The 72,089-nt window shown below is 34.5% G+C and overlaps 2 protein-coding genes across 3 annotated transcripts in view; both read right to left on the bottom strand.

Moving 5' to 3' along the window:
• Positions 1-2,115, bottom strand: part of LOC127858737 (neuropeptide S receptor-like) — a 7,356-nt gene extending 5,241 nt beyond the window's left edge. Inside the window, exon 1 of one of the 2 annotated variants that reach the window (XM_052395981.1) lies at positions 2,017-2,115. Coding sequence is in view for 1 of the 2 variants with exons in the window: in XM_052395980.1 (XP_052251940.1) it covers positions 1,630-1,686 (57 nt within the window). In the remaining variant the exon portion in view is untranslated. Of the gene's footprint in view, positions 1-1,629; positions 1,701-2,016 lie in introns of those variants that run through there. The other variant, XM_052395980.1, reaches the window with a different exon arrangement.
• Positions 2,116-22,987: 20,872 nt separating this feature from the next.
• LOC127857228 (uncharacterized) lies at positions 22,988-24,894 on the bottom strand. Its single transcript, XM_052393642.1, has 2 exons — positions 24,115-24,894; positions 22,988-23,947 (listed from the first exon to the last, which is right to left on the bottom strand). Exons 1-2 carry the CDS (start codon positions 24,892-24,894, stop codon positions 22,988-22,990), a joined length of 1,740 nt encoding a protein of 579 aa, XP_052249602.1.
• Positions 24,895-72,089: the final 47,195 nt, after the last annotated feature.

Below are 72,089 nucleotides of genomic sequence, written 5' to 3'. Positions count from 1 at the left end.
CCTAGTCTAAGAAATTATAATGTTGGAACAATTTCTATATCAATTTATATATCACATTATTCAAAAGATGATAATAATTATTTTTATCAACAATCTACACATTAAAAGATTAGTCTACACATTATAATAATAGTGTTGAACTATAATTATAACAATAAATAAAATCTGTCGAAAACAGATATTTGTAAGTTGATGGTTTCTCAAATATAATTAAAGAGCAATGTGTTTTTATTGACATTTGCTTGACATTCCTTACATGTTAAGCAAACCACAATGAACCAACACTGTACATAAATAATTCACATATTATGGAGCATTACATCTCACTCGGTGATTTTTAGCTTTATCGTCTAAAATTACAGAGTTTAACGGACCAAAGATAAGAAGTTACATTTGTGAGCTATAAATCACTGATTTGTATAAAGTGCTTGAACAAATCTAATCACGATCATTAATGATGTTATGGGTTTTTTAACAGTAGATGTAAAACGCAGTAGATCGTATAATGCAAATTTCTGTCAGAGATGGTAACGGTGTAACAAGTTCCAGGGCACGATTACACGAGTATAATCATCATTTTCTTCTCAATCTATAAATTCTAAGGTTACTTAGAAAGATATGCATAGCGATAATGTGAGTAGTCTGACGACTGATCAATGTGTGGTCCGTGGTGAAACGCTATCAAAATAAATGAACTGAATGAACCCATTTACTAAAAGTAATACTCACATTCCTACCGGATTTCGAAACGCATTACTAGTAATTAAATTTGTATCACTGATCAGTATCTGTTCCATATTAAAACACTAGTTTATTTAGCTAACTTCTCGTAGCTTTTATTCCACTTGAATTACAGGTACCAACTATCTGGATTTAATCAAGCTCTTCAATAGGTAAGGATTGCTTAAACGGAACAAATATGCGTTGAATGATCAACCCAATAGTCTCATACATATCTGATCATACAAAAACACATTGCTTGCTTTCAGGCAAGTCAACAGTTACAGGAAATATATATTTGTAAAAGAATGTGTTCAACATTCAATTTGTTCGCAAACCTTTCTGTGTTTATGCGTACAACGGATATCCATGAGCTAAAAATGCAAGTTGTATCGACAATGTGTTAATACAAGACCAACTCCGTAAAGCATTGCTCCCGCCTCCACGCACACACCCCACAGACATTGAATCACTTATTAATTACTTCATTGCATCTGTTTACCGCTAACGCACCGACATAATTCAAAAAAAATAACGCCCACCTGATGGCATCAACTTTACTATAGCGCAACTGATTATCTTGACACATAACTAAAATATAGATATACTTCTGTCTTATACGACAACACTAAACACATAATGTTTTCGCAGCCATTTTAATAAAAAAAAAATGAGATTCAAGTATCAAACAAAACGAATTAAGAGAACAATAAATGATAATTGTCAGCAATTTTACATAATGTCATAAACTGACAGTGTTTAGTCTTTAAGCAGAAATCAAACACAAATCTGAACGGCTAAAAAGAAGAAAATGTAACAATAAAAATGATAAAAATGCATTAACTTGATGAATTGCATGACTAACAAGTATAAGATCAATCAAACGTTTGATAAAATAATCATACTTACGGACAGATCATGCTGGACGATCCCACTTTTATTCACATTTGAACTGTTAATCTCCATTTCTATCGTTGTACTTGTGTTTGAACACAGTTAAAAAGAAACATATATATTTTTGAATCGCATCTGCTTTCTACAGTTTCATCTTTTGCTATGTTGCTATTCATTTCCTGTTGAAAAAAAGGTTTAACACTATTGTCTCGATACTAACGTCATGTTGCCTGTTAAAATACACGTGGTAAATAATTTCCGTTTTTAATTTAACTACCATTAAATATTTTCAAAACACAGTTTTGGTACCTGATTTTTTGTTGCGTTCAAATAATTCAACATGTGTTAATCGCTCAGTCAGTCATAACACCATGACGATTTACCAATAAGCATTGTGAAAACCTGATGCTTTAACAGACGGCGCCTGTCAAATGTATCGAAAATCTTCAAGCTGTGCGTGTTAGGCGATCAGTCGGTTATAGTCTGCTTTTCTTCAGTGTGTCCTATCAGTCAGTACAATCGCTATGACGCATTTGATCGGTTTACGCCACAATTACTAGGTGAATCGTAGCGTTAAATGAAGTTTCACAGCTCAAATAATATGCATGAGTAAAGGGCAGTAATTTGATTTTTGATGGCAATCGATTGAATATTGCAAATATGGTGCATGTATGTGTAAGGAGTCGTTGGATGCATCATACATACAATGTTCACCTGGTCTTAATATGTTTTCAATTGTCGTGTTTATTAAAATCTATACCATACATGTATGGGCATATTATTTATAAAATTAAGTATTTAATCTCTGTTTTTCTTTTTGCGTATGATAAATATAAACAAATGTTGATGAACTAATTAACGAACTTACATGTACCATATTTTATTTAACCTGTCCAGGAAACTCGCCAGAGGCTCGCTTACTAACAAAAGTCCTGAACTCGTTTAATATAATATGGCATGATATGACATCTCGTGCCAGATCCTATATGTATCCTATATATATAATATAGTTAAAATAAACGTAACTGTTCCCCTGTGATGCCGTGTGTCTGTCTTGGTGGAGTGAAATGTATATGTTATCTCTCTCGAAATAACTGTTTATATTTGATATAACAATGACTATTAAATGTTGCACGACGTTTAACTTATAGAAAATTAGAATGTAATCTTACGATGTAATTTTAGTAAAGAAGTTTTCATAAAAATGATAACACGTTTCAGTTAAGAATGCATATTTCTGGAAACTTAATGGCGGGTGAACTTCTTTTTTTTTACGACATTACCGGGTAGTCTTTATTGGTTAGATATCACAATGAAGTCTTCGTTAAACAAAAAATTACGATAAATTGTTTTTCCCCGCGCGTTCATCGCATTGTTTTCACCTGATCAAAATTAAAACAAAAACTCAGATGATAATATCATAAGCTTTTGAATAAATTGTCATGCTGACGTGTATTGTTTCATTATGAAGACAAACACACATGGAAAAATCATAAAATAGGCTTGATCTAGAGTTTTTATCACGGAAACGAGAGATAATGAGAATATTTCATTATTATTGATGCGATAGTATTTCCTTCCCATTATATATCAAGTTATATAAATAGTATGCTAGTATATGTTATCACTAGATGCTCGACATTCCAATGTAAATGTTCATATGATTATATATCTGTATAGTATTCATTGTACTAAAGGTCAATAATCAAATTTCAAGTATAACGTTATGTTCATGTGCATTTTTTCTAATCTACATCAGTTACGGTACTATAAGCACATGACCTTTCCATAAGCCAGAATAACATTCCACACGCATTTGACTTTATCTAGTATTTATGGTACCATTTTTTCAGGACCTTTCTATTAACCAGGATACTATGTTCTGATTGCCCTCACGACCACTCCCTGCCTGCCAGCCTGTCTTTTTGGCTTCATCGTTCGTACATTCTGTCTGTTTTCTGTTTTAAATAAAACGGGTTTTTAACTCTCAGGTTAACACGATTAATTTTGATAAAACATTGTTTACCTACCGATATTACTCTATGCTTTTGGACATTCTTAGTTTTCGGAGGACCTTTATTTTAGCAAAATTAGTAACTGTTCGTGACTCTTAATTTTAGGAAAGACGGGTTTTAGTCCATAATCAATGTCTCTTTATTTTCGGAAAGTATATTTTGCAGCGCTATTCTACAGACTTCGACCCTGTTTTCGCGTATCTTGTGACACTTCGATCATGGATTTTTACAACGGATTAAGGTCATAAAACCTGGCAGATGCATGCCTGAGGACAATGGACCATCACATTCGCTTTATCTGTTTTTATAAAAAAAAATAAAACTTTCACTGATTGACTGTAATAGTGCAACAAGAAGAGCTTAAAATTATGTTAATTGTTATTTACAATTGCACCATATCCAGCGAAGTTAAAAAGCATGACAAAGCTAAGCGAACTATAAAGAAATAACATTAAAAAGCGTTTATGTTGTAGCTTATTCTGTTTGGTGAATGATAATTCACTGCCAACAGGAGTGCTTACAGCGTATTATTATGAAATACAACGTATGGTAAAAAAGTGATAAAACAAGTACTCCAAACTAAGAAAAGGATGTTACATCAGCAGGTCATATGTTGAGCCTTAATGCAGCCCCAGTCTAACTTATCATTGATATAGTTGTTTAAATATTTATTAAATACTTCATTAATGATTATCGTAAAGTCTTTTATGTGTCAACTAGCCTCGTATAGCTTTTAAGTAGCTGTATTATATTTAAGTTTTCATCCTCCTGATGTGTAGGTTCAAGTGATAATTAATTCCATCATTAAATGTTAGTCTAACAAAACTCAAATAGTATAGTTACATATCGTCATACATAAAGTTAAGCACAATTAAATATTTATGTTATTAATGATTTTCCAATAAATTAATATTTAAATTTAACAAAATTGTAGAGACTAAACACATGTTCCAATTTGAGTTATCCTGGAGAACGTTTTTTCAAATATTATCAAATAAACTTTTGTTCATCTATAAGTGTTTTTATTTCATATAAACTGTTTTAGTATAGCGTTTCAATAACTGCATTACGCGTATGATGTTCATTCTCCATATGATATGCATAGTTTTGTATTTACACAAAACTGTGAAGTTTACGTCAATGAAACATTAGGTCTGTCTGTCCGATCATTAACACCTTTCTGTTTGTTCCCCATTTGATAAAAAACGTTCGTAAGTTCAGTTACATAATGCCATCAACATGGATTCACCGATTGGTATGGGCATTTTGCTGCATTTGAGTAGTTTGTAAATGTTGATTATCAAGAATGTGTTTATATTAGTTTTTTCTATCTTTATTATAGTTTTCCCATTTAACATCACTAAGTATGTATATTTCAAACCTCCGACAAAGTATTGTTTAATTGTACTATCGCTGTTTCTGGAAAACACTATCACTGCTTGTTTTATGTTTATTCTAATTCAATAAAAACGAATAAACTATTTTCTCTTATTTGTCTCTAGTCGAGAGTATGTATATCTTAGCCGATACAACTGTAGGTAAGCTTGTATATGTTCGTTAATCGGAAAAAAATGTATTTTCCAGTTGGCAGCCAGAAACGTGTGTCTCAACACGATAGCCTTTTAATTAACAAACCACACCTGTGAATGCAAAGTATATGTAACAACAAAGATTGTTGACGCACATGTATGTTCAAACAATGTGTTTGAAGACAGATCGCACAGACACTCACAAAACACACCCTAGCGTGTGTTTTTTGCATCACTAAGTGTGGCGATAATGCTGTCAAACATTTTTTTACAGTAATTAAGCTGAATAATCAATATTTTACAATCTTCCAAGAGAATACAATTATATACACGTATCGATTCGCGGCTGTTTTTCTCTGTGTCTGTATCCGCTTCCGTACGCACAGAAATATAAAAAGGTTCTGTAATTTGCTATGATACATGTAAACATTCTCTCAAACAGTACCAGACCAAGCTCTGACAAGTTATCTGGCGGATCTGTTTCTATTTGTACGAGTAGACACTGCTAATCGAATTTCTTGGAAGTACGACGCGGCATGAGCTAATTTGCTCATTAGAAGTTTTTGTAGCTGATTTATCATAAATGAATATTAGGTCATGAGCAAAACATTGAGCTCTATGTCTTGACTTTACAACTAAATCGGTCAACATTTGAAGTTGCTTTTAACAAAGTCAGGTGAATTGTAGTCTACCAAGTACTTTACATTGTAGATCATTCGCCTGGGATGAAAGTCGTGTCTGCTGTAATTTAAGAGGGATACATGTGTTCTATTTATATTTAATATCGATAATTGTTTAAGATTCGTTTTCGTTATATAGTGTAGTATGTTGATTATAAACAATAACAAAAATAATTACAAAAACCGGAAACAAAACTATTTAATTGGTAATAAGGTGATTGAAATGGATGGATTTGGTTTATTGTTGCGCTTTCCATGGTGTATAGCCTATATCATGGATCAAAGCATACCTCTGATTTATTCAAAATACTATAAAATAATACATAAAATAGATAGTGTGGCTTATGTATGGTTGATCAATTGTTATCTTTTTGTTTACTAATGACTTGATTGTATCAGCTGTGTTTTCTCCTTACTCTCCCAAATATAAATTGTTAGAGTATAATGTGCTTATCTAATGAATTTCGAGTACTATGATCGAATTTGATTAATATGCGTACACAATACACAAGGTCTAATAGGATTGTTTCAAATTATGCAGCGACTCATTATCGATTCGATACGATCAGCGCGATCGGGATCCCCGAATAAGTACGTTTTGTGATGCGTTATGAGCTGATGAAGTACCTTACGTTTATTAAAAATCGATGCGCTCCGTTTCGATGGGCAAACTGTGATGGCGAAATATTTCACGATTTAATCGATTTTATTCACAATGGATGTCTCCATTCGACCCAAATAACATAAACACAGCCCTTTTGGCTATCGCCTACGTTTCTTCTTAAGATCGCAACATATTGTTACAAAACGTCATGCTTTTCCTCGCAAAATATTTCCACAATGTGAACATACGAATAGATATGTCGCGAATCGTAAAGATAAAATAGCATTTGGTACGATTATAACAATAATCACTTGATCGCAGTTGAAGAAGATATCCACGACTTACACACTTGGCAAGATTGGATATCATTCCTTTGTAAAAACGCTATATCAAATTAAATCAAACGCTTGAAAGTCATAACATAGAACGAAGAATTGTATGTGTTGGTTTAATCTGTTATGAATCTCGTGATCAGAGACAATTATATTTTTTCACTCGTGGTAGTAGTAGTTTTAACCTAGCTTAAACAATAAATAAACTCTATTTGTTGCCATTTTGATGTTTATGTGATAAATGTTTACTTTTAACGATTTGATGTGTATTGAAATAAAAACTGTTTAAAATTAATGATTTATGAATAAAAATACCAACACGCATCATAGGTTATCGTACTGTTTCTAGCTACATATATAACATAATTGTATTTTCGCAGTATACATACGTAGAGTCATATGGAAACATCTGTGCGACTTTGCAGATGCATATTCCTATGAAGTAATGTTTTGAGTTATTGAAGTGGTTGAAACATTATCCGATGAATTATGTAAGGTTTCGAACACTGAACGTCTTCTGAACGATGTTTGATTAGAACAGCTGTGGTAAAATGGTCCATGAAATACCAACAACACTCCTACTAATTGCCTTATTCCTGAAGATAAACGAAAAACATAAGCGACGGCTACAAAAAAATAAGCATTAGTGTTATTTATTCAAATAGGGCAATTACAAAAGCCGGGTGCATTTCCCACTAACGTACTTGTTGATAGCTATGTTGAAAATACTATTCGTGTGAAGAGACCGGCAAGAGAGCAACAGCTTTAAGTAATCTGAATTGGAAAAAGTAAGAACATGACTGATGCATCTCGCTGTGTTTAATAAATTCTGTTGTTGTTGTTGTTTTTCATACTAAAATAAAATATAATATGGGCCCCTTCTTTTATATTTCAATGCTTACACTTTAATTAATGTTGTAAAAATGGTGTATATATATATATATATATATATATATATATATATATATATATATATATATATATATATATATATATATATATATACATATATATATATATATACCATATATACATTTCATTAAAGTATATATATATATATATATATATGGTTTTACAGCGTTATGGACCTAAAATGAGAGTGCAGTTGGTTGAAGCTGGCCACTGTCATTTATTCGTTTGGTCCCTACGTCATCAGTTTGATACCTAAACGAGGTTTTCTCCTCTCTTTTTTTATTATATTTTTTTCGATTCGTTTCAATAACAGTTCTTATTGTTGAATGGTATTATGTTTCATAGACGGCTTGGGTATGTTGAAGAAAAATTCCTTAAATATGTTATTTATTTTGGGCTAAGTTTTCCATGCCATTAACGAGTTAACGGGTATATTATTTCCGTGTCCACTGATTTCGCTCCTATTTATATTTGTTTCCGAAAAGTCACATCGTTCCCATTATGCAGCACTCGTGTGTTGCCATTACCGGGAGTCTTTACTGCAGCCTTCCTCATAGCCCACAAGAAAGACAACCACAGGCAAAAATAAGTATCAAGCTATTCAGAAATTCGTAACAGTTCTCGCTTAGGTCAATACTGTATTGTAATACTTTTAGTAATGAATATATAACTAAGAAACGTAATGATCAAAATAGAATCAATATATCTTTAATGTTAATAATGCTGTTGCTTATTAAAATGTATGTTATGTGTTGCAATCATCGTAGTATTTCTGCTGATGGCGGCAGTCATCATCTCTCACAACGGTCTGCTGATCTTCATCTTTACTCGACACAAAACAGGAACAGGCTTCAGTTCTATACAATCCATCTTGCGAATGCCGGCAATGCACATTGTGATGTACACATACAAATAGTATCTGCATAATTATTCGAAACAATTATATATCAGCACTATATTTCTTTTGCATGTACTTTCCTTCACAGCTAAATAATACGGAAGGCTGTATGATTTATTGTTTTCTTAATTGGGTATGAAACGTAAACAAACCATTAACAATAATGTCCAGACAGGCTCATTTGACAAGATGTACGTGAAATTTTGGCAAGTATTATTAAAGCGGGTATATACGATTTTGTCAAATATTTATGAATTTATATTAACTGTGTAAAAAAACTTATTATGTATATATTTCAATATAAATTAAAATAAAAGTTAAGAAGAACATGTGTTGAAAAATGCAAAATAAACCAGATATTTAATTCTGAATTTGAAAACGGCTGTACAGCCGAATTCGCCAGCATGTATACCATACATGTACGATGTGCATCTAAACTTAGTTTAACGGTTTATTTGAATTCCTGCCACGATATCTATTCATACGACACACGAACACTTTCTCCGATCCTAATACAAAGACGAATGCTTCGGTTATTGTAGGAAAATATGTACGTCATTATCGGCTCGGGGCACTAATTTGTATTGGCTGCATTTTATGAAATTCGGCTTTAATGTATAATTTTTCTTGCCTATTTTGTGTTATTGTAACATGTTTTATCAATATATTACAATTAAACACATATAAAAATTCGTATATACCCGCTTTAACGCGTATGACAAGACGGGACTAATTGATAATGCTGACGTGTATTAATTTTAATTATACAAATTACGAAATAAAGTCTGGGCACTTCAAACCTTGTTATCTTGTTAGGCAAGGCTATACACATACAATAAGGTTTTTTTTATTCGGCAATTAGATTGACTTAAAATAAATAACATAATATTGTGGTAATCTTACACATTCAACGATATAATTGTATGTATTGTGAAATAGAATTGGGCACAGTTTCTCATTATGATAATTCAAATTTAATTCAACAATGGGTCAATGTTCTACAATAACAGTTGCTTACAAATGGGAATTGAAACTTTCTTATTCGCAGTTGTTTTTTCCAAACACAAATAGCTTATAATACAGTTTCGACTAAAACAGGTGTACTGAAAAAAACTTATCAACATTATTAGAAATTGCGCTGTATTATTAGAATATTTCAGACTCGTAATGAAAAAATGATTTTATTTAGGCTCTATGTTCCTAGCAGAGCTGCACAGGCTAATATTTGACGAGAGTTAACGTACATGCATTTAACCACTGTTTTCTCAGAACCCGTCTCAATAAAAATTGTTGTTTATTTGTTATTTTTGAATAAAAAAGTAATTTTTAGTTCCGTTCTTTTCTGTTCTGTTTCAAAAGTTAATTAGAAAGTTGATGATTCAGCAGGTTTTAATAAACATATTGTCAACATTGATAAAAACACAAACCCAAATAATGATATTATTTCATTTACATTATTCTTTTCAAATAATAATCTTTTTCGAAGCCTTAATGTTGTCTAACCAATTAGGTAGCGTATACATTTTCCGTGTTGTTCAAGTTGCATTTATTGACCAAGTTGCATATGTTGATCAAGTTTTATGAATTGCCTAAGTGCTATGTGTAAACCAAGTTTTATGTATTGTCTAAATTAGGTAATTGCTTTATTGATTGAATAATTAACATTTAACGACACTTGTCAATTTATTTTGCCACAATTTATTGTCTATAAGTTTTTTTTCATAATGATTTAAGCAACGTTAGTATTATTTGCTTTTGTACCATCCCAGTATCGCTTTATCTTTCACGTTTCGATAGATTCAGATGAAAACCCAATACGGATTAAAGACAAAACAACGTCGACGTTTAAGTAGTCCTTAAACATGATCTCAGATAGAATAATGAGTATTGGTTGTGAAAAATTACTACAACAAACATTCAACAGATAACGTCATTAATCCTGACGAAGTAAACTTCACACACCTACCAAGATGTAAGCCCAATTAACCAAAGATTTAAGAGCGGAATAACGTGCCAGTTCCAAAAAATGTAACAAGGAAATTAATTTGCCAACTTAAATTAGCAAGTATCTACTTGACGCGTTGCCAAACAACTGTCACAAAAATTACGCTTCGTGTTCTCAAAGAAAATGAAATATATTCACACCATGTTATTGGACTCGTTACAAGCATTATTTCGAGCAATAATAGTATTTAGCATAAACACCAAATGCCCCTTGTTTTATATCCCTTTTTTATTACACAATATGTTCACTAGAGGTACTTTGCCAATGGAAGGTCTGTAAAACGTCATAGCAAATGTACAACACAGACTCTTTTAATATTTTACTTTTCAACATTTTACTGCACGATACACCGACTACACGTGTTCATATGCAGCCAGAGAATAAGTTCCTTCTTACGGAGTGTCAGCTTATCTTTTGTTTAAACATTATACACTTTTCCTCCTGATTAAATTAAAATTATTAAGCACTTATTTGAAAATCATTAATTTATATTAGATTATGAAGCAATTTAACAATCATTCAGAACAGTACGTTAAGTCATGTGTGAAATGCAACAGTTAGTGTAATAAAGTTGTTCACGGAAAAGAATAATGATTTTGGCGATATTCATGGCCATACATATGTATCAGTTTGGTGTTATCATACTTATATTTTTGTTTAAGTGCAGTCTTATTAGTATGTTTATTTGGTAACAATTAACACATACAACTATATTTTTGCAGAAGTTCATCCAATTATCAATACTGTAACTTCCAGCTTGTTGATTAATCGTAACTAATGACATTGTCCTAAATTGTGAACACCATAATCTTTAGGTTCATAATATATATATATTGGATGTACGCGACAATAATTTACACTAGATGTACACCGAAAGTAACTATAATCGGGTTTACTGAGTGTTTAAAGGGGCCTTTTCACTGTTTTTGCATTTATTTAAGTTTTTAATTAAATGTTTTATATTGATAAATTAAAACATTGGACCTTAAAAAAAAAGTAATCCTCAACAAGGCTCGATCCACTGACTCCTGAAGTCCTGAGTAAAAAGACTTCCGCTTAGACCAATCGGCGATCCGTGCTCATGCTATGAAGAAATGTATTTTTTACTTTATATAAGCAATCCTCGAAGTTTCACAAAATATAACGACAACCACAGAAATTTCAAAATTATTCAATCGATTCGCGTTGCAGCGCTTTACAATTTTCAGGTTTTCAAATCGTCAAAAGATAAATATAATGGATATTTTAGAGCATGGTAAATGTTTAGTATTACTATTTCCTCACAAATATCAAAACTAAATAGCGAATCTGAAACAACCTTTTAAAATTTTGTCAATTTAACAAAACGTGAAAAGGCCTCTTAAATGTCACTTATATTTATATTATGCTTCTCAAGAAATCATAAAGTGTACCTTAATTGCTCAACGCAACTTTGTGGGCGTTTTTCTGAAATCTTTGGAGAAAAATTGCAATTGCTTAATCAACCCCGCTCAGGGAAAATGACTAAATTCATGTGCATATAGAATCGTCACAGATAAGCGTGTGCAGTCCACAAAAGCTAATCATGGACGACGCTCTTCACTTCAATGAAATTCTTCTTTTAAAGCGAAAATCCAATGTAGGCGGAATCGTCGTCCCGAATAAGCCTCATGAGGCTGATTTGAGACGACACTTTACGCACATTTAACACAACCCGTCTCCCCTAAGAGCGGTCAATATGAATCAAAAAGAGCAAACTGCAGACAACCAGTCATCTACCCATTTTTCATTCACTATATGAGACGTAGTGTGCTTTTAAGTGCTGCACTACGATCACTAAAGAAACATAATGTAACAGTTAAATAAATAATTAAGACGTGCATATATATTCTCCTATAAAATCTTCATCATTTCATTGAATTCATGTGTTCAGTGAATGACACTCGTTATGACATCCTTTTCTCGATATGTGTTCAGGTAAAGCATTGATGTCCACTAAATTTACTTTAATGTTAAAAAATCGGATACTAGAGCGGGACACTTCAATAGTGATTTAACGACTCCGGAATTCTTTAATTAATTAATCGTTTGCTGACCCAGAGTGTGGGAAACTTGCAAAAATTAAGGTATCAAGCAGAACAAGTTGTAGAAAAAAACAACGTTAAAAACACAGTGAACTTTGATATTTGTCAAGTAGTTTTCTAACATTGACGATGGCATACCTTTGTATTCTTTAAATACATTGCGCCTAAAAGACTCGTTAAGAACATGTATGTATATGGAGATCGTTACTTGTAAAATAATGACTTTATTTATTTTTATTAATATGAAGGTTTTACATTAAATTACAGGAGTATTTAAATAAGTATATTGTGATCTAAATGATTTCTTGAACGTGATGTCGTGTGCATGGTACACTATCTACCGTTTACCCATTGACCACATCACTTGTTTGGTGACTGAGAGAGTAAAGATGCACTCAAAACAGATGTATACCTAACATTGATACACAAAATTATACAGATCATTAACATGGAATGGCTTACAGTCAAAGATTTGCAACATTAATAATCGCGAGTACTACCAAGCAGTACCTTATTATTTGTAAAGGAGCACTAGTTTGCTATTATTTTACTATTAATATATCAGTGATTTTTATGTATGTTATAATAACATATAGTTTCAAACAAAACGTTTAGTGATGATTTTAGTTTTTCAATATGTCAGTGATAAAATTGAATGTCAATCCCATCTTACACTATTTGTTCATACCTGTGTATACGTGTAGTGTGCCCGCATAAAATAATCAAAGCGCTGAAATCACTGAATTTGTTCGCGGTTGTATAATCTTAGACGTAACTCAGTTTTCAAAATTATGTTATGGCTTTTTATATCGCAAGTTTGAAATGACCACAACCATTTCAAATTTATAAAGAGTGTGTCTTAAAACACAGATCGAGTGTTGTTTTTTTCTCCAATCATTGATACAGCTAATCAGTGTGCACATGCTAATCTTATTTGACATGCCTTAAGCCCCGTTTTCCCTGAAAGCAGCCAATATATACAGATTTCAATTATAAACACTAGACTGGCCAGTGGCCAACGTTGTCTTACAAGCTGATAAATACACGCTATGTAGTGTACCAGTGAGAACAGGCAGATGCGGTGGTTAGAGCAGACGCTTTTAGCATTCGTCGGCTGCTTTAATTTAATGGAGTTATCCATACAGGCTGTCATGGGTTACGGTTCTTACCGTAGCTAAGCTCATACTAATTTGCAAAATTGCGTCTGCATTAGTTGTGAGCTAACGCTCACAAAATAAAAAAACATCACTTTTAAGGCGTGTTTGTTCAGACATTAATGTCAGGTGATTAATAACACAATTTTGTTATGTCGTTATTGAAACAAACAGCACATTGACTTTGTTCCACCTATATCATAGATTCTTATTATTATAAGACCAAGTGCATTATACCCCATAACTAGAACAATAATTAAAACCGATAATGTTTCTCGAGAAACGGTCGATGTGTGCCTTGTCATTGAGCGCAACAAATAGGTCATCCTAATATGAAACGCTATTAGAAGATCTCTATCTTAAATTGTCTGTTTTTTTATAATCTTCTATCTCTTATTGTAATCATAATATGGAATACTTTGTAGAGTGTTCCCGGGAATCAGGATATTATGCACGTTATAAGATAAACTGAATATTGAATAAATAAGAAGCCAGAAAGAATTGTGATTACGATGCATTTCTGATTTGAATTGCATATAATAAATATACATATAAATTGTAATGTTGTACCGAACATCATTACGTACTTAAATGAAAATACGTAAAATATATTGTTTTTCTACAAACACATAATTTAAGGTGATTTTATATTACTTTTGTTTCGATTCCAGTGCTGCTTTTGGTCATCAAATTTTATTATGGAAGGATGTATAATTATTGGAGTATTTCAGAATAGTTTAATAGCACAGTATTCTTATACATAAAGGTAGTCTGATGTGACAATATTTTGATAATTTTAAATATTTCTTTGTTTTTTGAAAGTGTGAGCACTGGGATAAAAAGTACTCTTATGGAATGCATTTTTATAGAATATCTCAACTAAAATGTATGGAGTCGCTCAACTGGACTGAATTTCACATCACATATGAAAGAAGCCTCTAGCACACCCGAAAACAATACCAATAAAAACGGACAATCCGATAAGCAGAGATTCGCGTTCACGTTAACAATTTCTCCAATTAAATAATGTTGCAGTATGGGATTTAAATATTAATGCGATTTCAGATAACTGCGATAATAATTGCGATTTGCATAATTGAAATATCTTGAAAGACGGCAATAAAAATCAAAACGATTTGCAAAATTATCAAACGTTGTTGCTTTTGCACTCATGACCGAAAAATAATCAATTTTTAACAAGCAGTTGTTAAAGCCTTTGTTAGTGTATGTCATAATAAAAATAAAGCTAATTTTTATAGACAACCGTTTGCTTCCAGCGACACAAGAGCAATTACTACAAGTAAGTCGCATGCTGGTATTAAAGTCTCGGAAGATGTGGAACGAATAAATATTTATTGAAAATATGGTATTTCGATGTGTTGCATCTTTGTTTGTATATTTATTGTACATGTCTACACTTTAGCAATATAATAGATTAATGCTAAGCGGACAAAGAAGGAAAATGTATTCGCCAACTATTGCATTACGGGATGGTTCAAAGTATTAAACTGATCATTTATTCGCTCAACCATATATATTGTATTAATTGTTTTCTGGATTGATGATGTTAATGTTTAAATAACCACATAATAAATGGCTATAGTACTTATGCAAATGTTTCACTTGTAATCACACATACGTGTACTAAGATATGATATAAGATACAATTTATTTCCGATGGTTGATAAATAGTGGGTAAATGTTCTGTTTAATATTTAGCGAATGCACAGGTTGAGAATCATTTTAATGAGCATGTCACTTATATTGAGTTATCAAATACGTTATACCTTCATGCAATCAAATGTAAATGCTAAGATCGAAACATTAGATATATAGAGAATAACAGGTTACTGTCCCATCGTTTTGTAATATATCAGGCGAGGCTTAGAATAATATAACGGGGAGGCTTGCCGAGCCGTTATTTTATTCATGCCGAGCCTGATATATAACAAAACGATGGGACAGTAACCTGTTTTTCTGTTAATCATACCACATTTTCCTAAAAATCTGCAAAACAATCCATGTCTTTATATTTAAAACGTACGGATGCCCGCTTATTTTGCTGATCCGGCTTTTACACGTTCACATACATGAAGAAACGGCGTTTGAAAAGACAACACGAATAATAGCTTATTTTAAACATCGTTTAGAAAAAAAAGTTGCTTGCACTACGAATGGGAAGAGTACAACCGCTTTAATTATAAACGTCTTTAATTGGAGATCTGGAATGGACTGCAGCGACAAATTTAATCAAACAGCACATTTCACCGAATAGTTTGGAGACGCCATTTTGGAGATGTGTATTGAAATTGACATTTTGATGATGGTGTCAATAATGCCATAAGCGTGTTAAATCGTTTGTTTAAATAGTTGAGGATTAGCATACAGTTATCATTTGTCTTGACTTTCTGTGCAACACTTGCAGGTGCACTGACTATATCGATATTTAACATGTATTGCCCCATTGATGACGTCATTTAACATCTGCACTACGGGGTGTTGTGATTTTTTTTAAATAAACGTTGTTATGATTTTGTACTTTAAACTAGAATAAAATATGTACTTTCTTGGAATGAAAAAATTTGTTTTGTTGAACCTGATTTATGTTAATAGAAATTGTTGACTTAATTGCAAATCCCACGAAACTCCAAACATTGACTGATAAAAGAACTTCCTGTTGACCAGGATATAATAAAACATATCAGGCAATGTAATATCAGGCAGATATCAATGCGGTGGTATGATAAATTACTTTATGAACAATATAGCTTGTCATAAAATTTAATATTAACCAGGTCCGCAGAGGATATACAGACAACTCTTTCCGCTTACACTTGGTTCCATAAAAGCTGTGTCGTCCCTGATGAGCCCGTCTTGTTTGCACATGCTCATCTGGTACGATCCTTTACGCAGATGTATTGTACCCCGATTTCCCAGAGCGGGGAGAGAGGATCACTGAGTAGCGTCAAGCGATCGCCGAGGGACTTGGTAACGGCTGTGTATTGCCTATGGGAGAGGGGATCATTTTATAGAGTCGGGGGGATGATCGCAGAATGGAGGAGATAACCTGGTTGCGTAAGGGGGATTGCCGAGGGCCAATTATGTCACTTGGTAGTGAAGAGGTGATCGCCGAGGGGAAAGGGGATCACTTGGTGGCGTCGGGATGGTCACTGAGGGAGAATGTTGAGCACTGGGAAGCGTCGGGGTTTGTCTCCGAGGGGAAAGGGGCACTTATCAGAATACTAGTGCCTATGGGGAAATCCTGCTTTCCAGCTATGTGCGTTGTCAACATCCATGCATTGCGCGTTTGTAATATAAATTCAAGATTAAACACGATCATCTAACGTTGAGATGACACATCTTAAAATTCTGAACATAACATTAAATTATTGTTCAAATTTTTATCTATATTTGAAATGCAAAATAGTTAACATATGTAACCCTCATGGGTACGGGTATGGTATGTTGTATCCCAATACACAAGACAAATTCATAAATAAGCCCCGATTTCCCAGAGCGGGGAGAGAGGATCACTGAGTAGCGTCAAGCGATCGCCGAGGGACTTGGTAACGGCTGTGTATTGCCGATGGGAGAGGGGATCACTTTATAGAGTCGGGGGGATGATCGCAGAATGGAGGAGATAACCTGGTTGCGTAAGGGGGATTGCCGAGGGCCAATTATGTCACTTGGTAGCGAAGAGGTGATCGCCGAGGGGAAAGGGGATCACTTGGTGGCGTCATGATGGTCACTGAGGGAGAATGTTTAGCACTGGGTAGCGTCGGGGTTTGTCTCCGAGGGGAGAGGGGCACTTATCAGGATACTAGTGCCTATGGGGAAATCCTGCTTTCCAGCTATGAGCGTTGTTAACATCCATACATTGCGCGTTTGTAATATTAATTCAAGATTAAACACGATCATCTAACGTTGAGATGACACATCCTCAAATTCTGAACATAACATTGAATTATTGTTCAAATTGTGATCTATACTTGAAATGCGAAATAGTAAACATATGTTGTCCTCATGGTTACGGGTATGGTATGTTGTATCCCAATACACAAGACAACTTCATAAATAAGACGGTTTACAGTTCACTTCTTTTAATAAGGTTAGATTTCTTATCAGTCTATAATGAAATACATGCAGACGAAATAGTACTGAGTAGTTAATTTCAGAGTAAATCATGATCTGAAATATATAAAACGATAAAATACTAAACAATAAAACAATAGAACTGTGCTAGTGGCCTTAACATAATTTTTATATGACTCAACTACTCATGTAAGATTCAGGTAGAGCAATGACAACAATACTTATACATGTACATACAGAAACGCAGCATCAAAAACCTTACAAATAATGAGTTAAAAATATTGTATTCAACACATTGATACAATTTATACAATCCTTCCCAATGTATGGAATTGAGTCCCTTTCTCTTTCACTTCAGTCTCTCCTCTTTCAACATACTGGTGCTGTAAATTAGAGCATGCAAACAGATATTATGGTGTTTCTACTGAGTGTATAAGTTACTATCTAAAATTGAATTTATTAATTTGCTGCCATTTTGAACATTCGCGTAAACATAAAAAATGTTCAAACCTCAAACGAAATACAAAGAAAACAATGCATTGCAACCGTTTTCAATTACATACAATAAAATACAAACACAAGAACCAATACTGACCACTAGAGTGAACCTTTTTAGGTAACAAACAAATGTCTGCCAGCTTTTCTTTCCGATTTGATCATGTGACAACACTCAACAAAATACCATGTTAAAAAAATAGGTAAGGGTTATAAACCACTATACAAATCGGAAGATGGTCGACCCAGTCACACACACATAAACTGGAACTCGAAAGCGAGTGGACTGTACATCATATGAAGGAGTTCAGTAATGATGCTACATGTATATGACATTTAATGTCATCAAGCAATTAATCTTCCAAACTTGACGTTTTCACCTGAGCAGTTTATAAGTATTATAACATTACTAAACATGTGTTCAAATGTACGTTCTACTTATTTGTACTATCTACAAATTCTGTATGCGTTAGACTTACTAACATGTATCGATGTTTCTTTTTCTTTAACACTTTAAACGTCACCGACGAGTTACTGTGACAGTAAAGCTATGAATTGTTTTCAAATGCTGAATTTTACCATATTTAATTGAAATTTTAATTTAAGTTAGCTTGAAACAAGCAAACAAAATCACGTATAAAAGTAGTTTTGTAACTTATCTGTTCGATTATAGAAGATAAACAAGGACAGGCAACAGTGTTAGGTGTATTGATTGAAATAAACTTCCGACTAAACATATAATGGTATTGACCGCAAACATATTTAAAGCCACTATACTGACTTTTCATATGCACAGTGTTTATTTATAGATGTCTGTCTGTTAAATGATAAGTCAAAGGCTATGTCTGATAATCCAAGGCAATATTCTCAGTTTTATAATTTGAGCAGGAACAAGTTAGTATTTATGGTCATTAATACAATAACACATTCACAAGTAATGCCTCAAAAAACAACATGCGTTTAAATCAATACATGCTTCGAATAAATACAAAAATACCAAGATGACCGGTAGAGTTTTTGCTCGGACCCCATATTATACAATATAAAATACGTATCATTAGTATCACACCAATTGCATTCTCCCGCAGTAAATAAAGAAATGATGCTTACGAGAAATCGTCTATTTCATATCAATTCTAAAAACATTTAAACAACACTTTTTAAAAAGGGACACCGGATACATTGTTCTTTATTATAAGAACATATTGCCAAAATGGTGGTTTTTCGAAACAGTTTAACCCAATCTTCATGAAGATCGATCAAGATGGGACAAAACATTTCAACACCGCCAAAATGAATGATAGAGTATCACCACAGAACTTGTCCGTGGTTTACAAAAAAAAATTAATATCCCAAACATTTTTAATTTTGGGCGTAGATGATCAAGACAGTATTGTTATGCAGCCTTAACACAACGTTCTCATTTTGAATATGGAACTATTATATTTGACCTCTTCAACAATGGACCAGGAGCACCAGATGTATAGGCCCCTTGCACGATGACTGAAAATTCACTTCGTGCAACCTTGCAGATTTTTCATCCGATCGTTACCAATCTTGCAGATTATGCGGACATGTACAGTAAAGACTGATCTACCAACGGCAGAGTGATATCCTTTTTCTTCAAAAACAAATCAAATAGTAGAGAATGTAGAAAATAGCGATTGTTGGTGTATAATCATGATCATATCAATGCAGTTTTACCTGAACATAAGATCTAGGTCAGACCATTGGTTTAATCATTCGCGTCAGTTACTTGTAAAATATGTCTGGCGTGGCAACGATAGCAATTATATTCAAATGTCATTCCTGGCATGTCATTACTTTACTCATGTGAGTTCTTTAGGCGACAATGACCTTCTTGAGTTATTGTTATATGAGTCAGGATTGTTTCCGTTTACTGCCGACAAGTTACAGGGGAATATGCCAGGTGACATTGTTAGTACTCTAAACAGCCACACTGGCGGCGGATGTCGTCGGTAAAAAGTAATAGTTCGGTAAATACACATATAAACCCGTAAAATATTAATTCGAACCTAGCTCTCTCCCTCTATGTTTTTGTTTTGAAATTCCGCCGTTTGTTCCAAAAGCCTTTGTAAATTCCGATGAAAATCGATCACAATGATTTCCGAAATTTTGAAAAACAGCATGCATAGCTTTAACGTCTATTTCTATAAACACAGGCGTCGTAGCACATTTATGTCAAGACACTGTATTATCTTTTATCGTTTCTTTATACTTTTCATGAAATTAATTTTCGATGAAAAATTATAGACTTCAAATTATACGTTCAAAAAAGATTGGGTTCGGTAAAAAAAAAAGTATGTTGCGGAAAGATTTTTTTCATAGGCTTGTGACGAGGCAATAATTTTAATAATGGGATGCACCCTTGGGGGATTTTATTCACGATAGCACCGATGCAAGTTCAAGCAAATTAACTTTATTGATATTTTACAGAAGAAAATACATGTTTATGTAAAATGATTTTCAGTTGCGTAAGCATAGTGCCCCTTATTGTGCATGGCCTGGGTTCGGCACGATTGTTTGGTAGTTGTTTCCGCTCACTGTGCCCAGGCGTTGATGACTTCAATCGACGCATTCTGAAAAGATTATCATTATTTCTCTATGATCGGTATGCTAGGATACTCAAATAACTTATGTTCTCTAGTTTTTTAAGATAAACACAAACGCACGCACACGTGTTTACAAAACATCGTTCATACAGAATGTATCCACATTTTCCAGTGGTTACAGCCGATAAATAGAAACGCGCCTTATGCTATTGAAACTGTCAGAAACTAAGTACATGTTATTAACAAAAACACTTTTGAAAAAGTATCCTTACATAAGGCGCCATCAAATTGAATTCAATCTTCATTGTGACATTCAACAGTGTTTTACAGTTACTCCGTTGGAATAATGTACAGTAATAACGATATATATGGAAAAAAATTTAGTATAAAATGTTAAATGTCCAATTCAATATTTTATTGCTAAAACAGTACGCCGTGTAAGTCTAAACCAAACAATAGCTAAATGCAAGTTTTACCGTCGACACCAGATACACCAACACATAATATCATGTTGTGCATGCTATTCTAAGTTTTATCAGAGAACATTCAATCGACCTCAAACATAAAATGCATTACTAATGGTATGTATTGTGAAAATGTGCATGCATGGTCACCGTTAAAGAAATTGTAAGCGTTATATTTAAACTTGCAAAAACATTTATTAAAATAAGATTATGCGTTCATAAACACTGACGCGCACGCTAAAGGCTTTTAATTATTGATAAATCACCCCTGATGTAGGGGAAAAAAAACGACATACAGGTACTGGTTGGTTGGTTGGCAGAGCTGAGTCTCGAAAGACTATGCTTATGCGCTCTTTTGTCACTTTTTGGGGCAACGCCTGCTGTGACTTAGCAGGCCGATGCGGGCGTGGCAGTCCTTGTTGCACAATACGCACACAAAGGGGCTTGCAGTCGGGGGGATGGCGGCGCGCGCTTTTTGCATGCTTCTCTTCTGAGTTGCATGTCCGGATCTGCTTTCCTCAGCTGCCTCGATACCTCTGTGTAAAGACTGTCGCCAAGCGGTGCGATCCTCGGCAAGAGTCTCCCAGGTTTCTGCTGTAATGCAGCAGGCTTTGAGGTCCCGCTTGCAGGCATCTTTGTACCTGAGAGCTGGGCGAACTACGGGTCGCGTGCCAGTTGCAAGCTGGCCGTACAAGACGTCCTTTGGTAGGCGTCCATCCCCCATTCGGCGCACGTGACCAAGCCAGCGGAAGCGACGTTGAGCTAGTAGGGCATACATGCTTGGGATCCCAGCACGTTCCAGTATGTCATTGTATGGGATACGATCCTGCCACTTTATCTCCAACAAGCGCTTTAGGCAACGCATGTGGAACGTGTTCAGGCGGCGTTCATGTCGCATGAGGGTCGTCCATGTTTCGCTACCGTACAGCAGAGTGCTGAGGACACAGGCCTGGTATACCCTGGTCTTGGTCTTCTCTGTCAGAAGCTTATTTTCCCAGACTCTCTTTGTCAGTCTGGCCATGGTAGCTGAAGCCTTTGCGATGCGCTTGCTTAGCTCGGTATCGACGGACAGGTTTCCGCTGATGGTGGAACCAAGATAGGTGAAGTCCTCCACCACCTCCAGGGTATAGTCCCCGATCTTAACGCAGGATACTTTGCTGGCATCTTGGCCCATGATATTAGTCTTTTTCAAGCTGACAGTAAGCCCAAATTCTGAACATGCTGTAGCGAAGAGGTATATGAGTCTTTGAAGAGCCTCTTCTGTATGCGTGGCCAGGGCAGCATCGTCCGCAAACAGCATCTCTCTGACGAGGACTTCGGTCACTTTTGTTCTGGCCCGTAAGCGAGCGAGGTTGAAGAGTTTCCCGTCAGACCTGGTGTGAATGTAGATGCCATCAGTGGACGAGTCAAAAGCATACTTCAGCAGCATCGATGAGAAGATGCCAAACAAGGTAGGTGCAAGCACGCAACCCTGCTTGACACCGCTGTTGATGAGGAATGGCTCTGAGGATTACTCGTCAAAGACGACACTTCCTTTCATGTCTTCGTGAAAGGATATCACCATGTTGCGCAGCTTGGGAGGGCAACCATTCTTCTCCAAATGCGGAACAGTCCGGGTTTGCTGACCAGGTCGTAAGCCTTAGTGAGGTCGATAAAGGCCAAGTAAAGAGGCATACCCTGTTCTTTACACTTTTCTTGGAGTTGGCGTACAGTAAAGATCATGTCGGTGATAGATCTGCCGGAGCGGAAACCACACTGAGACTCGGGGTAGATCCTTGCTGCAAGGGTCTGGAGACGGTTTAGGGCTAGGCGAGCAAAGACCTTTTCAACCACGCTCAGCAGAGAGATGCCTCTGTATTTGTTACAGTCACTCCGGTCGCCCTTGTTCTTATAAAGGGTGACTATGGATGCATCTCGCATGTCTTGTGGCACTGCTCCTTCCTCCCAGCACAAAAGCAGAAGATCGTGCAGTGGCTGGAGTAGGGTGGTCTTCTCGCATGTGATGGCTTCAGGTGGGATGCCATCACTCAGCGAGTCGATTGCTTTGGCAAGTTCATCAACAGTGGGAATGGCGTCAAGTTCTTCCATTACGGGCAGGTCACTGATGGCGTTGATGGCGGATTCGATGACAACAGTTACACTAGAGTAAAGCTCTGAGTAGTGCTCCACCCATCTCCTCATCTGGTGGTTGCGGTCAGTGATCGTCTCCCCTGTGGAGGACTTGAGTGGGGCGGTCTTCTTGACCGTGGGGCCAACTGCCTTTTTGATGCCATCGTACATGCCACGCACATTTCCACAGTCGGCTGAGCGCTGGATGCTCTCGCACAGCTGCAGCCAGTAGTCGTTGGCGCAGCGTCGGGCTATACGTTGGGCATTGCTTCGTGCCGTCCTCAAAGCTGAGAGCGTCTTCTCGCATGGTGACTTTCTGTAGGCGAGAAGAGCTGAGCGCTTGGTAGCAAGGACAGGTTCAAGTTCTTGGAGGTTGGCGTTAAACCAGTCAGGATTCTTTTCCTCCTTCTTTCAAAAGGCGGCAATGGCGGCATCGTAAATGGTATCCCTGATTGACTTCCATCGTCCCATGACATCCTGCTCCGGAAGATCTTTGAGGGCATTCTCAAGGCTGTTAACAAATTCCTCCCTGCGCTGGCAATCACCAATCCTGGCTATGTTGATACGAGGCCGACCTGGGGGTTTGGAGCGATGTAGCTTGCGGGGAGGAATCTCATTCTGCTGCATACTAGGGCGTGGTCTGAGTCGCAGTCTGCACTGTGGTAGCTGCGTGTTCCTAGTACGCTGCTCAGCAGGGAGCGTCGAGTGATCACAAGGTCGAGTTGGTGCCACCTACGGGACCTGGGGTCCATCCATGACACCCTGTGCTGGGGTTTAGACTGGAAGAAGGTGTTTGTGATGCACAAGTTATGATAGGAGCAGAGCTCTAGCAATCTCTGTCCATTGTCGTTCATCTTCCCAGTGCAATAGTGTCCAATGCAAGACGACCATGACTGATGGTCTGTCCCAACTCTGGCATTGAAGTCACCGAGGAGCAGGATAGGCTCAACCTTGGGGATCCCGCCAAGCAGACTGTCCAGCTGATCGTAGAAGGTGTCTTTGTCTTCATCGAAAGCGCCCAGAGTCGGTGCAAAGACGCTGAAGATGGTGATGAGACCTGCAGCTGAGTTAGGATGATGTGTAAGGATGCGCTCCGTGCCACCTGTGGGGGATTCGATGGAGGCGAGCAAGGTGTACTTAACAGCAAAACCCACTCCATGTTGCAGTGGCTGTTCTGGCTCTCTCCCTTTCCAGAAGAAAGTGTAGTTTTCTTCCCTTAGGGAACCGCTAGATGATAATCTAGTTTCTTGGAGGGCGGTGATACAAATGTCCATTCTGGTGAGTTCTCTGTCGATGATGGCGGTCTTCCTAGAGTCATCAATGGTGAGCAAGTCATCAGAGATCCCAGGGCACATTGTTCTCACATTCCAGCTTGCCAAACGAAGTGCTGGAAACTTCTTCGCAGTTTTCTGTGTTTTTCCTGGTGCGTGGTTTCCATCCGCTTATCGTGAAAACACACTGAGTTCCAAGCACCCATTGAAGCAGGCGGATGTTGGCGTGTCAGCACCTTATTGACCGGGGATTGCCCAGCTTGAGGCGGGCGGTAGCTGACCAGTGAGACATGGCGGTCTCTCCCACCGTCGGAGTCAGTCCGTGGCGTCCTTTCTCTTCGCGAAACGAGTTTGGACTTATAACCCGTGACTACTGCCTCCCGTGTTGATTTCATTGCTGTGACACGAAGCTGGAGTGACCTCTCCAGGGCGCAAGCCTGGGCAAGAAAGTATGGAGATCCTGGGTTGCCCATGCCTCAGGGCCCCCCTCTCCACGCAGCTGATTGACCCAAGGGAACGGTAGACCGATACAGCTTGGCACCAGCGTTGTCGCAGAAGTTGCCAGAATGACCATGAGGACAAGGCCAGACTGCCTTAGGGACTCCGGCTCCAGATTTGATGTCGGGGTTGACTCCCCTAGCCCATCCCATGATTGGGTATGCCGCAAGGCAGCGGAGATTTGAGATCAGAGTTTTCCTTCTCCTAGATGAGCTACCAACCAAGGATGACGGGCCCCATCTGACCGAAGCAGCTGGTTTTAAGGCGCCAGAAACCCGCCTGCAACCCTTCTCCTGTCAGCTAGAACATGGTCTGTCGGGCTTAGAACTAAGCCACACTCGTGGGCCAGGAGCTTGATTTTGGCTGACAGAGGCCTTTTGAGACGCGTGCCTTATGAAGCTTTTCTAGAGAAATGGGCGTTTATCCCCAATTTCCACCCCGGCAATATCAGCCTTAGACCATATACAGATACTATGCATATCATTATATTGTAACTACATATTCATGTTACACTATATTGTATCTTGATATAAAAAATTAAACGGACGTTAATGATGCCAAACTCAAAACATGTGATTTATACTAATGTTGAGAGCAAAATCCCAGTTAATCCCTTTTAAAGAAAAGACCCGGTGTAAACGAATCACAAAATACTAAAAATACCAACACACCACATACAAAACGAATATATATAGACTTTTCTCTTAATTCACAGAAGATAGCGATTTTGTCTTATTGCTATTCAGTAGAGCGTTTGCGTATAAATAACCCTTTGTAACTTCCTACAGACAAATACATTACAAACATACATACATGCCCGACTTTACTTATATGTACAGATAGTGCAATTAAATGCATTTACACGTCTAGTTTTCAGCCTTAATCAAGTATAAATGCGTACTTAATCAAATACTTTAGACACTTATTTCCGAAATTAAGATTTTTGTCTGGGCTATTGCCCGAATTAAGTTTTAAACAAAACCTGTTATATTGGAGAAAAAAAATACGATTCTTTTACAAGCAGTTTGTTTAAAGAATTTATGAAGATTCATCGATAACTTTTTTTTTTGGTTAAAGTTTCATATCTATAGTAGATGGACACTTTTTCTTTTTATAGTTAGAACTTTTGAACCATACATTTTAATCGCTTCCGATTCTGACGACAAAAGAACACGTATGTGTGTTTTATTCGAATCACGTTTTCGTGTCACGTTTTGGCATTCATGTTTCGTTTGCTTTCTTAATATGCACATTATTAATTTATATCGTTTTACACACGTTTTGTTGTTTTGATCGATTCTTGAATAAATGTGAGGTTCAGATAGCCCTTTATCCGTTTCAAACACCCTTGCTTTTCATTGATCTGTCCAAGCGGTGATCGCAGTTTTTACGAATATATGAAAGAAAGCGATGAAAGATCTCATTATTTATTGCTTTAGTAAAAATAATGATGTGATGCTGTATATCTATATAAGCAGTCATATTAAGGAGTACGCCAGATAATGTGCAGCGATATCAGGTTATTTGCACAATTTCGATAGCAATATAACGAATAGGGGAAATTTTATTATTTCGTTTTTCTCCCACACACAGTTTTGATACTTTAAATGAATAAATCACAATTATTCTTTGCGATGACCTTAAGCTTACAGCAACAAAAGAATAATGATTATTTGAAAGATAAATATTATTCATTAAAGTGTACTTTTCGAAAAATGTGGTACATGAAACATCGTTACAGACATTCCATTCTGAAAAAGGCATATGTAATGACATGCAATTGCGATGTTTATACATGTAGCTAAGGAAATATAAGAATGATTATAAACTTATTTTTTTAAACACGAAACGTGCTAGAAACAATATGCATTAAGTAAATCTCGTTGTTTTTTTTAGTTTTTTTTTTAAATTGTGTCAGCATTACAACGTTATAAGACATGAGTCTCAAATCAAAGACTGCTCCGTGTTATCTGTAGCTGCCTTTTACTATTGCTCTGCTGTACTATTTGCATAATTTTCAGCAATAGGATAGTTTCTGCGTGCTTTCATATAAATGTTGCGAAAAAGAAATATGTTATGAATTCACACTTTGTTTTAGTTGTCTCGAACTGTAATAGGTGACTGTGTATTACATTTTAACAATTGATACAAATATAATAGCAGGAAACAATATCATATTAAAGTTGACACCAAATATCAGACTGTTTATCGAAGTGGACTTATAATACCTTTTGCAATATTGCTCCCTCACATGTATAATTTTTGAGGCAAGGTCGTTCTGATTCAACAGTTTACTAGACCTTTCAAAAAAGAAGACTTCTGAACAACGGTCACCTCTTTTATTGTTTGTTATATTGTAAGCTTCAGCAAACGGGTTTTGAAAAATATTTAATACTTTTGTTGTCAGCATTGTGCGCACAGCGTTATCAAATTTTAATTAAGAATGTACGTTAAATTGTTTGTTGAAACAAACTCGTTATAATGCAATGTAAGGTCCCTTTAAATCTCTTTAAATTCAATTAATGTTTGAAAAGTTTACAATATCCCCATCAAACTCGGGACCTAACACGGGGAACACAGATAGGACACTTATTTTAGACTTGAGGTTTCCAAAAGGTTAATATGCCTTTAAAGGTGGCCATATCAAGGGAACTCTTTAAATTTGTTTCGACAAAAAAGGTATATTTGCTTTGACGAAAGAAAAATTGTAAGGTAGTATGTTCGAGATTACAATTACTAGGCAAGCTAAACTTTGTAGGAGCGTGTGTGAAAGCTACCCGTTTTTTTTTGTTTGAGTGGTTGTGGAGGGTAATTAAAGGTCCATTAGGTTCATGCAATTTTCCCCGCATTCATACAATCATTAGACTTTTATATAAGTTTATTAGAAATATTAGTAAGTAAGTAGTAAGTGTAAGACTATGACATATGATATATAAAAGTTACAATATTGTAATACAATGTGATAAGATGGCTGTGTACATAAAAATCAGGCAATTTGATATATATTGGTATAGATTATGTAGAAGGTTCGTGTAAAAAAACGTAATACAAGCATTTAACACTTAAAAAAACGACTTTCCAATACAATCTGGTATTATAAATACAATCGATCACGGATTAAAAGTCATTGATAATTTCATACACGTATCGTATTCTTCATTAAACGTCTGTAAATTCTGTCCACTAAGAATATACAAGCATGGGAACGTTCTGAATGTATTTGTATGTAACGTTTCGAGGCAGTTTTTATTCGGCGAAATACTTTCATGTTATTGTACGCGTTTATTGTATTTGTACCTTTATTGAGTTTTCGCCATAAAAACTTTCTCTGCTAAAACAACAATGTAATGAAAGAGTTTTGCCCTTTCTTATTGAGGATCTATATTATTTACCCCTTTCTTTATAACATTCTCAGAATGCATCCAGATAATTTTGTTTAACTAGCAAAGGGTCAATGCGTCTCTTATACTGAACAAACGTGTGTACAGTTATGCCTCCACAACTAGAAACTAGAAAAAGGCGCGGCAGAGGCCGACGCGCATCCCCACGTCGAATAGATGTTATGCTTAAAGGCAATTTTGGTTGGACAAGGCCTTTGTTGGTGGGGCCGCGGGGTGGGTAATGTGGACATGGATGGTCGAGATAAACCGTTTTGTCATAAGAGATGTTCAGTATCAATTTGAAGTCAATTGGTGAATAAATGAAGAAATTGTGTTAAAACAGAAACAAATGGGTACGAACAAAAGTTTTGGTACGAAACACAATTCGGTACGAAAAAAATTGGGTACGAAAAAATTCTGCCAAAAAAATTGGGGTACGAAAAAAATTGGGTACGAAAACAAATTTGGTTACGAAAACAAATTTGGGTACGAAAAAGTTGGGTACAAAAAAAAATTCGGCCCCCTCAAAAATTGGGTACGAAAAAAATATGTGGGTACGAAAAACAATTTGGGTACGAAGCAAAATGTGGGTACGAAAAAAAATGGGTACGCAAACAAATGGGTACGAAAAAAATGTTGGTAGAAAAAAAGAATGTGGGAACACAAAAAATTGGGTACAAAAAAAAGAGGGTACAGGGAAGAAGTACGCGTGGACCTTTCGATAAATTTGAAAGAGGACGAGAACTAAGCTGCCTTTACCTTTATCAATGACACTGAAGTGGGTAATGTGGACATGGCTGGTCGAGATAGACCGTGTTGTCATAGGAGATGTTTAGTATTTATTTGAATTAAATTGGTGAATACATGAAAATCTATGTTAACAAAAAATTGGGTGGGCGTGGTCGGGCTCTATCTCCCCCTACACTATTAGCACTAGAACCTTGAAACTTACACCCATGGTAGCTATTTGCATGTGTGTGACTGTGCACTATTTGGAATTTTGATATGAACCCTGGGGCAAAAGTTATTATCATGTGCGTCGCATATTGTTAGTAAAATGAGGGGGGTTTTACCCATTTTACCCATTTATTTACCCATAACTTTTGACCCAGGGTAAGATCAAAATTCCGTCGCCGTCACCGTCGCAAATATGCTCATAGCTTCCATGTGTGAAAGTTTTAAGATTCTAGTGCTAATAGTGTTGGAGGAGATAGTGTCCAGGACAGACGGACAGAAAGCGAAGATCAATACAATATACACTCCCTTTTAAAAGCGTGGTGATAAAAAAAAATGTGTAGGTCAGTGTATGATATTCATGTTTACTACATATATATTCTACAAATGGATTATTAAAAGCTAGACCAGCATATGCAATATATGCTGTTAAAAAAGTTCAGACTAAAGGAATGTTAATGAAGATATATTTTCAAACAACAACAAGTGTTATAATCGTGAAAGAATGTACACGAGTTGTAGAATACCGTCAGAGACTGCGGCCATAAAATGCGGCGATAGCGAGTAAAACGTTAATTATTCATTAAATGAGAATGCATATCGCGAAAATGATTCACGTTTTTGCTTACTATATATACCCATGTCTGGTCGAAATATGAAGTCTAACAGTGGCTGTGATCGACACACGGCATTGATTTGTGATTAAATGGATAAGCATTTTTATTGAATATGTAAATTTTTTGTAAGCGTATGTATTATAAATCATGTAAATTATTGCTCTTTGTGCCAAGAAACTAACGGTGTTACATATTTGAAAAATACAAGCTTGCATGGAAAAAAATACTACAAGATGGTATTCAATGTACAAAAGATGTGCATGCGTTTTCATCAGTGTCATAACTAAATGTTTTTAATTAAAAAGAATTTTTTTTCTTGTTTAATTATGCTTAAATTTAAGTTCATTCATACGCGTGTTATTCAATATAATGATCATAAAAACTTTACGATGTTATTTCAAATGGTTTGTGGGTGTATATACACAAATGTGTTTCCGCTCACAACGCAAACACAAATATGGTAGGATGGTTGACTAAACAGTTGGTCGTAAGCTTTTAATATTACGATAAAATAAAGTGGTTTAATGAATGAGGCAAAACAAACACCCTGAAATACCAAAAACTGTTTAGAGTTGGTGACGTCTGTTCGGTTAAATAGAAACCAATAATTTCGTAATACCTTGCAAACACTATTTAGATATGTAAAGTCACTTATTTCAGGTGCACATAAGTAAAATGCTACCAGTTTCACATTTCATTATCAGGTCATGGTTTGAATTATGTTCAAAAGGAATATAAGATGACATTGCGACTAACATGTAGTTGGACTTTCCGCATTCGTTTATTTTATGCGATTAACGACATCCTATATGTAAAAAATACCAGTATATTGCATAAACTTTCATAAACTTGCTTCAATATTTGTATGCAAGGCAAAAAACAATATCACAAGGTCACACAAAACGTATTCTGTATTATCTGTCATTAAAATTTGCCCCCCTCCTCGAATCTGACAGGTCTGATGTTATGTGTTGATGATAAATCTTATTATATCCCGTTGTGATGAAGAGTACCAAGTGGACTAGCTTTAATGTATTACAATAGCCAGATGTATTTATATCAGTATCATGGGGTCATGCTTTCTGATACAGTTTTATGTTCAATTAAGGAAATATCTATTTAAATTCCAACCATCATAATGAAACACTGGTTATGTTCAGCCACTGACAACACTGCTATTATAAGCAACATAAGTTATCAATACATTATAGACAACTTTACACACCTCAACGTTTAATGTCAAGATCAACTCAGTAATGCTTTGAAAATTTTGAGGGAAAAAGTACGATTCTCGGTTAACGCGACCTATGGGGCACTTACGAAGAACATCTAATTCAAGTACGGATTGTATTATCTCTAAGTAGCTATTAGCTGCACTACACTAGTTCTCATCACACAGTTGCGTAATTGAATGGACGTGTGTGCTGTAAATGATTATTGTGGTAATAACACTGCAAAGAACTAAAATGTCTTTGTTTATACCACCAAACAGCGATGTTGTGTGTATTGTAGAAAGTAATTTATATGCTTAACTTACAATGTAATGTACAAAGTGCATACTTTTTAATTCATATATTCACGTGAACTTTATAGCCAACGCTATCAACATTAATTGTTAAATAATTGTTTGATTTTAATTGATTTTGTCGGTGTCAATAACGATTGTTTTCTCTTGACATTGCAAGAACGTATACATTACAATTCATACAATTATTAAATATGTTTCGGTAATTGATACCAAGCAACAAGCTTTCAGTTTATATTAAATAATTTACTCAAATTGTTAATCAACTCATATCTGAAAATTAAAATCATAGACAATTTGAATGGGACCGAAAATCTGAGCACACAGCGATTCTATATTATGTTACTTTTTGTAAACAAAATGCATGAAGTCAACGTAGAATAGCAAGAAATTAAATAACAATTACATATGATATAGTAAGCGAATTAATAAGATATAAAGATGTGATATGTATGATGTCAATATAAATATAGGATCTGGCACGAGTTGTCATATCATACCATATTTTATTAAACTAGTTCAGGAATTTTGTTAGTAAGCGAGCTTTTGGCGAGCTTACTAACGAACTTCCTGGACGAGTTTAATAAATATGGTATTATATGACAACGACTGTCAGATCTTTTTGATCAAATGCTTTTACATGAGCAAATTAAATAAATATTTACGCAAACAAAATGATAAATCTCGAATATTGTTTACATTTCCTGACGTCATTTGGAATGCCTCGGCTTTTACAAAGCAAAATAACAATATGCGATTTGTCCATAAACGAAAACTAAACCAATGAAAACGCTTAAGAATTTTGTATTACACATGTGTAATAAAAAAATATGTAATGGTTGTATTACATTGGAAACAGGGTATAGCATGTGTTAAAATGTTATATAGTGCAGAACCTGCCTCTTTCCCTTATAATCCTACGCATACATAAGAAACACGTGAGAAGGAGTTTGAAGTTTTTCGATATGTTGATGTCTTTGAATCTTGAAAGGAGCACACAAGTCCTTTGAGAAATGTGGTGATAGCCAACGTCGAAAAACATAGCAGTTGCATGATAGCACTTTTTGTTCTGTTCGTATCTTGAAATGGTGATGCGTTCTTTGAGTATGGTGGCGACAGCCGCAATTATTTGAGAAAATAGAAGTGGCATGACCAAACCGCTTAAAATTGCTTTTCGTAAAATTGCTTTTTACGAAAGTAGTAACTTAAGAAGCAAGATTGTCGAGACTATTTAATGTTGATGGCACCACAGATGCACACAAATGCACAAGCAAGACAGTTATATACGTTTTTAGTATCCAAAAGATCATTTGTAAGCTGTAAATAGCAGGAGCCATGTCGCTTATTGTTATTCTTTAGTTTTGCAGTTAATACATAAGCATAGTATATGAGTATATCCGGATATATGTTTTATACTGGAAAAAAAGTAACAACACGTATCCTTCATGACAACTATGTTATGATCATGCATGTTTAAAAACATTAACACTTACAATTTAAACTTTTTAAAATCATAATATAATAAGAAGTTCTTTTTTTATGAAAATTACTGATTTTACATAAACAATGCAGGCATAATGTAGAAAAGATGCAGCTCGATTTAATGTTTGGTTTTTAAACAAAAGTGCTTATATTATCAAACAACGACGCGAATAGTACAAGTTGCATGACATGATAAAATATGTATATGACATAATATAAATATGTGTGATGAACAAAATGATTTAGAAAAGGAAGAAGCACGACAGACTATATTTTATCTGTAACAAACATTATTGAAAGTCAAAAGAAGAAACGAAAAGATACTTCTTGCGCTTTTATTTATTTAAAAAAAGCATATGATACTATCAAAAGAGAAGTTTTGTGGCATCTTCTTGCAAATATTGGTATAACGGGTAAAATGTTGAAAGCTATCAAATCATTGTATTCAAATGTAAAATCATGTGTTCGATTAAATTCTTTTGAAACTGAGTGGTTTGATGTAAACTGTGGACTTCGTCAAGGTTGTATTCTATCTCCTTTGATGTTTAATTTGTTCATAGATAGTCTTTAGACATTGGTATAACTTTAGACATTGAAATTATATGTATAATGTTATACGCCGATGATATTGTACTATTAGCAAAAACAGCTGAAGGTTTGCAGATAGCAATCAATGGTTTAAATGATTGGTGTAAGACTAATAATATGGAGGTAAATTGTAATAAAAGCAATTTTTTTCACTTGAGACCATATTCTACACCATGTACATCGTATACGTTATGGGTGGTTTAAATCAACATTTTGTAGTGGACAGATATACTTATTTTGGTGTTGTTTTACATGAAATCTTGATATAAATATTACTGTTAAAGCTGTTGTCCAGAGTGCCACTCGAGCCGTAGGCCTGTTGATTGTCATGTGCAAACCCATTGGTGGTCTTCCATATCATGTATTTTGCAAATTTTATGATTCAGTTGCATGACCTGTCATACGCTACAGTGCACCTTTATGGGGTTATCGGTCGTACATATATGCTTTTCAACACCGGGCTATTCGTTTCTTCCTCGGGGTCGGTTACTATTCACCAAATGATGGAATTTCCGGTGAAATGGCATGGAAGCCACCAATAGTCCGACAATGGAAAGGTGTATCATTGTTTTGATCGAGATTGGCATGTATGCAAGGGTTGAGGTTCAACAAAAGAGTGGCTCTCTGGGCACACGGTGAATCAAGCCGATCATGTAAAAATTAGATAAACAATGTTACTTCTTGTACTGAACTGTAATTTAGAAATTCCTATACCAAGATCATGTGCTGTTAATATAGAAGCAATTACACATTAATGTTACATCAAAAGCTGGCTTCGAGGACGCAATAAACGTGATTGTATAAATTTGTAAAGTCTAGTGATAATGTAGACGACTATTGTACTCTTACTTTACCATTATCTCATCGTTCTGCGTTTAATAAATTAAGACTTAGCGTTGCACCGATGTTTAAGTAAACTTCATGTTATAGTTGAATGTCAAATACATAATGACTTCAGAGATAGTTTACTCCCGAAGGCAATTGAATGCAAATCTGAGTTTCAAAACTTATCAAAAATAGATCAATTTAGTATGCTGTTCTCAAATAGAGACTTGATTATACAATGTGCCAAAACATGTCGTGCAATTTTAAGATGGCGAACACTTTTCATTTGTAAATAATGTCATTTATGTTTATATTAGTGTAATATGAAATGTAAGTGTATGTAAATGTATAAAGACAGTGCTAATCAGTTCATTTCTGATCTGATCCGGAATGATGTTCGACTTTTGAAAATGTATTTTATTAGTGCGAATAAGTGCTCCAATTTACAGCAATCAGTGTCTTAACTTTCATTATTTTATTGCAGTTTTTGTAAAGAAAGAGTAGCACTTATTTTCTATCTCTTAGTATTGTAAATAGTGATAATAAAACGATATCATATATAATGCTATGCACATTTTTGCAATATCTCATATAGCTCAACCATGAGCGGTTACATGCATCATGTTTTAATGTGAATATTTGTTACTGTTAAAATATGAAATGTATGTATATAAATGAGAATACAGAATTAACTATTATTTCAGCTATAATAAAAGTGGGAATTATTTTAAATTATAATTCATCATGTATGTGAGATTCCATAATTAATATAATTTCAGAGTACTTTAAGATCGATCATCTTATTAAGAATACCTGATAGAAAGTACTCGCCGAAATCACCCGGGTTTATTCCACTCTCTGCTACCGTTTGGTTAAACACACACGCACACATAAACCATATTATTTTTAATGAGATGTTATGCAAATAGTAATTGATATATTAAGGAATAAAAGTAAAATATGGTATCCATCTCCATTATAACATGCATAAAGACTTGGTTAATTAAGGTGCATTTAAGAATCGATCACTTTATTAAAATCTAAACAAAAGCAAAAACAAAATTAAGACTAAAGTTTTACTTTTTTTGCACTAACGCGGCACAACTTATTAGTCCAAAAAATATTTAAATGGTTAAATTGTGTACATGTGGAATTACATATGTTTATTTAGATGAGTTCGTGAGATTCTTTGAAAGTTCATTTGTTGTTAAATACAATACGATTTAAGTGGACGCCACACACTAAAATATTAGCCTGGTTGTCGCATTATTTAGAGTGTTTTTCGCTGATTGAAGCAATGTCACTATATCACGAGTAAAGGTATAACTTAAAAGTATAAAGGGGGAATGTCAAACTAACATAGTAATCGGAGTCTATACGCTGCCAGTCTTTGACAGAAAGGGACGACCAAATGTCGTAGTCTTAAGATATCAGACCACAATGTGTGCAGTGATATCCGGGGGTTTTCCCGCGTGTTATTATGCCACGCACACCTTCCGAGGCTTGCGTTGGTTCAGGACGTGTCTTCGTCGCGTTTCAGAGGCGAGTTCACCTGATTTGAGAATGTACACACTAAATTGCGCAAATTCTGGATTCTCTGTAACCCCTACTGTCAAATGCTCCGTGTGATATTGGTGGATTGCGTTTTTTGCTATGCGTTTTCAGGGTAATAAGGGAAACGCATATGAACGACCCTTTCGTATTCGTGCGTTGACAGCGTGTGGCGACTAAATCGATCTGTCTAAGGTAATTCACATTTGCTTTTCTGAATCTGCGGCGAGCAGCACATGATCTTTGAATTAACTACACTCAATGGCAACACTCTTCTTTATTCGGAATCTATATAAATGCACTTGTCTTCATTAAGTCGATTTTCAAAAGTTTTAGCATATCTCGTTACGATATTTAGTTGGTGCTGTAGTGAATGAGCACTGAAATCATTAAAAATGTTATGTTCCATTTAAACATACACATCACACATAAATAACATCATGCCTGCGATCTTTTATTAGAAAACTAAATTTGTGAAAATACTTAACAATCGGGATAATATTTGTTTTTTTCTTTCGATTTATGATGACCTTCTTGCAATGGACTTACACGCCAGAATGATATGATGGTATTTTAGCAGCTTTGACCAAAATATTATTATTGCTGTTTTTGTGAAGTGGACTGTTTTAGCAATTTACTAATCACGCAGGTAATGACTCAATCAATTTCAAATCATATTCATATTTTGGTAAAGGTCAGACAATAACAACATTTATTCACCTTGATTTAAGCGAATTTCAGCCTCCTTTAGCTTTTAATGACAGAGTTAATGTTGTCCAAAAATGAACCACACACACCTTGATTTACTCGAATGTTAGCCTCCTTCCTCGCTTTAATGACAAAGTAAATATTTTCCTGAAACCGTATTTTCAAGATAGGGGAGGATTTTACCTGTAACGACAGCGGTAACAGTTACCGCCTATAATAGCAATTCTGTAGCAATGTTCAAGCGGATGTTGATGAAATTAAAGTTCATATTTGTCGTGCGTTTCCCAATTCCCAAAGAAGTCATAATGTTTTGATTATAACAAATAAGAAATTAAGTTCATCTATGTAAAGTTCAAAATGCTGTAAAAAGGTTTTCAGCAATTTGTTCAATATATATTGAATACCTTTTCGTAATAACTACAATAGCCTAGTTAAATAAACCATGCCACGTATGCAAGTAAAATTATTCTGGATATAAAGCTGCTTTTCCGGACTGCAACCGTATCATTCATAAAAAATTACTTTAACTTGACACAATTGTGAACCATTTTGTAATTTTAGTATTGCTAACATGGTATATATCTAAAATGTCAAAGTCAATGCTCAAATTACAAGTTCTCGATATAACCGTGTTACACGATATAACCTTATGTGTTTTCGTTATTCAAAAGCTGTTTTAAATAATATACTTCATACTTTACCCGTATAAGAAGACGTGTTGGGCAAAAATGTCAAAGTAAAATTGTCAACAATAAAATAAGTCTTAATGCCACTCGGACAGAAATTAACCAACAACAAAAAGATCAAACACGTTTACAATTATAATGGCACCATTCATTTGACAAGTACATAATTGCTATGTTTTACCATGATAGGTGGTTATTGAATTGACGTTTCTATTTATTTATTTATTTATGTACATCGTAAAAAATATACTTCCGCCGTTAAGCTTTCGGCATATGTGCTATAAATGTTAATCGTGTAGTATACACAACATTTACAATCTGTAAGTATTCTTAGAATTTAATCAATATGCGGTAACTGACGCAAAGGTACCGCTGTATCATTTAGTTGTTTGCGAATGAAAATACAAGAAATATAGTGAGTGTACAATCATTTTTAAATCGTTAATAGATGTATACCTTAAATATAATACTAAAATCTTGCAATATTAACACACATTATTTACCGCGCATTTCGAAGGCTAGGAACGATTTATCCAGGATAAATGTTAAATTGCTAGTTATCTGACGTGTTTTCTTGTATGATTTCTGAAACACCCTTTTCAACGTACTTTTTCTTTCCTTTATAAGTTGATACTAAGGATAGTGTCATAAGTAAGATACGAGGGCTCAATGCAAATGGTATTAAATTATATCCTAATTAACAAGAAGACCTCGCAACATCTTACTCTACAATTCGTGAATTTATTTTTTGTTTCTCGAAAACCTAATACTATATCCCATGGCAAATATATCAGGATCAAATCAGACTTGTCTATCCTAATGGATTGAAATCTGAACCATTCTACGAAGAAAAAACAATATTGTTATCGAGGCAATGTCTTGGGAAAATGCCTCTTGTATCAATTCAGTAAAAACATGCTTTTCGCACGTTAATTATGACTTAAAGTTATTATTTAAAAGTTGTTAAAAAATATGCACGCAATATTCATATATTCTTCTTACGTTCATAATTATGATATGATAACATCGATATAACGAAAACCAGTGATCTTCTTAATCTTAGAAATGAACATAATTACCATTGCAAAATCATTTATAAACAACTCACACAGAAGTGAAACAGTTAAGAGTTGAATTGTAATCGCTTGATTTTTCGATGAAATCGTGTTTGAATCGGATTTGATTCGGACAGTCGTAATGTTTTGGTCCATTTATTTGTTGCAGTCGTTCTAATGCTAACGACCCGGCTGTTTTGTTACAAAACATTATAAATCTAAATTTTTGTTAACTAGGCGATAATAAATTATTCATCATGCAGTATTAATATATAAAAAAAACACTTAAGCTGCGTCACCAGTTTGTAAAAATTGTTATAAACAATTTTGATAAACATAACACAAAATGAACACTGTACAATAATCATAATTGATAGATTTTTGCAGATAATTGTCGTTTATTTTTGCAAAAATAAAACTAATACACATGAATTTACTACCATAATGTCAGCGAGCGGTTCATGTTTAAAGCATTTTTTTTAATAAATGACAATCATTCTTATGTGTATAACATGGTTATAACTTCGATCAAAGTAATTAAATGCATGTTTGTTATCAACCAAATGTTGTACATGCAGTAAGTTGAGGACGTTCTTAATGAGAAATTGGTCGTTTTTTTAAACGACAACATTTCAGGATATGGTTTTATTTGACGATTCAGTTTTGCTTGTAAAGTTTTATGTTCACGCTTAAATGATTAATACAACACCATTCATTTAAGTGAAGACAGTATTTTTAATACGAGGCATTGCGTCAAAATTATCTTTAACTAATGAGATAACTACATATATAATCAAACTTCCACTGCACCAGAAGGAGAGAAACCCCTAATTACACAATGCGGTATTTTATTCATAGCAAGGAACCCATTTAAAACAGAAAGACATTAAACAAATACACTAGACAAGACACAAATATTCATAACAAACGCAGACACATTAATAACGCTGGTTTCACCGCCTTTGAACGGATCGCAAAAGCGCTGTGAATCTTAATCTCGTGTTTCTTAAAAAGCTTAAGGGACATAGCATCGCATGTTGTTTTCATTATGTTTATTGTCGTGCAATGCATGATGAAGCAATAGTTTTCAGTATTCTAGGAATAACAAATAAATCCTACTTTTAATTTACACGATGTTTTTTATTAGAATATTATTATTGTTTGTTAGGTTACCCATGAATGGCTTAAGCTTATAGTCTTCAAAAGCCTTAATTATGGCTGCACATGATCGCTTTGTAATATAATATATTTACATTCAGTATCAATCATTTTCAAATATGGAATTGTAATGGAACATGAGGTATAAAAATACCTTGTGGTTTTCTCATCAAAAACAAAAGCATGAAGCATTCTCGTTAAAGTTGTTATTTTTACATTTTCTTGACCTTATTACGTTCTTTGGACGAAACCCATAGGTGTAAATTAGCTCACAGTGTTGTCGTTTTATTTTCACGTTCGCATCAAAGTGTGTTAAATCTGTTTCAAATGTATACACTGATCCAATCCGACAGTTCAAATGCATTATAGAAAGGCCTTCGGCGTTTCGCGGTTAACTTTTAGTGTACATTTGGTGTAAATTGTGTAGTGTGCTTTGTTGGTATAAAGCTGGTAAACTAAATATAATGTGTACAACGCATTAGCACGACATGCACACTTTTAATTCACTAATGTTCTTTCGCCATGTGGTGCAATTTTATATTGTATATATACACTGTGCATTCTGTTGTGTACATAGTGTACTTTATATTGTGTATATATGTTGTACGTTCTGTGGTATACAAACATACAGACGAATTGTTCTGCCGAGTACACATTGTGTACGTTTTTGTGTATGTGTATGTTGTGTTGATTGAGTTTTTAAAAAAAAATGACAATGTACCCAGTATGTTAAATGCTTCCAATCATACTTTATAGCCGGGTCCTGATGAGCTACTATAGTTTTCCATTGCATCATAACTCCATTCATGAAATAAGATACTTAAACTTTAAAAAAACAACATTAATACATTGAGGCTTAAGTTATTCATTAATTTTTAATGGAAAAGCATATAGGTAAATTGTCATTCCGGTATCAATACTCAAATTTTAAGCATATTGTATTTTTGCAAATCAAACTTCTGCTATTTCCTAAACCTCAATTCTGATTTTAGACCTAGTTTATAGAACAGTGTTCATAACACTAAATGATGATTTTCACAAAACACTTCATACTTTGTTCTGAAAGAATTCAAATTGATTCATAATTAAATGTCGATTCATCCCCTTATTTTGTAATACCTGAAAATATCTAAATCATATTATTTGTAAACTCACAGATCTCAACTTCCAGTTGAAATTAAATAAACTAATCAGGAGAAACATTTCCAAGGGCTTAACCAATAGATAAGCAGATTTTTTCCGTAAGGAGAGATCACACCTGTAGATTAGCAAGTGATTGTAGTACACATGGGGCGAAATGCAAAGAAAGTAAAACATTTTAAGTGTATGCGATATGCATTGGTATTTTGTTTTAAAATCTACATTAAGCTAGGTACAGTAAATGTACATATTGTGTAATAGAAAATGTTAACAGAAAACAGTAAATGTAGTTAAAACATGCTGCAAACTGGTTTTATTCAAATTAATTATGTGCAGTCCTCCTCTGAACATGCTAAAAAATCTATTTTGCGGATGAATGGTTATTCATTTTCTATTTCGCGCTTTAAAACTGATGTATGTTGCTTAAACACGGAAGGATACATGTTATGGTTTATTAATTTTATTTTTATATCAAAGCATTGTTTAGTATTTTGAATGTATTTGACTTGAGTTTATTACAAGTTTCGATCCTTTTATATTTATGGAGTTCAACCAAAATAATTTCATTGTGGTAGAACGTTGATTAAAACATTTCATTGGATTTTGCTAAATGAATAAATAAATAGTAGAGCTATTCCATTATTCATTATCATAACAACTTTCAAACAATAATTAGTGACAGCAACGCAACACAATATTATTTTTGACAACACATACAATTTGAACAACACATACACCTTGGAAAACACATACATTAGTATTTTGTTGCGTTTATTAATATTCAGGTGCACTTTAAATTACACTTTCACATTTAACATCGTTATATTGTTGTTATTATCGTTTGTATTATAGTACAACTTCTCTAAATGTTTTGCTATTTATCATTTATTATTTTAATGTTCAATGCTAAATCAAATGAGGACATGTTCTTTTGCAGATAATCAGTTATGTAATTATCATAATTCTAACATTCTTTAACAACGATAGAAATTCTGAGTGTGGTATGATTGTGTTACAGATTTATATTAAATACTAAATGTGTAGTAATACAAAATCATATTTTTCTCCGCATATGAAACATAAGTAATATGGATGTATCGTTTTACAATACGTATTTAACCACGTGATGATGCTGTTATTAAATATGATAAATGCTATCGACTGTACATCATTAAGTGAATTGTGTACATATGAAATAAATTGCTGATTCATGATTAATGTGAATGAAAATGCCCAATATCTGTGTAAGTGTTTAAAGAAATGTTCTTTACCTGAAATAGTAAGATGAATTACAAAACGTCGATGAAGTAAATTAATATGAAAACACATATGAAGAAGTGAAGCTTGGTTTCGCTTTTGTATTGGGTAACGTTGAAGATCACAATATAGATTATAAATGCCGCTATCAGAAGGAATATCTGGTTGATGGCAACATACAATTTCAAGGACATGCAACGCTGTGCCTTTTCAGCAGATAAAAATATAAATAGGCGAAAACGTGGACATTGACATAGTATACATGTGCACATGTTCAACAGTTAAAGGGACTATGGCATTGAATAACTGGATTACTATTGTAATGTAAATTGTTACACCAATGCACCATTTATACATACTCAATAACTTATTCGAAGATAATATAAATATAAACTGAGAAATTTGATAGAAACCATCTACACAACTACAAACAAACAAAATGAATTTTTGAACTCATAACTTTGAGGCAAACAAAGAAGTAGCAAATACCTGGTGGTTGTTGTTCAAAGAAAACAGGGCCGCAAAATGTTAGGCAGCTTTATTGCGATCCTTCGAAGCGTAATAATCCAGCCACGAGTTTCTGTTATGTTAATTTCTGAGCTGTCTGTCTTCAAAACATATGGTGATCATTTACATTTTGTTAAACAATCTTTGTTGTTATATAGACTTCTTTTTTTCTTTAAAGAAGATATGTACAATAATTAGTCTTTTGCTCCCACCCGGAAATCCTTTCCGTCAAATTAACGAACATATACTTGCTGTAGGTGCCTAATTTAACAATTATTTCAGAATGAAAATCAACACACATACAAATACCTTTCTTGTTCGTTCACCTCAGCGTTTGAATCATTGCGTGAAGCGGAAAAGTAGTTTTCCTCTGCTCATCACGTTCATTCACCGTAATTCCAAAGTTTATGTTGAACTAGTTCCAAAAAATAACTTAACCTTGTATAAGTATTATGGTAAAAATATGGTTTAACGTGATGCTCATCGTTAACTCAGAACAAGAATACCACATTAACAACAAACACATTTTTTTGAAGTTTTATAACAAGTTAAATACAATTCGTACATTTTAATGTTAAGGTAATGTAAAATAGAAATATAGGTATAATTTACCGTTTAAACAGCGCGAACTTAAAGTAAATATGATACTAAAAATATATTTATTTTCTTGAGAAATAATACAATTTTAATGCACCTTATAAACACACTTTAATACAAGAATCGCCATTCGAAAACCGGTCTTATGTCATATAAGGCCATGGTAGGTCTACACCAGCCCGAATATTCGCGCAGTCTGGTCTGGATCTAATCTGTCCGCTATTAAGTCAATCAAAGTTGTCGTGGTCTCCTTAGCGAGCCGCGTAGCTCCTGGTAAGAATTCGCGAATGTGCTGGATGATTTCAAGCTACGTGTATGTCATCAGACAAATTTTAGCATGGCGCGGGTCTTTTATAACTGCCCCATTCATGACTTTAACTACGTGTCCGATTCTCCATTGGATGTGATAGTCGTGAACATGTGAAATTATGCTTCAAGCAGAAATTAAGTTAGAAACAGGTCATTTATTTATTCATTTGTAAACAACACATCGGTACAATTTAAGACCGACGGATATGGTCTCCTTTTGGTTGGTATTAAATTACTCAATGTCGTTATGTGGAAGATCTGTTCAAACCATTTAATAAGGTTAAATATTGCATCTTGAATTATGTACATGTTCAGCTTCAGCAAAAGGTCGTGTAGAGGACACATACATAATCTAGCGGTGCTGGTCCGTATTCCGTGTGTTGTAGCTTTCTCAAATTTAATATGTAATCCGAAACAAATCGCTGATATTTTACTCTAACTCGACTTGTACACATTCTAGCTTCAAATTAACAATGCTCATGTGTTTTGCGTTGATCCTTTTCCGCGATACATGCGCTCTTAAACTTCGCTACACTAGTACACGTCTCGTTAATAACATGAGTGGGTGTATTGATGTTGGTATAAAAACGTTGTAGCGGATAGAATATGTAATGTCGGTTAACAGTTTCGTTTTTCCTTTAAAGAAAATATGCCGAACAAACAAAGGTCCGTCAATGAAACATGGATATAGGTTTGTTCAATGCATATAAAATACGTGTCGAGTTCTAATTTATTTTCGGGATGATTTGCAGAAATTCAATTTTAATTCGCAAAAAATCACTCACGTGCGTGGAAATTTGAATTGCATTCAATCTTAATCTGGTTATCTTGCTAGCACATCGTGTAACATTTCATTATAACATACATTTCGGTATAAAATATCGTACCAAGTTAACGTGTTTGATGTATATTATACATTTTTGTTTTAAATGTGTGTGTCGTTTTTATCACATATCCCATTACATAAAATCACATCTCATATACAGTATCTATTGCCGTAACCTCTAAAGCGTTCCTTTTACGTCTTTATAGTGGTAAGTGTGATGGTTTGTTTTGAATGTAAACATTTGCTGATGGGTGAGGATTTTGAATATGAGTACCTTAACAAAAAAAAAACGATTTCCTACACAACCATAATTTAAACAGTACTGTATATTTTTCAGAACAGTACGGAAAGCGTATGAACTCTGCTTTGGACCTAGATCTATGCGTTTGGATTTCTGTCTAAAGACATAAATAAACAACCGCTTGGTGACGATTGGTCTCCCGCTAGTGCAAATTTACTTGTATTTCTTTATTAAATAACAGAGGTATTGATAAAACTAACGATCATTGACAAATAAGACAAAGGGGTTATTCAAGTTTAATTAGTAGGACAATGATATTACCTACAGTGATATTTTCTATAGAGACTAACCATAATGAAACACGAGAAAGTGCTTTTGTGATGATTAATGTGATGTTTGAAGAAGAAGTACTTAGAATACACCAATATAAAGCTAGACCTGATGATCTATGTTGACAATGCAATAAAACGAATGTAATCTTGCCACAAAAAGACAATGCCGATAGGTACAAACTTGCAAATGACACGTGCAATCATGAAACTATTTCACCTAAACTGTTTGTCAATGTATTGAAATAACAAGAAGGTGTTAGGTATCGTACTTTAAGCACAATTAACTGCAAATTAAACGCTTTCTGAAGAAAATTAAAACGCTGTACATTTAGGCGAAGTCATGTCCTTTTATTTTTTTCCTTCACTTGCACTGCTTATGTATAAAATCAAAACCACAAGTTTTTTCTTTCAATTATATGTTACATTAGTACCGTGAATCAAAATGGCAGTCATAACTGTTAAAACAATAGACTAACCGATACAGGTAGGCATTGTGATCTCAAATAACTTATCCGCTAACAGAAGTTTGAAAAATAAAGTAATTTGAGAAACAACAAACGAACAGAAAGACAGGAAGACTGATGGAGGCTGATAACTGTCGGACAGGCAGTCTTCGGTAGGGGACTCATAATTTGTTATCCTAGTTATTTGAAAGTTCATTTACAGAGATTATACGATTATCATGCGAATACAAAGATGTACATTTAACAGTTGAGCGTTTGTTGAATACTGATTTAGTCTTGGGTTTATTCAAAGAGATTCAATATTAAATATTCTCGCACCTATGACGTTAAATAATTGAGTATTCTCTATTCTCTAAAAGCACAGACAATCAGTGTTTTATATACTGTATATCGCATGGGATGAACATGGTGCCGCATAAATATGCTCCTGATATCCCGTTTAGTGATCAAAATTGCAAGATCACACGTTTGCTATGAATTGCTGAACACAAGTATATTTATTAAGTGTATATCAATACTTTATCACGGCAATATAAGGAAATATGCAGCCTACATTGTAATATCAGAATACACTAAAAAGTTATAGATTGCCTAGTTGTGCATTATTTGGCTTAAAATTCATAATTTACATATTGCTATGAGACGCCATGGATTTTACAATAAAAATACCGAACAGGAAACGCTCATTTCAAATAGGATAGCGATCACGTAGACCATTTTGGTACCCTTTGAAATTTTTCAGAATCTTAAAGGATAGTTTGCTGCATTCTTTTACAACTCCCAAAACTTATAATTGTCCTAAGTATTTGTATATCCCCCGCAGACAACCATTATAAAGTCTGCATCTTCACTTACTCAATGTAGGCCACTCCCACATTTTAGATTTCAGGCTTCTCTGCTGTTTCATCAACGTTAGTCATGTCGCTTTAAACTATTTTTGTAAGAATGTCGTTAAGACGTTAACAGAAAAGACGATTGCGATCAAAGGTTTGAAAAACGTTAATGAATGACGGATGAATTCAGCTGTTCAACAGGAAACGCGCAAATAGTACCAACAATTAATATACGTGAAAAAGAAGCTGACGGGGCCGTACGACTAGCTACTGCCTTTCTAAATAGTGTATCCAATACCATTATTATTTATTTATACACGTTTGACAAATATAAACTGTTTTAATGAATAAAAACAATCTTAAATAAATTAAAAACACATAATCAATTATTTAATTACAGAAAAAAACAACATTAAGATATTGCTAATAATAGAAACAAACATCAATAGATAAAAAGCATATTTATGTTTCGCAGCGCCCTCACACTACTTTGGGGGAAGGGGTCCGCAGCCCTTAGGGGGGGGAATTTTTGTAAATGGGAGAATTTTTATAACAAGAAACATCAACTGTGTTTAACTGTTATAAACATATATTTCTACATATGTTACTGTCTATAGGACAGAAAGGTGGACTTTTACTCAATCTATATAACAGTAAGCTTATTTAAAAGTCCAACATTATTTCCTTTTTGTTCCTAAAACAAGCTAGTCCAGTTGCATGCAAAGTTTGTCTTAAACTTGTATTAACTGCAACTCCAATATATCGCGGTTGAAGGGGTCCAAAGATCGCGACCGTGATAAATCCAGCGCAATTAAATTTGTCAGGTTATTCATGCATGTTTTTGTATGCATTAGCATAGATAGGCAATCTCAAAACACGCTATTTACCTACCTTATTTACGTATGTGTTATATCCATATGTTATTAATTGGTTTAACACAAAACAATATTTCATGTAAGTATTTTCAAATGCTGATAATTAAACTTTTTATCCAAAACAATTGCCAAGTTTAATTGTTCAAGAAAGCATGCACAAATTAGACCCATGTACACAATGTTGTCATTTTCCTCATGGAAAGCATGGGTAGTGCATCTGGACAAACTGAGGGATCTTTACCTCTAAATTAAAAGCAAGTTGTTCACAATGTATCATACGCGCAAAGATTGTTGAGATTATTGACTTGTGACAATTACAGTTATAATTGTATACACCTTCATGGGTGGTTGGTTTCGGTAGTTAAAAGCAAATTCAAGAGAGAATGGTAACATCCTAAATGACCTCTGATGTTTGGAAAGTGGGGTTATTGCTTATCGCAGTACACAGGTGTTAAAGTGATGTACAATGAAAGCAAACAATCTGGTCAAAACAGGATTATGAATGTCGGATTAAACAGAAAATTAAAAATTGGGTAAAATACCAGATTGAAACTGATTTTATCTCAGCGAATTTTCAGATTAAAACTTGTTATTTGGGGATTATGCTTGTCATATTTTTGGGAGCCATAGCTGATTTGCGATATATTGGAAAACGCAATATAACGGACCGTGATATATTGGAGTCAATTTTCAATTATAATTCAGTGATTTTTGTTGTTTTTTTTTTCATTTTCTGATGGGAAAAATTCAGTTTTGGGGGAAAAAACTATACTTTTCAGACAGGGGACTGCCGTCGAAATTCGGCGGCAGATTTGATAGATTGAGGGCCCTGAATTGCAAGTAATTTTATGGGGAAAAAAAGGAATTCTGAGAACATCTTAATTAATGTGCTTTTATTAGAACTTCATCAAAATTCAATAGAATACAAATAACTATCCTTAGTAAACAGATATTCGTTATTACTAAATCCTAAACAAACAGCAAAGGAAAACAAACAAAAAATATCTGGGGATGAATTGTCCAGGGAGCATGGGTGAATTGTCTAGGGGGTGAAATATATTCTCCGGTTGCATTGTCTTGGGGTGAATTGTCCTACTTCTGGGGGAAGATCAAGGGCCATTATTTCAAAAGTGAAGAAACCAGATTTGTCTTTGGTTGCATTTTCAATGCATGTTGCCTATGTTATGACACTTACACAAATAGGCTTTCTTGTGTCACTTTCTGTTTGGATGAAATGGATTTGACTGTTTGAAGCCTTTCGGGACTTGAAATTTGGGCAAAATAATATCCCCTGCCCCCTTACTGAATGTTATCCCCTTTTATAATCAATTATTAATGTTGTTCTTTTATGTATTTACTACAAAAAACATTTTGCTGGTAAAAATGTTTTTTTTAAAAGGCATTAAATAAACAATTATACAATTATTCACATACTTAAGTGCAATTCAGTGATGTAACAGTACTGTAGATCTAGTCTGTGTTGTTAATCAAGTGTACTGTAGATAATTTTTTTATTTATTGAACATTATCACACAAGGAGGTTCACGTCTGCTGCATCTTTTAGGCTCGAAAGCCACAGGTTGTGAACAATTGTGTGCGTGTATTTTATTTCTTAGTTCCTTCCTCACCTGAATAATTTACTGTCCACTACCAGTGAAACCGGAGGGGACTTATGGTTTGCGCTCTGTTTGTCAGTCTGTCTGTCAGTATGTCAGACTGACAGTCTGTCCGTCACACTTTTCTTGATCCTGCGATAACTTTATAAGTTCTTCATATTTTTTCATTAAACTTAAAACATGGATGGATGGCAATATGGAGTTTATGCACATCATTTCATTTTGTTCCTACGTCAATAATTCTGGTTGCTAAGGCAACAAATAAAAAGAATAAAAAATGCTGACAATGGTGGGGTTTTACCGGTAGGAGACCATATTGCTTGACAATCTCTTGTTATTCAATGACAGTGTATGGTGATGAATATGCATTATCATGCTTATGACAATGTGTTGAACTGGAGCTCCTGCAGTTAAGACTCAAAAGGTGGGAATAATTTTCAAGAGCTTAATTCGATGCATTTATCTCTGACTCACTTAAAAACATATTTTAAATTAAAGTGAACATCGTCTTGTGCAATGTGGTTCAACCAGAGTACCAAATTTAAGCCCCACCTATATTGAATTGTCACCACCAAAACAATTTACATGGACCCTGGTCACAAAATGGGAATTAAATACTGGTTGCCGGTGTCACTGCACCAAATTGGCCTTTATAATCAGGCGATCAATTATAATTATCATTAATATTTATTACTTTAAGTAGCCTGTCCCACACCTACCCCCTTCGCCACTTCGTTGCCCAATAGATGTTTAATGTTTAATATATGGAGTCTATTTCCTGGGGAAGGTATTTTGAGAAATTCATTTGTAAATTGAGTTTTGTTTGTTAAGTCCTATGTATAATCTTTATTTAATTTTGTTCTTATTGTTACAGCTGACTTAAAAATTATGTGAATGTTCAATGTCATTGTAGTTAAGACACTTTAATCATGTTATTTCCATTATTACCTTCCGGCAATTAGTAAGAACTCGGTTATATGTTCCTTGTTTGGCCCATTTCTCATTTTGTCTTATATATTTTATGTCATTTATTGAATAATGATAAAATAAGATCACATTTACTATTTATGATATATTTTCCTTTTAAAAGGTCATTCTTGTTGCCATAGTTTCTATGAGTCATGCAATGTATTTGGTATTTTTTATACCCCCGAAGGTGTCAGTTACACTTAAAACAAAAATGTTCATTACTTCTATGCCGCTTTAAATGTTACCTTCATTTTTGGTATGCATGTGTATATGGACAAGGCCTTTTCATACGCACATAAATTTTGACCATTTGACTTTGACCTTGAACTTAGGGTCCGCATTTTGTATTCGAAATCTGCATTTAGGATTCGACAAATGCTCATAACTTCTATGTCACTTCAGAAGTAACCTTTATTCATATTTGTTATGCATGTGAATATGGACAAGGCCTACCCATACGCACAAAAATTTAGACCTCATTCCCCTTAGCCTTGAACTTTAGAGTCCGCATTTAGGTTTCAAAATCTGCGTTTAGGTTTCGAAGTATAGGCTTCACATTTGGTATGCATGTGTACAGTCTTGGCATTAATTTTTTTTAGGCACTAGCCCGATTGGGCTACCGGCTTTGAAATTTCACTAGCCCTAATCAATTTTAACTAGCCCGAATTAAAAGTTATCATTCTTTTACATTTGTAACTGTGTTTGTATTGATGAAAAATAGAACAATAAAGATTTAACAAATAAAACCTTGATTCTGTTTTTATTCACAGTTAATATCTTACAAAAAAATTAACACAAGGTCTCCTGACATCTCCATTCCATCATGGTCATTGTCTGAGTCTCCGACATCCAGGTCTGACATATCATGTATGCTCCTTAAGGTGGCCGTAAAATAAAACAATTTTATAACATGATATCAATTTTCCAAACACATATCTAAAAAAAGTAAATGAAATATCAAAATAGCAATAATACCTGTGCATAAGACGTAGCACAAGGAGGCAACTTTCCTGCCCAAACTTCTGAGTACTCTCAATTTAAAACCACATTTGTAGTAGTAGTTCTATTGCCTAAGCCACATATGGTTTGTCGCCGATTTGCCGATTGTACCAGCAGTATAATACACTTTTGAATTTACTTTCAGGATTTGTTCCTTGACATATAAACTTTATCTGTAAACAACTATACTTGTAAGTTAGAGCATGATATTTAATTGCATATTTTTTTACATTATGTATGACATGCACATACCAGCAAGTCAGCAATGCAGGCGCATAATCAAATTTCTCAATACTTGGAGACATCAAAACGAAGCCAAGACTGATTATTTTTCCATGACATTTGAAATTTTCGTTTTTTTGTTCATATTTTGTGTTGCAACCTTCATTCTCATTTTGCGGTTGATGTTTGTGCGATGCGCCCTCAAAATATCACAGAAAAAACATTAAAATAAATGTATAGCCGCAAGTTCTCCACCAAGTAATAATAATTGTTATAGCGTCTCGCGATATCGACTTACAACACTGTTTAATAAGCGTCTAATCAATAAGTGCTCAAGGGAAATAACCAATGCAGTCTTGAATAAGCGTCTATATGTAGCTATTTCGCACTCGTTACTAAGTTCGGACAGGAAAAAAGCACTCGACCCATCAGGCTACCGGCTTAGAATTTTCACTCGACCGACGAAAAAATCACTCGACGCGGTCGACGGTCGAGCGGGTTACGGCCAAGACTGTGTGTATATGGAAAAGACTTTTCCAGACACACACACAAATCTTGAAATATGGATATTACATAACCAAATTCACATTGATGGTGTGTACATCACAATTTCAGCAAGAAAAGATTTTGCAGATCCCAACCAGACAATTTTATGTGTTAAGTTTCTTGTTGATACATTAATGCAGTTGTTTTTTTTACTTACAATATAATATCACCGCTATTGAATGCCCATAATCTCTGAGCTGTTAGTTTCCATTTTTATTTAATGTCATTTATTAATATTAAAAATCGAAATAGTGCCGTGTGCCCTCTTAAATACATTACAGTCTTATCTGATTTTGTCGCCTTATTATCTTATACCCCTAGAGAGCACAGTCACCCACTGTTTATTAGATTACAATCAGTAACATAGTAACTGATTAGCTGAAGGACAAACTCTGCACAAATATCTTATTGTCTTCAGGTCATATTATTATACCTCACTTTTATTCACAATGCTAAACTCCCATAAGCCATCGTGACATAGAAATACTGTCAGACCCAGCGGGAATAAATTTACTGTCCAAAAAATACTGTCTCCCGCTACCTTGGTAACCACGTGCCACCAGCGGGAAAAAAATTACTGTCCAAAAAATACTGTATCCCGCTGCCATAGCAACCACGTGCGGAATGTTCGAAAAATATACTGTCCCATTTGCGCATGCGGAGTACGCAGTTTTGCATTTCCGTTTTATTTGGATAGTTTTTATATCGATTGCAGCTGAAACTGTGCTGTATAATAGATAAATGCCATTATTTTAGCATTGACTGGAGTCATAAAAAAAATTCAATTTAGTATAAACGTTTTCCGATTTTGGACGACGAATTTAAGGACGCACAGAACGTGTTTTAAATATTCTGTTATGGGTATGCCGTGTGTGATCCGATGCATCAATGGCGCCTATGTTAAAATCATTTATCTGAAAGCAGGGAACGACAAAAGTACAAACAAAAAGCAAAACGCGTTCGAAATAGTATCTTAACTTTAAAATCCATAAATAATCCATTTAAGTCCATGATTGACGATTGTACATCAAGGGTCTTTAATAATTAGTTTAGCATAATTAAATAAAGACCCTTATGCCATCCTATTACTATATTCAAATGACTATATGAACACGATAAACTTTCTTCTTCGTCACACGCTACGTCATGTTCTCTACATTCTTGCTGTTCAAATGAACCGGAACAGTTTATGAAATAATAGCCGTTTGTAAACTCGGTTGCATTTGCAGATTTCTGCATACAAACATATGTTTAAAATTGCACAATGTTTTATATTTCTATAGTTAGTGCTCTTATTGTACACGAAAATAAATTAATATATAAATACACAAAGAATGGAAAACATTCCATTACACAACAGATAAGTTAGTGGATGATACCCGTGTACAAAATGGGACATTCCGATTTCCAGTGTGGTGATATTTTTACCATCTTATACTTTACATATCTCTATGCCGGTGGTTAAATTCAACTTTGCGCGGTGAGGTTACGTTGCGGAATATCGTGTTTATACAATCGAGTTACTTTGATGGTTACTAAACCTGAATAATTGCAAACTTACCAAGGTTTGAAAGTTACTGAGCGGTAACTTTAACCAGCGTTTATACCATTGGGTGCTGAACCACTCAATATATTAACTGTTGTTCATTGCTGAAATTAAATGCAATTATTGAATATTAAAATTGTTTATGATTTATATAAATTGCTCATGTTTGAATAGTTTGTTCGGTATAATAAAATAAATATTACATGTCTGACAGGGTGACAGTAAATTTGTCATTTTTTGGAAAAATACTGTCAACCTTGGCTTCGCCTCGGTTGACAGTATTTCCTCAAGTTGACAAATTAACTGTCACCCTGTCAGACATGTAGTATTTATATACAATATCGAGATTTGAGTTTTGTTGTTTTTTTTTCATTTTAAATGACTACAAAATAAGTTTTCTTTTTATTATTGAGGAAAACAAGTATTATAATAATTGTTTTATACAATATGTTGCCATGGTAAATCTATCAGTTGTATTTGATTTAATTATTGAGAATGATTGGCTAATAAATCTGCAGATTAATTTCACAAAGACAATATTATATGTTTTAGATACATAGTTTTATTTGTTTGTAATACTACTGGCAATCTTGTTAGTGTTTTTTTTTCTACAAATCCTTACGTTTTGTTTATACAAGTATTATATTTGGTTAGGAGTTTACTAAGGAGTTATAATGGTAGGGTCAAAAAGGCACTGGAAAAGTACCAACAAAGTATTTGTGCAAATGGGGTGTCACTGGACCAATTGTTGTACTGCTCATTTGACACTTTACAGTAAAACTTGTTGCTCCATGTCATTAGTTGGCAGTCATTGAGTCATGCCCCAAAAAGGGACCTTTTACACAATTCAATATTCAGACCCATAATTTAAGATTCAATGTGACAGACTTACCATTGATATAAGGGCTTCTAAATGCTCACATCTCACATGACTCACATGAAAGATGATAAACAGTCTCAGGAGGAACGACACTGAGATTTCAATCAGGCAACATTCATTTTAATTTGTTCCCAGTATTTCATAAGCACTTTTTATATTGATCATTAATTTTTAAATCAGCATCCATAAATAAACATTAAAATGTACTTACAATTTCTTTTGAACATTCTCTCCAAATTCTTTGTAACACTATTACCAATATTCTATCAGAAATTGTATTTTTGTTTTGTCTTTTTTTTATTCACCCTAGGATCTGATGAAGATACAATAAAAGTATGTCAAGGGAAACACTGATTTTCTCATTAATTATTTCAAGATAAAAGAGTTGCACATTTCATGCAAATTAAATATGTTTCAAAATTGCACATGCTTGATAATCAGGTTTCTTTGTGTCTCACACCACAGAAGCACGAGTTGCTATCTACTGTTGTGCAAATGTCCAATTGTAAATCTAACTTTCATTTGTACCTGAAGTTTTAAGTACAAATAACATTGTATAAAAATATTTGACTAGTTGATAACACTTTTTACCTGAGAAATGGGGTTATATTTTTAATAGGTTGCCAGTTGCAGACATGGGGTAATAATAATTGTTAATATGTTATCATCATGCTTATTAATTGATTACTTTTTTCAATAATCATGGATTGATCATTAATTATAGCTTTTGTATTACTTAAATAATAATTTTATAGATTACTGCTTCAAGAGGTAATGACTCATTATTATTTTATGATTACTTTATGATTACTTTTGACTAAAAAGCAGATTTAATTTTAATTCATGAAGACACATGGCACATTAACAACATCAGATACTTGCCAACTTCTGAATCATGTAGTTTAATTACTCAAGTGATGTAGATCACTTATAGCTCTCGGCCTGAGGGGTATTTCAAGGGATTAAGTATGAACATTAGTTCTTATTCGGAACTTGCCTTCAACTGTTTTTTCCCGCTAATTTACATGAGGAACAAATGAAATTGACCTAGATCCATTGGGTTGCGTATTGTTCTACCCCCCTACCGATGAAACTGGAGGTGACTTGTGGTTAGCGCTCCGGCAGTCAGTCAGTCAGTCACACTTTTTGGGATCCTGCGATAACTTTTTAACTTTTTTAATTTCTTCATATTGTTCATGAAACTTTAAATATGGATAGATGGCAATATGGAGATTATGCACATCATTTCATTTTGTTCCTATGACAAGAATTAAGGTTGCTATGGCAACAAATAGACTAGAAATGTTGCTGAAAATAGTGGATTTTGCGATAACTTTAAAAGTTCTACATAATTTTTAATGTAACTTTAAACATGGATAGATGGCTATACGGAGTTTATGCAATGTCATTTCATTTTTTTCCAACGTCAATAACTCTGATTGCTATAACAATAAATGCAAACCATCCTGGACGGTTTATAAACAGTTTAGAATAGTTTTGGACCAGTTCGTACACCATAGACACTAGGGTCAGAACGAAAAAAGTTGAGTGTACCTCACGATTAGTGGAGTTCCAAATACATATATTGCATTGATGATCTGCATTTATGCAAAATTAGGTGTTGGAGCTAGGTGTGGGAACAGTTAAGTAATCAGTCAAATAATTGATTTCATGAGAATTTTAGTGAACCATGTTTACCCATGTATAAAAATTACTTTGTAAAAAAAGCAACTCATGCAACTTCTGCACAAGCGAAAAGACTCTAGAATTTTCTATCCATCCTGATAGAAGTCGAATGCATGACCTCTTTTTTCAAAATGTCCATGGACATCAAATGCAATGATAATGCAGTATGTTTCATCTTTCTTTTTAGGGGGGAGAAAATTAATAGGATAAGAATAGGATATTAATTTTTCAGATAAACAGTGGTTGATAAAGGATCTGGAAGACCAAATATTATTAAATGCATGAATCAAACCATTAATAATGAATTTGGTCACTTTGGTTGAGATTACCAATTAATTATTGATCGATGAAAAAAAATCATTTTGAAAAATATTTTAAATCATTAATTTAATTGATTTCTTTTTCGAGTAATTGACCACATGTCTGCCCAGTTGCAACTGAAATTAACATTGTTTTGTGACATTAACATTTGATTTAATTCATTCTTTAGAGCAATCACACTGTAGCTTACAAATAAACTGATAAGAAAAAGATAAGCTGTTGGGGGACATCACCTACCCCAGTACACAGATTATCTCCAGAGCCAATTAAATATGCAGGTTTTGTTTTGTGCTATAATAAGCACACGCTTAACAGTTATATGTTTCAATTGTACTTCTCGGCGGATTGCGATTGGCCATGGACGGACATTTCACAATTTTGACACGGCCAATTCACAAACCTGACATGTCCGTGAATATTTACAAAAGCGGCCGTTTTAAATCGTGAAAAACTGACTCTTCGTGCTGAAAACTGCCTAAATCGGCCATTTCGGAACATAAATATAAGTTTCAAAACTTCGTTTTTAATTCCGAATTCGCGAAAAAATGTCGACTCGCGTTACCGATGTTTGCTTGTTTTAATCGATTTTAAAGTGTGTAATCGGTGAAACCGGCGTAAATAGTAAAAGCTCTGCCTAGCTACGTCACTGTAAAAAAATGGCGACGCGGAACGCTCGTTACTACACGAAGAAAATTAAAAAAACGCAAAATAATCCCGATTTATTGAAATTTGGGATAACAGTGAAGAAACAAAAGCTTTCTATAGAAGGGTAAGTTTTGAAACATGCACATTTTAAACATTATAAGAAGTCATTTGATAAAAGTGAAGGCATCTGCCGCGGCTATGTATTGATGGAAGCTAGTAAAAACGTCCTCTAGTATTGATGACCGTGACTTGTTATTCGTATCTGTTTACGATTGTATATCTTGGTTTAAGTAATAATGTGGCCCCTTCATATATATTTTTTAAATTTAAACGTATATTCATAACGCATATTCATGATTCAAACTTTGTATGTAGTCTATTTATGATTTGTGAAAAAAAATGTTAAAAGTAAAATAACTCGTTTACATTTCTTACAAAAGTACTGTTATTCAATGTATACCTAATGTTTCAGATTAAATGACAACCTCCCAGGGAGATCATCATGCACTGGCGAGGGTCACCCTCACAGAACATGAAAAATATCATGAAGAAGGAATTTACCTCTAAAGATATTAAGAGAATTATTGACATTTTCAAGAGTAAAATGAACCCAGTTTTAAAGCTGTAAAGTCCAGAACATGTCTGAGTTATATGCCCTTGAAATGCTCTATGTTTATAAATGTTTTTCTTGTGGTAAAGAAGTGTTGGGACCAGGTATTTTAGTCGCATTTGGAACATGAATTTTTTGCAAATCAGATATATGTATATGTGTTGTTATTGTATAAAATACAGTATTCATAGAAGGAAAATATGTCTTTATTGCATTACTTAAGGAAATGAAATTTTGATAATATTCAAGTTTTTAACACGCTTTAACTATACTAATGTATTGAACTTTGAATTTCACAATTTTAAGAAGTTCGCGACTCGTTTTTTCGCAATTTTAAGAAGTTTGCGACTCAATTTTTCACAATTTTGACATGTTCGCGACTCATTTTTTCACAAAGTGAGGGGCCAGGGCCGCTTCACAAAGTCAGGAAAAACAGCCCTGGTTTGTGAAACACTATGTCCTCATATATTTGACCTTTGACCTTGAAGGATGACCTTGACCTTTCACTACTCAAAATGTGTTCGATGAGATACACATGCATTCCTAATATCAAGTTGCTATCTTCAATATTGCAAAAGTGTACACAAAATGAGCAATTTTGACCCATATATTTGACCTATTACCTTGAAGGATGACCTTGACCTTTTACCTTTCACCAGTCCAAATGTGCAGCTCTATGAGGTACACATGCATGCCAAATATGCAGTTGCTATCTTCAATATTGCAAAAGTTATGGCAAATGTTAAAGTTTCCCAAACAAACCAACCAAACAACCAACCAACAAACCAACAGACAGGGCAAAAACAATATGTCCACCACTATAGTGGTAGGGGACATAAAAATGTTAGAAAAAACCAACAAGTAAGTAAACAAAGGTAAAACTGCAGCTGCCCCAGCAGCACAGCATTACAATGTCTAGGATTAATAAGAGGAAATAACCCCAGACAGTCGCTTTACCAGCTAAATTGCTTGTTACCATCAGATGACTGAAGTACAGTGATATTGAACATTAAAAGTAGTGATGTCAAAATAAAAACCAAAAAACATTTAAGTATACTTGACAGAAGAATAGGACCATTACAACTAACAATCAATTTAATAAATGTATGTTATTTCAAAGTGCATCATAAAATTATGAAAGTTTTAACTTAACCAATTTTTCAAATATCGCCATTCAGCCATTTTGATTTTCTGCAAAAAAAAATGCACATTTTGAGTGACCAAAGCTAAAAAAAGGTTGCATTGCATCAAGTGATAAGTTTGGTTTTTTTTAAGTGCTGATTGTACTTAAGTCCAGTTTTCATAGTGATATTATTTTGCGTAAGAAAATTATACCATATTTAAGTATACCCATCTTGTAAGTGCATGTTTTAAGCTTATTTTGTTTTCCATCAGAGTCCCAATTGTTATAGCGACTAAAATTGAAAACATATACCATGGATGATATCATAAATAGTATTATTATATGTGCTGATTGAGAATTATGGTTTCCCATATTTTCATAATGATATTCCTTGCAACAATCAAATTAACCTTTTACCACTTAGATATGTATTTTAACGCAATAGTAGTCACATGGAAAGTTAAATTTAATTAAAAACCTTTATTATTAAATTCAAGTTTTAAAGGTGTTATTTCCAACCCTTAATTACTGATGAGCAGCAACCACCATAAAATCTGTTCTGGTTTTATGCTGTTTGCACATTGCCATTTACACTTTGCTTCTAAGTGGGAAAGGGTTATACAAGATTTAATTCACCCCATTTTTCAAAAAAAAATTATCAGCCATTTTTACTTTCGAAAAAAAATTCCATATTTTGAGTGATTAACGCTATACAAATGGTGGGGAGGAAGATTATGGGAGATTGCAGTTGACAAGGGTTGTGGCTATTGTATTTCAATTAAATTAAAGCTCAAATTTAACCTGTGCATGCTAATTACAGTTAAGTGAATTTAAGTATTTATAATATGATAATGGTTCATAAGTATTGAGTTCTAGTAACAACTGAGCATATATGAGTATCTTAATTCAATTTAAGGGCACACAGAGAAGGATTCCTTTCCTCATTTTTTAACTTTCCCAAAAATCCATAAAAACCACTCAAGAAAGATGTCAAATTGATACCAGTTACTAATGTTATGTAATATTTCATACAGAACTGCCGATTTTGTAATATAGTTTATGGCTATTTGGGTGTTGAAACATGCCTTATCAGTTGATGTATCTTAAATTTATTATAGCAGACACAGTAAGGTGCCAGAATAGCCCTCCCAAATTAAATTAACTTTTCATGATAATTTAAACATTTATAATTTGACTTCATTCTCATTGGCAATCTTACTTTGTGTAAATTAGAATAAATAATGGTTTGTTTATTTTGTTTAGTTAATACCATCGAAGATATGCTTATTTAAAAAGTTCTTAAAGACGGTTTTAATAAATAATTATTGATAATTTAATATATGATTAATTTATAAATTTAGTTTTGAGACAAGATTCATTTAATAATTAATATATGAATTTAATTAATAATTTAATTGTAATCCATTGATCAATGAATATTTAATCTAAGAATTTAATTTAAAACAGGTGCTTGTTGATCTATATATAATATAGGAAGGTAATTTAATAAGGTGTTTTAGCTCAGGTAATATTAAAAACCACACAATACCTGAAAATTAGACAAAATTTTGTTTTATTAGCAGGTATTGTGTGGTATTGTGTGGTTGATCGGTTGTTTCTTGTCTGTCTGTGTTAATTTGCTGAAATATAACAATGAATTTATAAAAATGAAGCTCATTGTATTACAAGAAAAGGAATTTTGTATTATGGAAGTGTTTTTAAGTTATATTGTAACATTCATGTAACACACATAAATCATATTTTAAAGGTAACTGGATTTTGGGGACGACAACTGCAGTAGTCTGTTATATCTTATGGAGAAATTGCCATTATTACAATATGTAGTAACAAGTCAACAGAACAGCCTGAATGTTGTTGGGTTAAAATGCTGATAGAAAGAAAAAGAATTCACCTATGAAACATTATAAATTGCATGCTTCTATGCCTTCTTGATAAATTCCATGAGGCCTATATATGTTTTATTAGCTCACATGATTGCTCAGGTGAGCTTTTGTGACCGGTCTTTGTCCGTCGTATGTCTGTCTGTCCGTCCGTAAACATTTGCTCGTAAACACTATAGATGCCACATTTCTTGTCCCATCTTCATGAAACTTGGTCAGAAGCTTAGTCCCAATGAAATATCGGCCGAGTTCGAAACTGGGTTGTGCCTTGTAAAAAAATAGGTCACTAGGTCAAAAAAAGACAAACCTTGTTAACACTGTAGAAGTCACATTTCATGCCCAACCTTCATGTAACTTTGTCAATTTTTTTAATGATATCTTGGTTGAGTTCAAAAGTGGTTCCGATCAGTTGAAAAACATGGTCGCCAGTGGGCGGGGCAGTTTTCCTTATTTGGCTATAGAGAAACCTTGTAAACTCTGTAGAAGTCACAATTTTTGCCCAATCATCATGAGAATTGGTCAAAACATTGGATCAATTGATGTCGCGGACGAGTTCGAAAATATTCGAAATCGGTAAACATGGCTGCCAAGGGGCGGGGTATTTTTCTCTATATGTATATAGTGGCAGTTTTCCCTATTTGGCTATAGAGAAACCTTGTTAACTCTCTAGAAGTCACAATTAATGCCCAATAATCAGGAAAGTTGGTCAAAATTTTGGTTGTATTGATATCTCGGACGAGTTTGAAAATGGTCAGGATCGGTGAAAAAACATGGCCGCCAGTGGGCGGGGCATTTTCTCTATGTGTATATAGTGAAAACATGTAAACGCAGGCATTAGAAGTCACATTTTTGGTCCAATTTTCATGAAATTTGCTCAGAACATTTGTTTCCTTGATACGAGAGTTAAGTTCAAAAATGATTCCGGTCAGTTGAATAACATGGCTGCTGGGAGGGGGGGGGCAGTTTTCTCATTATACCCCCCTTTCGAAGAAGAGGGGGGTATATTGTTTTGCTCATATCGGTCTGTCCGTCCACCAGCACCCGATTGTATAAACAGTTAAACCGGCGGTTAACCACATACCGGCGGTTAAAATTCGGTAACTTGTTGGTTACTGGTCGGTACGCGTTTGTATAAAATTGGGTAAGTTATACCGATCGGTTAAAACCCAGTTAAAACATACCCTGCTTCTCTAGGTGGGTAAGTACAAGTAACCGAGAGGTTACTTACACAAAATGGCCGAGTCGCGCGACATTATAAAAGCTAACCATCGACAACCTTGAATATTTCGACAAGTAAACAGACAATTGCAGCGACTGACACTTTATTTGACTTAATTTACATGGCAATACGTTTTCCGACTTCGGACGACGAATTTAAGGACGCGCAGAACGTGATTTTTTTATATAATGTTATGGATATGCCGTGTGTGATCCGATGCATCAATGGCGCCCATGTTAAAATCATTTCTCCGAAAACCGTAAACGACAACAGTACAAACAAAAACCAAAACACGTTCGAACTAGTATCTTACCTTAAATAATCCTTTAAAATCCATAAATAATCCATTTAACTGAATAATTGACGATTTTGCATCTAGGGTCTTTAATAATTATTTTAGCATAGTTAAATAAAGACCCTTATGCCATCCTATTACTATTTTCAAATGAGTTTATGAACTCGATAAACTTTCTTTTTTGTCACACGCTACGTCACGTACTCTACATTACTAGCGATGGGCACAAGGGAGGCAACTGCGTACGGCTCATTTATTACTGAAAAGTTCCTGCGCGAAATCTCGTTCATAAAAATAGTGCCGATAGGGGGTCGGTATTACGTCGTTTTTAAGGTGGTTTTCGATTGGAAGTGGTTAAAATAACCACTAATCATATAAGTTAATACATTTATGTTCGCGGGCAAAGCACTAACGTTTCCACACAGTTGCGTTGAAGATTAAAAGCAAGCCTCAGAAAATTTCCGAGATCGAGAAAAATAGGTAAGATACATTGCCCAGTAGAAAAATTGCTTTTATTTTGTAGGTTAATCATTCTCCTTCCCATTCATGCCACTAATTGCTTTGCAAAACGCCGTGATTCTGCTGGTTGTTGCTAATGTATGGACCCACTATTGCCCCGTTTCATGAATGGCAAGATGGCCGCCGTTGTTGAAAATTCATACGACGTAAATATCAATTGTTCTTTTTTTCCTCTGTAAAGTTGCCAAAAAATGTGTTGTACGTGCTAAACATCATTGAAGGATATATTTATGCCGACATTATATCGTAATGGTAGATTTCATTCGTATATCTGTAAATAGACGTTTCGATAATACAAAATACAGACTTGCACAATTCGGACAGCAAGTATTTCGGATGTAGCATTAATGAAACAAGATACAAGAATCTTTATTTAACGTCGGATGTGAACAACAATTCGATACAGTCATGTATTTTAGTTATATCATGTAGATATATTATTGCTTTGATTTCAATTATTCTTTTTGCAGACATGTGTCTGATACTAATAAGTCAGAGTCTCGGGATTGGGAAGAGTTTGACTCGGAGTCTGACAGTGAGCGTTCGGAGTCTGACAGTGAGCGTGTATCACCGCAGCCAGGTCAATTTACACAGGACCGGGCTGCAATAGCTGAAAAGTTGAAGCTTCCGCATCAGGTACTAAATAAAAAATAATTTGCAATTTTAACCAATAAATATTTTTCTTAGTATATAAATGACATTTCAGCAGAATGACATTTTGAAACATAAACCCCATGTAATTTTATTTTATGGCAATGTATCGGTCATTTTGAAATACATTTATTATCAACATTAATTAATCATCATTATTGTAATTCACTAATGTTTATGCATCTGAAATATATACTGTTATACTTTTAAGAAGTCAGATATCACAAAATATAGTTTAAGAAGACAGATATCACATAATTGAGTTTAAGAAGACTGATATCACAAGATAAGGAAGAGCAGTCTTTTTTTTAATTCTAAAGCTGTAGCCTAATCTAGTCTACAATCCCTCAGAAATTTTAATAAAAAGGCTACATCCTCTCAATTTTTTTCATTATATTCATGCACTTAACCCCAAAAAAGAAACTTACACCTGGAAATTTCATTCCCCTATGACTAACATTGCGTGAGTTGTATCCCCAAATTTTCGGTTTCACACACTTTTTCCTATATAATATGAAGGCTAAGGCCCCTTCCCCCAACAGCCTTAAAAAAACCTTGAATGGTAAAAACAATGAACCTTAAAGCTATTTTCCGTTTAAGAAAGTCCCTTCTTAAATAAAATCCAGTTGAAGCAGAAAGTGTTGTCCCTGATAAGCCTGTGTGGACTAAACAGGCTAATCTGGGATAAACAGGCTAATCTGGGATGACACTTAAGGCTCATGCATTAAGCCCCGTTTTCCGAGAGTGCGGCTCAAATGTTCAATTAACATGTTACAGAGTACCGCAAGAAGCTGCCGTTTGTGAATGCGCCCCGATAGATGAGATTGAGGCAAAGAAGCTGAAGGCAGCGGGAGGAAAAGAGAAGAAATCAGGAAGAAATCGCCATAGGCGATAACTGAATATAAGATTTGTTAAACCATTGGATAGGTTTGTTAGTCACCTATCTTAGGAATAAAACTTACAGATACAGTGAAGTTCAAATAACTAGTGTTAGGTCTTATTTAAATAAGAAGAATTTTGGTTTTTGAACCTATTTAATGAAGCAAATGATTTTACTTTTGTTAAACATGTGTGACAGTGAACTATTGTCTTCATGTTAACCTTATTTAAGTATTGGCTGTTGTTCTTGTGGTGTATTTATAATTTGAGGACTTATTTTACCTAATGGACAATTTATTTTAATTGAGTGAACAACATATAAAACTTGTCAAAACTATTGAAAGCCCCCATAAGAATTTCACCGTTTTGTAGTGACCACTATGTCTGCTCATGACACTGTCGGTCTGACATGTGAGAGTGCAGTTGAAGTTAATTGATTCATCAATCATCACTTATGAAAAATTTCAATCTTTGGGATTAGTTTTTGCCTATATGCTACCTTTGACTGACAAAAAAACCCACATCAACATTTTTTTTTTATTTGAACAACTCGTCATCGTGATTGGGAGGCATGTGTCATTTTAATTCATCATTATGTAATGTCGGGTAATTGGACATTTCACAAGTATTTATATATTGTGTATGCACAACAAATATAAACTGTGTCAACAAATTATGTTTTAGTTTCACATAAGTTATCATTGAAAATAAAACCTTAAAAAAGCTGCAGAATTGTTGTTGATAGCAGTAAAGACAAAGGCTATTCACGCACATAAATATATATTTGTATGCCCCCTTTTATTTTGCCATAAACTGTGCAGTAAAAAGTGCAAAACCAATAAAAAATATTTGTTATTAATATGTTTTAATGTGTTTTATGTCTAAACAGGCATTCACATAGATAAAAATAACTTATAAATGGCCAAAATAGCTGTTTAAATGCAAATGTCAGTTGTTTGCTGGCAATGAACCAGATTTTTGGCAGAAAAAACAGCAGAAAAATGCACCTATTTTTTTACGTGTTTTAAAAAAATCATAAAAAATCTATTTTTCATCCAAATAAAAAAAAAGAAAGACATCATTATGTTTGTTTTAAGTAGAATAACATCAATGCCAAATATCATTCAAATATTCCCATTTAAAAAAAATCATTGCCTCTTGCTAACATTACTGCTGTTCAAATGAACCGGAGCAGTTTAACAAATAATAGCCGTTGGTAAACTCGGTTACATTTGCAGATTTCTGCATACAAACATATGTTTAAACTTACACAATGTTTTATTTGTCTATGGTAAATGCTATTACTGTGCACGAAAATAATTTAATATATAAGTAAACAAAGAATGAAAAACATTCCATTACACAACAGATAAATGAGTCGTTAATACCCGTGTAAAAATTGGGACATTCCGAATTCCAGTGTGGTGCTATTTTTATCATCTTATACTTTACTCATCTCTATGCCTAACATGAATTTAATCGGAAAGCAAATATTGCAGATTATTTATGAATTGTGCGATATTTGTATGGCTTGCTGTACATTCTAAAAATGTCAAAAGTATATGCACGGATTATAAACAATGCACATTGCACGAAATAAGGAAAATGTGATAAATTGACAATTGAAATGCGTCGATATACAGTGCATGTACGTGTGAAATAAGTCGCGTTTATAATAAATCGTCAAAAAGACTCGCACTTTTCTCAATTTCAATATGCAATATTGGACTACAGACAGAGTGATTTTCGGATGTAATTTGAAGTTAAGGATATACTTAGAGTTGTGCTTTGAATGTGTAAACATCGTTCTTTAGCGAAAGATATTATTTTATAACGCAGTCATATGAAAACGGGTTATAAACAAAATTAAAAGAATAGGCTAGCATGTTACGACGACCATGAATATGTTACATCATTTAAAAAACAATAAAAAAAGGCGTCTTTTCAAGCACTCTCTCGCAGTTGGAAGCACCAGGGATTCCGCTAAATGAGGCAAATCCCGACATCATGATATGTTTTTCCCTGGTCTGTGACATATGTTCGTAAACATTTTGAAAAATTTGATGAACTCAAAGCTAAAATGTTCACTTTATTTTATTGTAAAAGCATTTGTAAATGAATTTGATAAAAAATACATGACGCTGTTTATTTTGTTTGTTAACGAAATCGAAGCGTGACACTTCGCGCGAAAATTACGTCATTAGAAAATGCATTGTGGGAATGTTTTGGTTAAATTTACCGTTTGTTAAATTCCACTATGCGCGGTTTAGTTACTTTGCGGTATTTCGTGTTTATACAATCGAGTTACCTTGACGGTTACTAAACCTGAATAACCGCAAACTTACCAAGGTTTAAAAGCTACCGAGCGGTAACTTTAACCAGCGTTTATACAATTGGGTGCAGATGGTTTCCGGATGATAACTCAAGAGCGCTTATGTCAAGGATCATGAAACGTTATAGGTACATTGATCATGACACACAAATGACCCCTATTGATTTTCAGATCACTAGGTCAAAGGTCAAGGTCACGATGACCCGAAATAGTAAAATGGTTTCCGGATGATAACTCAAGAACACTTATGCCTAGGATCATGAAACTTCATAGATACATTGATCATGACTCGCAGATGACCTCTTTTGATTTTCAAGACACTAGATTAAAGATCAAGGTCACGGTGACCCAAAGCGGTAAAATGGTTTCCGGATGATATTTCAAGAACGCTTAGGCCTAGGATCATGAAACTTCATAGGTGCATTGACCATAACTTGTAGATTACCCCTATTAATTTTTAGGTCACTAGGTCAAAGGTCGAGGTCAAGATGACCCGAAATAATAAAATGGTTTCCGGATGATAACTCAAGAACGCTTAGGCCTAGGACCATGAAACGTCATAGGTACATTGATCATGACTCGAAAATGACCCCTATTGATTTTCAGGTCACTAGGTCAAAGGTCAAGGTCACGATGACCCGAAATAGTAAAATGGTTTCCGGATGATAACTCAAGAACACTTATGCCTAGGATCATGAAACTTCAAAGATACATTGATCATGACTCGCTGATGACCTCTTTCGATTTTCAAGACACTAGGTTAAAGGTCAAGGTCACGGTGACCCAAAGCTGTAAAATGGTTTCCGGATGATAACTCAAGAACGCTTAGGCCTAGGACCATGAAACTTCTTAGGTACATTGATCATGACTCGAAGATGACCCCTATTGATTTTCAGGTCACTAGGTCAAAGGTCAAGGTCACAGTGACCTAAAATAGTTAAATGGTGTTTGGATGATAACTCAAGAAAGCTTATGCCTAGGATCATGAAACTTCATAGGTATATTGATCATGACTGGCAGATGACCCCTATTGATTATCAGGTCACTAAGTCAAATGTCAAGGTCACAGTGCAAAAAAACGTTTTCACACAACGGCTGTCAATGTCACGGTGACTCATTTTAGAATAATGGTTTCCGGATGATAACTCAAGAATGCTTTTGCCTAGGATCATGAAACTTCATAGGTACATTGATCATGACTCACAGATGAAATAAAGATGAAACTTGACCAGGGTGTTTGTCTGGATAATATCTAGGTCAAGTTTGACATTTGGTAAAGATTTAATGAACCGACTCCTCTCAGGTGAGCGAACTAGGGCCATCTTGGCCCTCTTGTTTAAATTTAGAATAGCATATAATACATATCATATGATTTGGTGTTCATCTGATATGCTCATGTGTTTGACAATGTCCAGGAGGGATTGACTGAGTAAATTCAGGTATGAGGTGCAGAAGAAGCACAGGCCATCTCCACATGATGAATCATCCCCAACAGTGCTTGACGATAATTTTCTGCCTTATCGCCATTTCTTGGCATCTTTAGATGTTTACTCGTCCGATTCTAAGAAAGTTATGAGAGACAAGCACGACGTTTTGCACGTGAGTTTTGTTTTAGTGACATGAACTCGTGTATGGTCGAATAACAATCGGGAAGTGATCGTGTACGGTCGAGTAGACGTCGGGTAACAGTCTAGTAAATCTGTACATCAAATCGAATAGAGGTCGAGTGGATCGTGTTCCGATCTAAAATAACTCGGGTAGAGGTCGAGCCGATCGCCACACGATTGCTTCACGATCAACTCGATCTTCTAATCGACTAATACACGACCACTTGCCGAGCGCTTCTCGATCCATTTCCTTTTCGACCGCTACTCGATATATTTTGACATGTCAAAAAATATCGGGTAGGAAACCCGACCAATGCCGACCCATCCGACCGCCACGATCACTAATGCCGTCCGAACCAGACCAGTACCCGACCGCTTGGTCGGGCTTTATCGAGTTGATCTGATCGGCAGTGGGAACCCAGCTTAAGCACTCTTAACAGCATAAGTTGCCTCTTAGTGGGGATTTCGGTAATTCTACACAAGAACTTTAACGCGCGCCGGAACCGAAATCCCCGCTGTACAAACATTCAACTGTCAAAAACAATCATTATAGTGCTTTCTTATAGAAGAAATCAGTGATACAGACAATAACGTAACACCAATCTCCCCTTTGGTAACATCTGTTGAAAAATAATGACTTATACTGGGGATTTCGGTAATTCTACATTCGAACACCGAGTTCCGAAATCCCCCATAATAGCGCCTTTAAGGGTCAATATGTCATCGGTAAGATTGTTTTTTTTGGCATCGCGTAAATGTTAATGTGCAAATAATGATATAAATATTAATTAATAAGCACTCTTGACAGCATAGGTTTCCTCTTAGTGGGGATTTCGGAAATTCTACACAAAAACATAAACGCGCGTCGGTATCGAAATCCCCGCTGTACAAACCTTCAAGTGTCAAAAAAAATCATAAGAGCGCTTTTTAACCAGGTTTTCCGAAGGAAAAAACTGGTTATTAGATTGGCGAATGCGGGCGGGCTGGCTGGCGGGCTGGCTGGCTGGCTGGCTGGCGGGCTGGCGGGCTGGCGGAATAAGCTTGTCCGGGCCATAACTATGTCGTTAATTGTCAGATTTTAAAATAATTTGGCACATTTGTTCACCATCATTGGACGGTGTGTCGCGCGAAATAATTACGTCGATATCTCCAAGGTCAAGGTCACACTTTGAGTTCAAAGGTCAAAAATGGCCATAAATGAGCTTGTCCGAGCCATAACTATGTCGTTCATCGTCAGATTTTAAAATCATTTGGCACATTTGTTCACCATCATTGGACGGTGTGTCGCGCGAAATAATTACGTCGATATCTCCAAGGTCAAGGTCACACTTTGAGTTCAAAGGTCAAAAATGGCCATAAATGAGCTTGTCCTGGCCATAACTATGTCATTCATTGTGAGATTTTAAAATCATTTGGCACATTTGTTCACCATCATGGGACGGTGTGTCCCACGAAAGAATCACGTCAATATCTCCAATGTCAAGGTCGCCACGACTAAAAATAGATTTAAAAAAAAAATTACAAAGGGGGTTAAATTTTTTTGGTCATTTCAAAAGTTCAGTTTGAGTTTTCTCCCTTTATCAGATTTTTTTTTCACAATGAAAACCTGGTTTTGTGACAATTTTGTCCCTTGTTTAAAGTAGAAATCGGGTACGTACAATCTCCCATATGGTTACTTCTGTTGGAAAATAATTACTTATAGCGGGGATTTCGGGCGTTGCGTCAAGCGAATTAGAGTAAACATGATTAAAAACTTATAATATTCTTTCAGCTTGATTTACATGTATAAATCATGTTCCATTGCGCCAATATATTCATGGTTTCATGAAATTGAATATAAAAGCAAAACGATTGAAATTATGTCAGAAACCCAGCTTTTCACATTTAATGACCTTTAACATAACGCCAGCAGACGCAAATGAATACACTTCATTTATTCCAATCAGGTAAAGAACAAATATAATAATAAAACAGGGGATGTCTACACTGTTATTAGCAACCTGCTATGGTGATCCCTATCTTATGAGCTCAATGCACAGGCACCTGGCTACTGTCCTGGAAAAATTGCATTAACGGCCAAAATAACTTATTTCATTTATTGCTAAATTGTTGTGTACATTTAAAATTAATAACGAGAATGGATCAACATCACCGTTGCACATTTTTAATAAGGTCACAGTAATCTGTTTTTTTAAATAGAGATAGCCTAATTAAAACCGGCGATAATAAAGAATAAAGTGTGAAGGTGGATATTCAGAAATAAGATCCATTTTCGCTTGACACTGGCAGTATAGCATGAAGTCTTATATAAATAAGACAACTTTAAAACATAATATATAAATAAAACACATTTGCATCTTTCATTTCTTAAAAAGGCATTTGAATCTGAAGCAACACATTTATTACTGAAACCTTATTCAAAAAGTCGACAGACAGCATAAGTTTAAAGAGGGAACCGCAATTAAATAAGATCCATTTTAGCATGATACTGGTTTTATAGCAAGTAGTCACATATTAATTATAGCTTGCATTAGTTGCAATAATTGTGTTTATTAAGTGCGCGTGCCATTGAACGTTGAGTTAAGCGAGGGGTGCGAATTAAATTACACATTATTAAAAACTAATAATATTCTGTCAGCTTGAATATTGCTAATATAATTAACTCAATAGTGTCAAATAATATAAAATGCGCGTGCCATTGCACGTTGAGTGAATACTGCATAAGCGAGAGTTGTGAATTCAATCTCATATTATTAGAAACTGATATTATTTTGTCAGCATGAATTGTGCTGACATCTTAACTCTATAGTATCAACTAATAAAAAATAAGAACAGCATGAGCTGACTAGCAGAATATTATTCTACAATGACTAAAGTTGTATTGTTCGGTGATAGCTAAATCAAACGTCTACGTGTTTTTGCGAAGATTGAATAGGTCTACGCGTGCCTTATAAGGTCACAATATACCAAAAGATTTCCTTAACAAATTCAATGTAAAAGCAATAACTTTAACACAAAATAAAGTCAAACTTTTGCGCGTAGACACCCTCATAACCATACCTTTTCTTAAAGAGCATTCAAAGACAAATTGATTTAAACAATAAAAAAGATAGGTCATCCAATATGTAAGAAAGAACTCAATGCGAATCAGCGGTCACTGTTTTATGGCCATCTTTTTACCGGCTTTTCTCCAGTTGATGATGGTTTCCCGCCAACTGTCAAAGTCTCATGTAGTCTCCAACCTAAAAGCAAAACAGTGAATTTGTTGTGTACAACAATGTTTTCCCTACCACATGAACACATAAATATTCAAAAATACAGTCATGGCAAGTGCCCATACAGAGAATTGTGTCTTCAATTCCATGAAGATTTTTTTTAGAGGGTATACCATTGAACACCAAAAGTATTTAGTGTATTGTAACCTATAATGCACGATGGAATGGGAATGGCGGATTGAGAACTGGCAAAATGGACATGATGCTCCAGGAAAAAGCGGAAATCGAAATCGTAGCAGTCGGGGGAAATGACATAACAACAACATCAAAACTAATAGAGATTGTGGGAAAAATAACTTACATTGTTAATGAAATACATCGCAATTGCTGTAAGCATTTGTAGGAAGTAATTGAGGTAAAAACGAAAGTTATTTTTCGCGAAATGTCAGTCAAATTCGTTTCATGAACAGTGTTTTAAATGTTCATGATTATTATCTTGCTGAGTTTATTGTACGCAAATATGTCATCACAACTAAGACCACTATCGCTATAACTATAAAACCGCCGAAATGAACAACAAAATGGGTGGATTATAATGTCATTGTAATAATAAACAATATTTTAAAATTAATATACCTAGGAGTTTAGAGTTAGATTCCTCTATAAAGTTTTCAACTTATCCACACCAATATATAAGCTTTAAGTCACTATTTTTCTTTGAGATGTTACACAATGGTTGTTACTAGGTTTGTATACGTATCTTATTTTTCTACTATAACAATCACTATAATGATTTTTTTGACACTCGAAGGTTTGCACAGAGGGGATTTCGGTACTGGCGCGCGTTTAATTTCTTGTTTTGAATTACCGAAATCCACGCTAAGAGGCAACACATGCTTAATAGTTCCCGAAATGGGAGATTGTTGAGAGTCAACGTGGCACATCTAAGTATAGTTTGTTCACATAAATTGTCAAAACATCCTTGCCAATTATTTCCAATTAGATATTGCACACTCCGTGGTTTCTGCAAATTTATCCCCAATTAGACATGGCGTATGCGTTGTTTCTGCCCCGAAGTGCATTGTATAAC

The sequence above is a fragment of the Dreissena polymorpha genome, chromosome 14 (genome assembly GCF_020536995.1).
Source record: "Dreissena polymorpha isolate Duluth1 chromosome 14, UMN_Dpol_1.0, whole genome shotgun sequence".
Taxonomy (NCBI): Eukaryota; Metazoa; Mollusca; class Bivalvia; order Myida; family Dreissenidae; genus Dreissena; species Dreissena polymorpha.
This window is presented reverse-complemented; position numbering and strand designations above follow the sequence as displayed.

Coding starts and splice junctions, on each gene's coding strand:
- LOC127857228 (XM_052393642.1), bottom strand. CDS start 24,894: ATGTGCCCTGGGATCTCTGATGACTTGCTCACCATTGATGACTCTAGG. Junction 23,948..24,114: donor ACATCGCTCCAAACCCCCAG/GTCGGCCTCGTA, acceptor GCCTTTTGAAAG/AAGGAGGAAAAGAATCCTGA.